Source organism: Nicotiana tomentosiformis, chromosome 7 (assembly GCF_000390325.3).
Source record: "Nicotiana tomentosiformis chromosome 7, ASM39032v3, whole genome shotgun sequence".
NCBI classification, from domain to species: domain Eukaryota; kingdom Viridiplantae; phylum Streptophyta; class Magnoliopsida; order Solanales; family Solanaceae; genus Nicotiana; species Nicotiana tomentosiformis.
In genome coordinates this window covers 66,486,880-66,558,968 of record NC_090818.1, presented here as the reverse complement: position 1 = coordinate 66,558,968, position 72,089 = coordinate 66,486,880, and the positions used below count along the sequence as shown (strand labels likewise).

The window sequence follows — 72,089 nt, the reverse complement described above, 5'->3', positions numbered from 1 at the left end:
AGTTTGAATATTGACATTCCTAGGTAAATCAGTAGTTGTTGTATAAGACACATGTGCAGCAGAAACATTACCTAAAGATGCCAAGTTTGTTGTTGTTATGATTGGCTGCACTTGAGTAGTAGGAGTTGTTGCGAGTTCCTTTTCCTTATCAATAGAGATTATCTCGACAGGTGAAACACAGGGAATTCCATGGGCAGTCAGTGAAACACTCAAATTTTCCGCCAGTGGTCGAGCATCAATGATATCAACTGGAGTTTGAAACTGGACTTGCGGGCGACCTTCAGCAACATATGGATAATTTGTTTTGTCCAATTGAGTTTCAACTGGGGTTAGGCCAGTAGAAATACCAGGAACTCCATAGGCATCATGTGGTGCTGTAGGTGATTGCCTTTTATCACCCTCATTTGTTATATTTTCTTGTAACTTATCTTGACGACTAATCTCAACATGACTTTGTGAAGCAAAATCATTCATATATTCATCAAAATTGACATCAAAACTGACCCTGGCATTTCTGTGTGTATTGTGTTCTCCCATGTCGGATCAAATTATTCATCATAGTTGTTGTTTGAGGGGTTGGGATCATTATCCAGATCAATTGGAGTATAGTGGCATTGGTTTTGAACAATTTGGATATCTATAACCCTATGCGCAACCAACAGCTGATTGTTGTCATTGTTCACCTATGTAGAGTCGTTGAACTATGTGTATCGATTGTAATTGAGGTGTTGAGTAATCTCCATGGCTTTGAATCAGCTGATTTTGTTCAGAAACAGTGCAGTGAATTGTAGCTGTCTCCAATTGATTTTTTGGAAAGTTTACAGTTCCGCCAGTGTTGACAGTTGCAGCAGATGGGGAAGAATCAATAAGGGCGCCTACATGGGGTTTGTGCGCAGGGTTGTTACGCAATTGTTGGATCTGGTCTGGTGGTTTTTCACAACCAGACGATGGAGCAACGACCATTTTGTGTGTGTTGTTACTTTTCCTGTTAGTCGTCTCTCTAGAGAGCCGAAGCCTTACTCCAACCATTTTAAAGTTTCAAAATCAAGTTTTCTTTGAAACATCACATTTAAACTTTTTAAAAATCAAAACAAACCATACACACAAGTCATAAATCATCAAATAAAGCTAAATAAGTCTCAAATTACAAAATTGGAAGCTAGAACTCAAAATGACCTATCGGTTCGTTACAAGCTCATATGCTTATGGCAATTATTCTGATTGAAATCGCTACTCATTACCAAACCCGGTACCGATAAAAATACCTTATCTAAAATAAATCCTCATTCCAAGCCTTCACAACACTGTTAATGATGAGAGAAACCTGTAGAAACTCATAATCACCTAGCATATCAACAAATCATGCATCTCTATCTTATGTGGTAAACACTGTTGCCCATCCTAGGCTTCCTGAAAGCATCCCCTTCCAAATATACCCTAATCCAAATCTGGTCGCGCTAATTCCATGTCCATAAACTTTGCCTTATGTAGTACAAGCTTCTCGACCAACAAGTCACACCAAATTCTATATGGAACCTCAAATATAACCAATATGTGAAACTCAATATAAGCAATAACTCAAATATAATCAATATGTGTAAAATATAAATATCATCCATTGACTTCCCGCACCCGTGGTGTTCTATATCAACAAATATATGAGTTTCTATACAACTTATTCCACATGCCCACTATGCAACCCTTAAGCAAACTCAACAAAACTCAACTCGTCTATGCAAACCACCTCTCATAACTACCACAACGACATGATGAGTTATCATTCCATCCAATTTGATGGCAAGAGTATCCCATATAACTATAACCCTTTTTGGATAACATACCCATAAAACATATGGCATTGTATAGGCAAATCTGACCTGCAGTAGTATACACACCCCCAACAATCCTATCAGTAGACACCCAAGCTGATTCCATATTCTTCTAAAGTAATAACAAGCCTTCCATAAGCTAATAAGGATCCACCCCAACCTCCACTTATGGACACACATGAAACCTCTTAGACACCAGCCTAAATTGAAAATATATATCAGCCACCCATTATCAACCCAATTACTAACTACACCACTCTTGATTAGATATAACCTCGTGGAATACAATGCATGGAATATATAAATCCTTGATCCTCTAAAGTCCTTACATAACTTGTTCATCACCCCCAACATATAGAAATAACACCAACAAACTCTTGAACAATATTCCTTCAACCAAGATCTCCAAGTAGGATATATCACCTCATTTAGGGAGATCAAAATTGTAGCGACCCGATAGGTCATTTTGAGTTCTAGCCTTTCGTTTCGTGACATGAGATATTAAATAGCTTCATTAGATGTTTTATGACTTGTGTGCATGGTTCATTTCAATTTCAAGAAAGATTAGATGTGTTTTGGAAGAAAAAATCTAATTCTAGAGTCTTTATGTTGTTGGAGTTGACCAAATTTAACATTCTTGGTCACGACCTATGGTCAATGTTTTGATGATTCTGGTGGTTTGTATAATGATTTTGGACTTGTACCTATGTTGTTTGGATCCCAAGTGATCCAAGGCCATATCGCTACTTGTAGTTGAATGTTGATAAAGTTGAACTTAAGAACTTTGAATTTTTCGTTTAATGGTTGATTCTTGATTTTGATATTGTTTATAATATTTTGTTCCGTCGAGCAAGTTTGTATAGACTAGTTAGGATGATTGGACAAGGTCCCGAGGAGCTCGGGTGAGTTTATGGTTGGTTTCCGACCATTTTTGCATTTATTACAGCAGCTTATCTATTGTTGTGCAGCAGACCTTCATGAATACGGAGCTAATCTCGTGTTCGCATACTGTATTTTGGGACAGAGGATGTTTGTACATTGCGAATGCAGTGGTGAGTCCGTGAACGCGAAGGCTTGGGGAGGCTGGCCTTTGCACACTTGATGTAGCCTTCGCGAATGTGATGGTCAGTTGACTGTTGGTTTTCGCGAATGCGGGCGACCTTCCGCGAAAGGGAATAAGGATTTCACCTAGTGATTTATGATAGGGCAAAATTCGGGATTAGCTCATTTTACTCTATTTTTAAGAACTAGACCACGGATTAAGGCAATATTTGAGAGGATTTTCATCCCAACTTTAAAGGTTAGTACTTTTAACTTAGTTTTGATTAATTTTCATAATTTCCCTTAGATGTTCACTCCTAAATCTAGGATTTCAAAGAGTAGAAAATGGGATTTTGGGTGGTTCCTAAAGCTCATTTTGACTTATTAAGTGTTATTTGACTAGTGCACGACCCAAAATCCCACCAATGGTCATGATGGCACCTAACATGCTTGATAGGCAAGCCAACACTTAACAAGAATAATAGAATCCAATTATTAAGTCATTAATTGAGTTATGATATAAATAACAAGCGAAATAAGTCTCAAAATAGCATCATGAGTTTATATATCAAAGACATGGTCTAAACACGACCACAACTATCTCACAAACCCTCCCAAGACCTAGTGTCACATCGTCAGCATCTATCAACAGTAAGTAATCCCAATTAAATAATAGCATCTATACGGAAAAGAAAATACATAGACAGAGATAGATAAATACAGAAGGGGGACTCCATGTACTACGGATCGGATCAACTACAACAACTCACCACGAAGTTTCCAAACAAGCCCCTAAACAGCTGAATGGGTACCACTAGTACCTGCTCAGAATCTGCACAAAAATATGTAAAAGTATAGTATGAGTATAAAACTACGTTACTCAGTAAGTATCAAGTCTAGCCTCGAAGAAGTAGTGACAAGGGATCAACATTGCTACTTAATATCAGTCCAATAAGCAAGTGAAAACATAATTATAATATGTGATAAGGCTTGATATCATTAATCAAGTCCAAAAGTAGAAGCATAGTAAATCTGGAATTTAGTCATGCTTTTCAGATAAATAGGTAGAACACAATATTTGTTATCTCAATTCTTTTCAATATGAGTCAATCAATGCTCATATAGAGGCTACTGCATGGGTCTAGAATGTAAATGCATGCTCACGATCTACTCTCAATAACTTATAGCACAAATCCATATGCCTGACACTATCCAAGTGTCCAAACTAAGCACCAATCATGGTGCATATGCTCACATGTCCCAAAGTAACATGGGTAATTACTGACTCCGGAGGGACGGATCTATATCTAAGTATTGTTTGCACTGTGCAACCCAATCCAATTATAATACTATTGTGGTTTGCAACCCGATCCAATCATAATACAATTGCAGTATGCAACCCAATCCAATCATAATATCGTAGTATCGTGCAATCCGATCCAATCATTATAACATCAATAATCAATAAATAATGTTTGCTCACAATGTCCTTAGTGCAAAATGGTTCAATATCTATTTTTAACATTCTTAAGTCTTATCATGATATTAACAAGAGCAAAATAAGCCAATAGCCATTAAATTATAATTCAAGACATTTGTATGACTATGGCTAAATTATAAAGTTCGACATGGTGAGAAGCTAGTCATGTCCAAATCAACAAGCCATAAACCTTAGTCTCCAATCTTGATTCAGATTCATCACGTGGTCATAGAATCAACAAAACATGAATAAGCAATTCACATAGTCCAAATAAGGTATATCATGCGCCTAATTGTATGCGGCTATGGTTATAACCTGGCTATGTATATATGCTCGTCATCTCGCATATACGTGGCATCTAAATCAAGTAACAAGTAGCAGAGAAATCACCAATGGGGATAATTTCATCTTACAAAGATAGACAAGAGACTCACCTCCATCTGGAAATACCTTCAAACTTTAAAAACTGCTTTTCCTTTCATATCAATCTCCATATGATTTGAATCTAGTAAAATATTACTCAAATGAGTCAAATAATGTAATAGAAATTAATCTCAAACGATAAAGCTTCGATCTTTAAGCAAATCCCAAAAAGTCAACAAAAATCAACCTGAGCCCACATGGTCAAAACCAAAGTCTTGGGGTAGATACGGACTACCCATAACCTCACAAATCCAAATATGTGATTAGATTTCAAATCTGAGTCCAAATCGACCCTCAAATGCTCAAAATACACCCTCTTAAGTTATAGAAACCCCCCCCCCCCCCCCAAATTTCTATTTAAAATTTCATGTTTTAGGTGTAGAAACCCAATGGAAATCAACATATATAATCGCATCTAAGTAGTAATTGCTTACCCTCAAAGTAGTAGTGAAAATCTCCTCAAAGATTGCCTCTTTCCGAGCTCCAAATCACAATAATGGTCAAAAATGAGCCAAACCCGAAGAAATGTAGTTTGCTAGGCCTTTCGCATTTGTAAGTTCGCTTCTGTGCCCAAAGTCTCTCTTCTGCGAGCTCTCAGCACGTGCGCCCCTCCGTATCCGCAATAAATCCCTGCACTTCTATGATAATGCAGGCACAACAACTAAACCGCAGGTGCGCTCAAGGCTTCGCATATGCGAGCCTCCAATCCCAGGCTTGCCCAACCATCACATGCGTGCACTCGACCTCGCAGGTGCGACCTTTGCACATGTGCACCTCCAACCGCAGGAGCGCCCAAGCACTAGAACCAGCCTCTTCATAGATGCTATCCATCCATCGCAGGTGCGACCTTCGCACGCACACCTACCTTCACAGGTGCGTTGCACCAGACACCAGAAATTCCCAAACATCTCTAAAATAGTCTGAAACCATACTGAAACACACATAAGCCCCTCGGGCCCCGGTCCAATCCTGCCAACAATTCTGTATACCTAATTCAAACTTATCCAAAGGACCCGAAACACCACAAGAAACATCAAACTAAGAATCAAATATCAAAATCCATTCGTTAACTTCCAAAATTTCTAACTTTTTCGAATGCGTCTGAATCATACTTAGACATTCCGAATCATAACCAAACTTTACATACAAGTTCATATCAACCATTAGGACCTATCCAAGGTTTCAAAACCACAATCACAGTTCGATAACACCAAAGCCAACTACCGATCAAACCTATGAACTCTCCAATTTTTTAAATTGCCTACTTCCCAGAAATAGAACCAAAACCTTCTAGGAACCTCCAAATCCAAATAACATAATACTCCTACGTCCAAAATTACCATATGAACCTATTGGAATCATAAAATCACCAATTCGAGGTCGTTTACTCAAAAGTCAACTCTTGGTCAACTCTTCAATCTTAAGCTTCCAAAAATAGAACTAATTATTTCAAATCACTACCGAACCTTTCCTGAATAAAAAACCAAACATAATTGCAAGTTGTAATACATCATATGAATCTATTCAAGGTCTCCAACCGCAGAACAGAATGCTAGAGCTCAAAACGGTCGGTGGGGTTGTTACGTTCTCCCCCACTTATACATATGTTCGGCCTCAAATGTGCCAAGATTCATTCCAAAACCATCAAATAACTACATAAACTCATCATACAAACACTATGACTGATCCCATGTCACCTAAATCCATCTAAATCCATTAACACAATGCTGACAAAAGATTCTTCCTTCCACCTTAGCCTATAAGCCTTTGAACCAAATTTCAATATCTAGAACTCCCTCTAAGATATGATTCTTGTATATATGTACACTATATAAATATGAACAAGTTTTACTAAGCCATAAATATACTTCCAAGATATAGCCACACGATGTCCACGTAGCTCATATAGCACCACGTGTGCTCATAATAAATACTTATTACCAAAGCGGGTAACGGCAATATACCTCATATCAATTAAATCCTAATTCCAAACCTTCGCAACACTGCTAATGATGAAATAAACATGTAGAAACTCATAATCACCCATCATATCAATAAGTCATGGATCTCTCTCTCTCTCTCGTCTACTAAGAACCATTGCTCGTTCTAAGCTACCTGAAAGCATTCCCTTCCAGATATACCTTTATCGGATGTGATCATACTATTTCCAACTCCATAAGCTTCTCCTTATGTAATTCAAGTTGCTCGATCAATAGTCACACCAAATTCCATATGGAACCCCAAATGACATGGTTTGCACCATACAAGCAATAACCTAAATAAGGCAATTCTATGGAAAAGTAACTCATCTCCCTAATGATTTCCGTGCATGTGGTGTTCTATATTAACAATCTATAAGTATCTACACAACTTATTCCATTTGTTCATCATGTAACAATCAAGCAAACTTAATGAAACTCAAACAGAAACACCTTCCTGAACCACCACAATCACATAGTGGGCTACTGCACTAACAAATCCAATGGTAGAAATTATCTCATATAACTATAACTCTTCCAAATAACACACCCATATAAAACCTCACACTGTATAAGAAAATTTGACATGCTCTAGAATATACATCCTCAACTGCTCTACCGATAGACACCCAACCGATTCCACATTCTTCTGAAGTAGTAATAAGCCTTCCATAAACCAATAAAGACCTATTCTAGCTCCCACTCATGGAACCAGAAACCTCTAACTCACCGGCCGCAACTGCGAATATACTCATGCAATGCGTTACTAATCCAATTACAAACCACACCATTCATGATCTGCTATAACCTTGTGGAACCTAGTGTATCGAATATACAAATCCTTGAGCCTATAAAGTCCTTACTTAAATTGTTCAATATGCCAACATACCAAAATTAATGCCAACAACCTTTGAACCATACTCCTCAAACCTAGACCTCCAAGAATGATATATCACCACAATTAGGTAGATCACGATACATTACATACCATAAACCACAAGCTCTATCAAGCACAAATCTTCTCAAGTCACCCACCACAGACATACATACGACCAACTATCTTGCTATTCACACTTCTATTATTCACAATTCCAAAAGATAGTCTCACCTCTAGGATTGCAAAACCTCCATACCTTAAAAGTATAAGATTCCTTATCCTAGTAACTGTCATATGCCTACTCAAACATAGTAATGAAGCAACACATGCAAGCATCTCAAAATGTGCACTTCCATCATCCCTTCCATATTAAGTAACTGAAATCTAAACCTCAATAACTGACTATCATACAAATGTCGTAGCTCATAGTAAAATTTCCCATAGACCTCCTCAACAAGCACCCTCTACAACATATTCTCTTTCTTGGTGATACTGAAATCAATACTACTATACTCCTTAAGCACTCAAATCATTTGTGCTACCTCTGATCCCAATCATTCTACCTAAAGATGAATTGTGACTTTGAAAAGCAATCCAAATCTCGCGCAGGTCACCACATCCATCATGATGCAATATCTAAGTCAAGAATCCCATTATCTACTCCAAGTCACAAGTAGGATAGACCTCAAGCTTTTAGAAACCCACTTACAAAATAATCTACCATTGAAACTGAACCTATCCAAGTTAACCAAATCACACAGACTGTCAAACCCAAAAGTACCATGTATTTCCCTATCATACCAAGGGAACCGATTATTTCCATTACCATACTAATCCAAGCTGCTACAATGATGATCCAACTTTTTTAGATTACTCTTGACCTACCTTCAAGGCATCACTTCTCTTTTCTAATACATTGTGGTATTTAACAAAAATTCATCCCAAGTCATGTCACACCCCAACCTCGACAGGTGTTGACCGGTACACGATGCCCAAAGGCCCCTGCGAACCAATGTCTATACTTAAATTTTTCATCATGAATCTGGGTCGACCAGGCCTCCTAGTATGATACCAATATTAATGAGTGTTCATAATTGACTCTGAAAGAAACCATATAAATATATATATATATATATATATAGTATTCAAATATATGTATATGTTGTTTTGACTAGGTTGGTAACGGACGTGTGTATATATATATATATATATATATATATATATATATATATACACACGTCCGTTACCAACCTAGTCAAAACAACATATACATATATTTGAATACTAGTCTACAAGGCTTTAAGAGTACCAGAACATATATACAACTTGGTTAGGACAGGGCCCCGCCATATCCAAAATGATAGAGACACGTACTCTAGTACCTATTGTCTTTCGTACAGCCACTCCGGAGAAGTGGAATGGGACAATCAACCACTATAATGCACGCCCTACAGGGGAGGGACATCATCTGATCTATCTATACCTGTGGGAATGAACACAACGTCCAAAAGAAAAGGGCGCCAATACGAATAATGTACTTAGTATGTAAGAAATATGATGTATATTTCAACCGAAAGTATAACATAAAGGTTATGGACACACAAGTTTAACATGAGTACTGAAGATAAGCCACCAGGGGTGCATTCTACAGTAATCATGAAACATGAATATATGCAAGTTTTTGTAAAACTCAAGCCACTCATTGGGGAAATTCAAGTTTTGTTGTACCCGGCCTCGGAGAGGGCTCGGTAAAGCCTCATGTTTTTATCACATCGCACCCTGACTCAAGAGGTCTCGGTAATGTTTGATATCACATCATCTCGTACCCAGCCTCGTAGAGGTCTCGATAGTATTACCTAACACATCATCTTGTACCCAACCTCGTGGAGGGATCGGTAGTAAAATAGAATTATATATATATAATGCAAGGTCAATTGTAAGAGATATCAACGTTAGACTCAGAGTGAACTACACCTCATGGCATTACGATACTATTCGGGAACATTTCAAACTTAAAGGAAAATGCCATCGGTAAAGAATGAATAAAAACATGAAAATCATTGTCAATAGAATCTTAGAATAATTAAATCTTACCGCATGGGGATTATTCAGAGAAAGCACTTACATAAAGACATGCCAAGAAAGAAAATGTCCTTACATACCTTTTTGAAGGATATGCTTCTTGAGTTCTTTGCTTCTATAGGGATTATCTTTACTTCCAAAGAAATCTTCAAAATGAGTAGTACAAGAATAAATATGGTACAGTGATAATCACGAGCCCCTTTACTTAAATTCTCACCAACTTTCCTTTGATTCTAGCCTAAATCGTGTTAGAAATTCTTATAATGCTGGAGAGCATTTGGGTACCAATCCTCGTAATGTTGTACATATCCCTAAAAAAGGAGAAATTTGTGCTGCTATAATAATTAGTCTAGAAACTTCACCGCCCCACATGCAAAACGGGTTTTCCCGCCCCGGTCACTGCTCCTGGTGAACAACTGGCACAATTCAAATGAAATGCAATCATCTTTTTATCCGTTAGCATGGCACCAATATGGGTGGATGAAGAGTGCGGGATGTAACATCATCCCACCTTTGGAACATTCATCCTCGAATGTTGAATTGCAGTCAATTTTTTAGAATTTCTCAATCACATTCCATAGTAAATTCGACATTATTTTCTACAGTTTGGAACAAATAGGGGTATCTTGACTTCATATCTTATTCGGTTTCCCATGCCATTTCCTCTATGTTGTTGTTTCTCCAAAGTACTTTAACTAAAGCCACCTCTTCAATTTGTAACTTGCGAACTTGATAATATAGGATAGCCATCGGAACTTCTTCATATATCAAGTTCTCCATGATTTGGATATCTTCAATGGACGAAACATGTGATGGATCACCCAAGAATTTACTAAGCATGGACAAATGGAATACTGGATGTACTACTTCTAATTACAAGCGTAACTCAAGCTAATAAGCCACTTGACCGATTCTCTGAAGAATCTGATATGGTCTAATATATCGGGGGCTGAGTTCGCCTCTCCCTCCAACCCTCATCATGCCTTTCATAGGCGATACCTTTAATAATACCCAATCTCCCACAGTGAATTCTAAATTTAAAAATTAATTATTCGAATAGGATTTCCATTTGCTTTGGGTGATCAATTATCGATCTTGAATCAGTTTCACCTTTACTATATCTTGTTGCACCAAGTCAAGACCCAATAGTCATGTCTCGCTAATTTTGAACCAGCTGATAGGGGATCTACACTTTCGTCCGTATATAGCTTCATATGGAGTTATTTGTATGCTAGCATGGTAGCTTTTGTTGTAAGCAAACTTGATGAGCGGTAGATTATCTTTCCAACTTCCTTTGAAATCTAAAATACAAGCTCGGAACATGTCCTCGAGCGTCTAAATGTTACGCTCAACTTGACCGTCCATTTGGGGATGAAACGTTCTGCTAAGGATGACTATTGTACCCAAGTTCTTTTGAAAAGATCTCCAGAAATTAGCCATAAACTTGGTACCTCGATCCCATATAATAGAAATTTGGAACCCCATGAAGCCGAACTATCTCCTTGATACAAAATTCAGCATAATCTTCAGCCGAAAAGGTGGTATTTATAGGTAGGAAATGAGCTAACTTGATGGGTCTATCCACAATAACCCATATGGAATCAAACATTCAGCGAGAACGTGGTAACCCGGTAACAAAGTTCATGTTGATTATGTCCCATTTCTAGGTTGGGATTTCCATATTCTAAAGCAATCCTCCTAGTTTTTAGTGTTCAACTTTAACTTGTTGGCAATTTGAACACCGATCGACATATTCAACAATGTTCCTCTTCATGTCATTCCACCAGTATAATTGTCGAATATCATGATACATCTTAGTTGACCCCGGATGAATAGAGTATCGGGTTTGGTGAGCATCTGCCATTATCTATCCACAGAGTCCTCTAATATCGAGCGCACATAACCGACCCTAAAATATAAGGACTCCGTCCTCAGATAGCTCAAACACTTCCTTCTTCTGAAAGTGAATACTTTCTCTTATTTTCACCAAGGTTGGATCATCAAATTTTCATGCCTTTACTTCAGCCACTAGCGAGGATTCGACAGCATTTTGAACCATGGCTTCTCTATCCCTAGTGTCAAGCAATCGTACACTTAAATTATCCAACCGGTACAAGTATTTATTTATCTCCCATTTATAATTGTCCACGTGTCATAGACTGCCCATAGACTTCCGATTTAATGCATCAACCACAATATTTGGCTTCCTAGGGTGGTACAGAATATTAACATCATAGTCTTTTAATTATTCGAGCAACCTACACTGTCTCAAATTCAATTCTTTTTGCTTGAACATGTATTGCAAACTTATATGATCCATAAATATGCCAACATGAACTCCATACAGATAGTGACGCCACATTTTCAAAGCAAATATAACAGCCGCTAACTCAAGGTCATAAGTTAGATAATTATGCTCATGCTTTCTTAGTTGCCTTGATGCATAGGCAACCACTCCATCGTGCTGCATCAAAACACTACCCTATCCCACTCTAGAAGTATCAAAATATATAATATAACCTTATGATCCTTTAGGAAGAGCTAAAACAGGTCCTTTAGAAGTATCACGATATCCTACCGAGGGAAATTGGGGTCGTGACAAGTTGGTATCAAAGCTCTAGGTTTATAGCTCTAGGTTCATAGATCTCTAGGCTCTAGGTACGAGTCATAAGCAGGTTTAGTAGATTTTTGCGGATTGATACGGAGACGTCTGTACTTATCTTCAGAGGCTACGAAACTGTTAGGAAAACTTCACTTCTTTGATTCCTTAACGTGCGAATTGTTCAACTTAGAAAACTGGATCTTTGACTTTCTATTCTCTCACAAATGGTGAGGACACGCACTGCTAGATCTGACGATCAGACACCTGTGCTGCCTGTTTAGAGCCGGGGCAGAGGCCGAGGAGGGGCAGGTGGTGCAGCCAAAGCACCTGCCCGAGCTACAACAGAGGAGTCACCAGTAGCGCCAGCTGGGGGCTATGCACCCGAGGCACCTGTTGCCAACCCAGCACTTCAGGAGACCCTCGCATAGTTCTTGAGCATGTTTGGTACCTTAGCTCAGGCAGGGCTGATCCCACTTGCACCAGCCATATCTCAGGCAGAGGGAGGAGCTCAGACTTCCGTGGCCAATACCCCAGAGCAGTGGATCCATGTTGATCAGGTCCTAGAGGTTATACCAGTACAGCCTTTCGTTCCAGTTTAGCCCGTGGTTAGGATAACAGCATCTGAGGAGGAGTAGCTTAAACTTGAGAGGTTCAAGAAGTATCACCCCCCTACTTTCAGTGGTTTGGCTTCAGAGGATGCACATGGTTTTCTAGGGGAGTGCTATTGTATTCTCTGTACCATGGGTATTGTGGAGACGAGTGGGGTTACTTTTACTATATTCCAGTTGTCAGGAGCAGCGTATCAGTCGTAACGGGTATACGAAGAGGGTAGCCTACCCAATGCAGCTTCACTTACATGGACTCGGTTTTCAGAGTTGTTCTTTAGAGAGTTTGTTTCTCAGACCCTTAGGGATGCATGACACATGGAGTTTGAGCAGTTGCGCCAGGGTACTATGGCAGTGTCATAGTATGCTGTCTGATTCAGTGACTTGTCCAAACATGCACCTGCCTTGGTTTCTACAGTCAGAGAGCGACTCCCTCGATTAATCAAGGGGCTCAACTATGGTATTAGATTCAGCATGTCCTGAAAGTTAGAGACAAATACCCCATATCAGTAGGTGGTAGAAAATTCACGGAGGTTGGAAGGTATACGTGGCTGTGAGAGAGAGGAAAGGGAGGCCAAGAGGCCTCAAGGTACTGGAGGATTTAGTGGTAGCCACGCCGCAACTAAAGCCCGTCATAGTAGAGGCTATTACGAGTCGTCCGGTTATTCCAAGGTAATAGGTTGCGCACTTTGCTCAACCACTTTCTTGTGCACCTCCTGCACGGGGTGCCTTCAGCTGGCAGTCCAGCCGACCAGACCTGTCATGCCCGGTCCCCGGGAAGTGTGACCTGCGCTCAACCGTGTGAACCCAGTCGAGCAAGTCTGTTATATACTTTCTACCCAATTAACCCATGATCAAGAAAGGCATGATTTCATTAATTATACAGTAGGAATCTCATTCATACAATCCTAAATCATTTCATTAGTCATTGCACCTTTAAGTCTCAAAATACACATTTCTTATAGTTCAAGTGGAACAAGTGATCAAACACAACATAACTTGTTTAACATTCCCAACACCCATATACAACCCACATAGTGTCTACGGAGCCTTTAAAGATACAAAAGAGAGTAAAGATGGTGCCAGCAACAAAGCCACGACTATACCTCAAAAAGTGACCATGATATAAACAAAAGGTACAATACATGACCCCGGAATGAAATGGGGCTCACCGAGTCCGCTGAGAAGAAGATGCAGCACTATCTGAGATCCGCACTGTCTACTATGTAAACACCTGCATCCAGTTAAAGATGCAGTGTCCTCGGCAAAAGGGACGTTAGTACAGTCGAATAGCACTAGTATGTATAGCTAAACACCAACTCAATAGAATGAATAATAATACAAGAGGGACAACCAAGAATTCAATAAGGGCTTCAAATAATAGTAAAATAATAAGTTAAGGATCATATACATTTTCAAGACAATTTCCATATTACTAGGTTGGGTGACCTTTAGTACCGATATTCCATAATTCCCAATACCTCTGTATTCTTACACGGAGTCCAATCTCAGCCCGATCGTCTAGGCCATCTCATTTGAGACATTACCATAATTTCATTATAATTTCCGGCACAGTACCACTATGTGTGCGGCATAGCGTCCGATCACGGCCCGATCAGCTAGGCCATCTCATTTGAGATATTACCACCATTACATTCACAATACCACTGTGTTCTTACACGGAGTCCAATCTCGGCCCGATCGGCTGGGCCATCTCATTTGAGACATTACCTTCTTCAGTCAATCATCTCGCATCGAACTTCTTTCATATACTTTCAATTCATTGGCACTAGTAATTACGATTACAAAGTCATTATTGGCACTTGGACGTATTTCATAGTTCCAGTTCCCTTTTCCACCTTCAAATATCATTATCATTATCGTCATCAATAGGGCTTCCCATTTAAGACATTAATTCACATATGATAAATTTGGGAAATCTCAGGCACATAGGGGCCTTTCATACAATTTGGCAAAACAACCTTTATTTCAATCTTGACATGAAGTCTTAACATTCCTAACACATATTCCACATTTTGAACATATTCTCAAATGGCAAGATGACATGATGAAGCATTTAGCATAAACATTGAACAAACATCCTTCAACACAACCACATTAGGAAAAGCCAATTCAATAATGATCAAGGACTTACTCCAATTACATGAACACCGTGGGATTCGATTCTAAGAAGAAGGGGAGTTTAGCTAACATACCTCAATTGAGCCACTTAAAATTCTAAGATGTTCCAGACTATTAGCAATTCAATCTATTTTAGCAATATAACAAAATTGAACAAAAATTAGGAACATGAACATAGTTTTGGCTCATTTGAGCATACTATCAAACAGTAGGTGTGCATCAATGTTTTAAGGCTCTTTTGTGGAAGTTTCCATCATTTCCCAACCCACTCTCTACCATTATTAACTCACAATCTTCCCACATACTACAAGGATACATGCATGCAAGGTAAGCACTCCCATCCTTATGAATTACCTTACTAATGGCCTATTCTAGTTACATTTTGAAATTAAGAGTTTGGGTGGTAGAATCTTACCTCTTAGAAAGAAGACCTAGGTGCCTCTCTTGATAATCTTCAAGATTTAAATGAGAATTGAAGAGCAATTTGATGAAGATCACTTCTCCCTCTAGGATCTTCTCTCTCACTCTAAAAATATCAGAAAATATGCTCAAAATGGTCCATGGGGTGTGTTTTAACGAAATAGGGTCGGGTTTAAAAATCCCAAAATGAAGCTCCAGAACGGGTTCTGCGGTCGCATATGCAACCGCATAATGGTTATGTGGTCTGCATAATGACCGCAAAAATGGGTGCCAGAGCCGGAAAGAAGCTGACCTAGTCTACGGTCATTATGCGGCCTACAGACCTGTTCTGCGGTCGCATAATAAATCGCAAAATTGGTCTGCGGTCGTATAATGCACCATAAACCTGGTCTCCAAACCCTCCCTTTCCTGTCTCACTCTGCGACCATTATACGGTCCATAGAGTGATTCAGTGACCGCATAGTGGTCTCAGAAATGTTTTCTTTTGCCGAAAATTTTTCTTTACTTTCCAGTGCATTGTTCAACCCAAAAAGTCCTAGCCGCGACAATCCTCAAACACGTAAGCCTAGTTTGGCACCATGAAATATTATTTTTCTTTTGCAAAATTTTACGGGGCCTTACAATCCTCAGGGTCTACTATTAGTACCTCATGCAACTCAGATTTCATAACCTACACCAACAACCCCAAATTTAACTAACTCTCTAAATTCTCAAAAATTTACGCAAGAGTTCCGTTTGTAACTAGGCCTATCCACCTGTCAGAGAGCCCCAGAAACACATCTTACAAATGTAAACAGAATCCAATAACACAACATAACTCATAACCACACCAACCATGGCCTCATGTAAACAACATATAATCAAAAGGAGCATATTTACATTAACTGAACAAGTGATACAAAATTCCTAGGCGACAGGCTCATAAAAGAAAGGATTACACAACTATTCAAACAAGTGAGGATACTTCTTCTGCATCTCTTCCTCGGCCTCCCACGTGGCCTCTTCAACCTGCTGGTTCTGCCATAACACTTTCACGGAGGCAATTTCTTTATTCCTCAACTTTCGGACTTGCTTATCAAGAATGGAAACTGGAATCTCTTCATATGACAATTCTTCATTATCCTCAATGGTCTCAACCGGCACAATAGCTGACGGATCTCCAACTACCTTCTTCTACATGGACACATGGAATACCGGGTGTACTAATGATATCTTGGGTGGTAGCTCAAGCTTGTATGCCACATCACCGATCCTCTGAATAATTTTGTACGGTCCAACATACCTCGGACTCAATTTCCCTTTCATACCAAATCTCATTACACCCTTCATGGGGGAAACTTTCAAGAATACCTAATCATCTTCTTTGAACTCCAAATCCCTATGACGAACATCCAAACAGGATTTTTGACAACTCTGAGTAGTTTTCAACCGCACCTTTATGATTTTAACTTTTTCATAGCCTGATGTACAAGGTCTGGCCCTATCAACTCTGCTTCCCCAATCTCGAACCACCCAATGGGAGATCTACATCTCCTACCATATAATGCCTCGAATGGTGCCATCTGAATACTAGCATGAAAGCTGTTGTTATAGGCAAACTCTATGAATGGAAAATGATCATCCCAGCTACCTTTGAAGTCAAGAACACAAGCACGCAACATGTCCTCAAGCATCTGAATAGTCTGCTCTGCTTGCCATCTGTTTATGCATGGAAAGTTGTACTGAGATTCACCTTAGTACCCAAACCTAGCTAAAATGTCTTCCAAAATTTGGCCGTGAACTGAGCCCCTCGATCGGAAATGATAGAAACTGGAGTACCATGTAGCCTGACTATTTCCTTGATATACAACTGAGCATATTGTTCTGATGTGTCGGTAGATTTAACTTTCAAGAAATGAGCTGATTTCATGAGTCGATCCACAATCACCCAAATTGGGTCAAACTTGCGCGGAGTGCGAGGTAATCCTACCACAAAGTCCATATTAATCATTTCCCACTTCCACATTGGGATTTCTATGTTCTGTGCCAACCCACCAGGTCGATTGATGTTCGGTCTTCACTTGTTGACAGTTCAGACACTTTGCCATAAAGTCTGAGACATTCCTTTTGATGTTATTTCACCAATAGACTTCCTTGAGGTCATGATACATCTTCGTAGAACCTGGATGTATGGAATACCTAGAAGCGTGAGCCTCGGCCATGATTCTTTCCCAAAGACCATCTACATTCAGAACACATAGTCGCCCTTGGTACCTTAGTGTACCATCATCCATGCTAAGAGTAAAATCCATAGTCTTATGTTTTTGAATCCCCTCCTTCAATTGCACCAAAAATGGATCATCGTATTTCTTCTCTTTGACCTCCACAACAAGCGATGATTCAGCCCTATTTTGCACAATTACCCCTCCTTCACCGGAGTCCGTAAGACGAACTCCTAAACTAGTCAATCGATGGAGTTCCTTGGACAATGGCCTTTGATATACCTCCAAGTGTGCTAAACTACCCATAGACTTCCGGCTAAGAGCATCTGCCACTACATTGGATTTCCCCGGGTGATATAGAATATCGATGTCGTAATCCTTGAGTAACTCAAGCCATCTTCTTTGCCTCAGATTCAGCTCTTTTTGTTTGAAAATATATTGAAGACTCTTTTGGTCCGTGAATACATCCACATGGACCCCATACAAATAGTGACGCCAAATTTTCAATGCAAAGACTATTGCCGCACGTTCTAAGTCATGTGTTGGAGAATTCTTTTCATGATTCTTGAGTTGCCTAGAAGCATATGCTATAACTTTGCAGTGTTGCATTAATACACACCCAAGTCCAATTCTTGAAGCATCACAATACACCACAAATGCATTTGTACCCTCTGGCAGGGTCAACACTGGTGCCGTGGTCAATCTTGGTTTCAACTCCTGGAAGCTCCTTTCACAAGCATCAGACCATTGGAACTTAACTGCCTTCTAAGTCAATTTAGTCAACGGAGAGGCAAGAGTAAATAACCCCTCCACAAACTTCCTGTAATACCCTGCTAAGCCCAAGAAACTGCGAATCTCGGTGGACGTTGAAGGTCTAGGCCAATTCTTTACTGTTGAAATCTTTTGAGGATCAACCTTGATTCCTTCTCTAGAGACAACATGACCCAAGAATGTGACAGATTCTAGCCAAAATTCACATTTTGAAAATTTTGCATACAATTGGTGCTGATGAAAAGTCTGCAAAACTGCCCTGAGATGATCGGCATGGTCCTCCCGACCTCGTGAATACAGGAGAATATTGTCAGTAAACACTATCACAAAGGAGTCGAAGAAAGGATTGTAAACTCGATTCATAAGATACATGAAAGCGGCAGGGGCATTTGTTAGCCCAAAAGACATTACCAGAAATTCAAAGTGCCCATACCGAGTTCTGAAAGCTATTTTCAGAATATCCTGCTCCCTGATCTTCAATTGGTAATACCTGGATCATAAATCAATTTTGGAGAAGTATCTAGCACCTTGTAACTGATCAAACAAATCATCTATTCTTGGTAGTGCGTATTTGTTTTTGATTGTGACTGTGTTGAGCTGCTGGTAGTCAATACACATCCTCGGTGATCCATCTTTATTCCTCACAAAAAGAACTGGTGCGCCCAATGGCGACACACTCGGTCGGATGAAAACCTTCTCTAAAAAAACTTTCAGTTATTCCTTTAGTTCTTTCAATTCTGCTGGTGCCATTCTGTAGGGCGGGATAGACATAGGCTGCGTGCCTGGCATCACATCAATCCCAAAATCAATCTCCCTGACTCCAGTGTAGGTGCCTCAGCATCGGTGTCCGTAACTCAAACCAAGTGATAGATACACCCCTTGTTAATCATCTTCGTGGCCTTAAGGTAAGAAATAAACCTACCCTTTGGCACCACATTATCCCCCTTCCACTCTACAACTGGCTCACTTGGAAATTCAAACCTCACAGTTCTAGTTCGGCAGTCGAGCTTAGCAATACATGAATAAAGCCAATCTATTCCCATAATTACATCCAAATCAACCATCTCCAATTCAATGAGATCGGCCAAGGTGTCCCGACCATGCACCGTGACAACACAACCCCTATACACTCATGCGGCCATAATAGACTCGCCAACTGGAGTAGATACAGAGAACGGCTCATGAAGTTGTTCCGGTTCTATCCCAAATTCCATAGCAACATGAGGGGTAACATAGGACAAGGTGGAACCGGGATCATTAAAAGCATATACATCATGAGTTTGGATAGTCAATATACCTGTGACAATATCTAGAGAAGCCTCTGCATTCTAGCGACCACCCCTGGCTGCACCATGCCCTGCTGTGCCGGAGGACCTCGAGCTGTAGGGGTGCTGAAGATGTAGCAGCTACAGAACTGGATGGATGTGTTGTGCCCCTGTCCGCACACTGGCGGGATGAATGACACTCCCTTTGAATATGACCCCTTTATCCGCACCTGTAACATATAGGTAAGTCCATGTAGCAGATCCCCGAGTGCATCTTCCCACACCTGGGGAATGGGGGTCTCCACTGCTGCGGGAATCCTCCTCCTGATCGGCCCTGATGGTGGAGTCCCCTGCTGCCCTGATTGGGCCTAAAGTGACTCCCCTGTTACTGACTGTGCCCTACTAGCGGTGCACCGGTTGAAGACTAGGCATGAGACTAGGTTGGCCCTGATGACCCTCCCCTGAAAGCTAATTTCCCCCCTCCCCCCCCCACCAAATGACTCACCAAAGTTGCCCGCAGACCGAGCCTTGCTAGTACCCTCTCGCTCCCTCATGTTCTTCAACTTACGGTCCTCTGTAGCTTGAGCAAATGCTACCATTTTGCCATAGTTCATCTCAGAATTCAAGGCAGTTATAGCGGCCTCATTGGTAACCAAGGGGCTAAGGCCCTGCACAAACCGGCTCACTCTAGCCTCCATAGTAGGCAACATGTGAATAGCATATTTTGACAGGCGCGCGAACTCCATGTGATACTCCCACACACTCCTACTCCCTTGCTTAAGATTTTCAAACTCTGTGGCACGGGCTGCCCTAGTCTTAGCAGGCAAGAAATGGTCCATAAAGGCATCCGCAAATTCACTCCATCTCGCTGGAGGGCTCCCCTCCTCCCGAGAGTCCTCCCACAACTCAAACCACGAATATTCCACCCTTTTCACGCAGTAGGTGGCCAACTCCACTCCCTCCGTCTCAGTAGCGCGCATAACCCGGAGAGTCTTATACATCTCATCAATGAAGTCCTATGGGTCCTCCTCAGGATTAGCACCAGTGAACACTAGAGGATCCAACTGAAGAAATATGTTCACCCTGGAACCGCTAAAATTCCCTTGTTGGCAAGACGAAGTGGGTGTAGTATTTGACCTTTGAGCCTGAGAAGCCACTATCTGACTCAGCATCTGAATAGCTCCCTCAGGTGTTCACCGCATCATTAAGTAAAGGGTCAACTGCCACTCCTAGGGCGGCATTGGCTCCTTGGCCAATTCTTGCTCTCTTCTTAGGTGCTATATACTGAAAGTTAAAGGAATCCACGAGTTAGAGGGGGAATAGTTGCACAATTAGTATCATCGCATAATCCAGAATATCAAAGAAGGGTATTGTTCCTAAATGTCCAACTAGCCTCCAACTTATAGATGTGGTCTACAACACACCGATAAGAAGGACTCTACTAGATACGGCTCCGAGACATCCTAAGACACTTTAAAACCTTAGGCTCTGATACCAAGTTTTGTGAGCCAGTCCCAGCAGCCACGCCCACCGAGAGCTTGTTTTGAGTGTGGCGATAACCGTCATATGGTTAGAGACTGCCCCAGAGTCAGGAGGTATGCACCTCCCCAGACTACTCAGGCTCTACGGACTTAGTCAGGTCCACAAACTTCTCAGGCCATGGTTGCTGCCCCAGATGCTGCTCCACCCGCACAGCCAGCTAGGGGTGGGGGACAGGCGGGTATAGGTCACCCTAGAGGGGGAGGCCAGGCCATATTCTATGCTTTTCTAGGTAGGACGGAGGCAGTCACTTCAGACGCAGTCATTACAGGTATGGTTCCAGTTTACCACAGAGATGCATCAGTCTTATTTTATCTGAGATCCACTTATTCATATGTGTCATCTTACTTTGATCTGTATTTGGATATATCTCGTGATTCTTTGATTTCTCCTATTTATGTATCCACGCCTGTGGGAGATTCTATTGTTGTGGACCGTGTGTATTGGTCGTGTTTAGTTGTTATTGGTAGTTTTGAGACAAGAGTTGATCTATTGTTTCTTAGTATGGTAGACTTTGACTTTATCTTAGGCATAGACTAGTTGTTTCCCTATCATGCTATTCTGGATTGTCACGCCAAAATTGTGGCATTGGCCATGCCAAGTTTGTCGTGGTTAGCGTGGAGGGGTGCATTGGATAATGTTCCTAGGAGGGTTGTGTCATTTCTAAAGGCTCAGCGGATGGTTGAAAAGGGGTGTGATGCTTATCTAGCCTTTGTGAGAGATGTCAATACTGATACTCCTACCATTGAGTCAGTTTCGGTAGTGAGAGACTTCTAGATGTATTTTCACCGGATCTTCCGGGCATGACGCCCGATAAGGATATCGATTTTGGTATTGACTTGTTGTCGGTCACTCAGCCCATTTCTTATCCAACATATCTTATGGCCCCAGCGGAGTTGAAGGAATTAAAGGAGCAGTTGCAAGAGTTGCTTAAAGGGTCTTGTTTGTGAAGAAGAAGAAGGATGGCTCTATGCGCATGTGTATTGATTATCGACAGTTGGACAAGGTTACAATGAAGAATAGGTATCCATTGCCGCACATTGATGACTTATTTGACCAGCTACAGGGTGCCAGAATGTTCTCGAAGATTGATTTGCGGTCAGGTTATCATCAGCTAAAGATTCGGGATACGAATATTCCGAAGACTACTTTAATGACTCGGTATGGTCACTACGAGTTCCTTGTGATGTCTTTTGGGCTAACCAACACCCCAGTAAAATTTATACAGCTGATGAACAGCGTATTCCAATCATATCTTGATTCATTCGTCATTGTGTTTATTGACAACATCTTGGTGTACTCTCGCAGCCGGGAAGATCATGAGCGGCACTTGAGGATCTTGATCCAGACCTTGAGAGAGAAGAACTTGTATGCAAAATTCTCAAAGGGTGAATTTTGGCTTGATTCGGTGGTGTTTTTGGGTCATGTGATATCGAGTGTGGGGATCAAGGTAGACCTGAAGAAGATTGAAGCAGTTTAGAGTTGGCCCAAACCATCTTTAGCTACTGAGATTCGGAGTTTCCTTGGTTTGGCCGGGTATTATCGTCGTTTCATATAGGGTTTCTCATCTATTGGTTCACCTATGACCAAATTAAAGGGTGCTCTTTTTAGATGGTCCGAGGAGTGTGAGGCGGGCTTTTAAAAACTCAAGACTACTTTGACTACAACCCTAGTGTTGGTGTTTCCTACGGGCTCGGGGTCTTATACTATATACTGTGATGCGTCACGTATTGGCCTTGGTGCGGATTTGATGCAAAACGGTTGGGTGATTGCCTACGCATCTCGACAACTGAAGACCTATGAGAAGAATTATCTGGTCCATGACTTGGAACTGGCAGCTATTGTTCATGCATTGAAGATCTAGCGGCATTATTTGTACGATGTCCCTTGTGAGGTCTACACCGACCACCGGAGTCTACAGCATCTGTTCAAACAGAAAGATCTTAACTTATGGCAGCGGAGATGGTTAAAGTTGCTTAAGAACTATGATATCACCATTCTATATCATCCCGGAAAGGGTAATGTGGTGGCCGATGCCTTGAGTCAAAAGGCGGGGAGTTTGGGTAGTTTAGCATATCTACTGGCAGCAGAGAGGCCACTAGTCCTAGATGTTCAGGCCTTAGACAACTAGTTTGTTAGATTGGATAATTCGGAGCCTAGTCGAGTTTTTGCTTGTGTGGTTTCTCGGTCTTCTCTATATGACCACATTAGAGAGAGTTAGTATGACGATCCCCATTTTCTTGTCCTTCAGGACACGGTTCAACACGGCGATGCCAAGGAGGTTTCTATTGTGGATGACGGTGTGTTGCGGATGCAAGGCCAGTTATGTGCGCCCAATATGGATGGGTTACGTGAGTTGATTCTTCAGGAGGCCCACAGTTTACGGTACTCCATTCATCTGGGTGCCGCTAAGATGTTTAAGATTTGAGGCAGCACTATTGGTAGAGAAGAATGAATAAAGACATAGTGGAGTATGTAGCTGGATGCCTAAATTGTCAGCAGGTGAAGTATGAGCATCAGAGGCCGGGTCGTTTACTTCAGTGACATGTGATTCCTGAGTAGAAATGGGAGCGTGTCACCATAGACTTCGTTGTTGGGCTCCGACGGACTCAAAAGAAATTTGATGCGGCATGGGTGATTGTGGGAAGGTTGACTAAGCCGACTCATTTTATTTTGGTAGTTACTACATATTCTTCAGAGTAGCTGGCTCAGGTTTATATCGGCGAGATTGTCCGACTTCATGGCATCCCGGTAACCATCATCTCTGATAGGGGTATGCAGTTCACATCGCGTTTCTGAGGAGCTGTACAGTGTGAGTTAGGCACACGGGTTGAGTTAAGTACATTTTTTCACCCCCAGATGAACAGACAGTCCGAGCACACCATTTAGATTTTGGAGTATATGCTTCGTGCCCATGTTATGGATTTCGGGGGTTCTTGGGATTAGTTCTTGCCACTTGAGGAGTTTTCCTACAATAACAGCTACCAATCGAGAATCCAAATGGCTCCTTATGAGGCCCTATATGGGAGACGATGTCGTTCTCTAGTTGGTTGGTAGGAGAGGCTAAGTTACTAGGCACAGATTTGGTTCGAGATGCCTTGGAGAAGGTCAAGTTGATCATGGACCAGCTTTGTAAATCCTAATCTAGAAAGAAGAGTTATGCGGATCGGAAGGTTTGTGATGTTGTTTTTATGATTGGAGAGCGAGTCTTGCTCCGGGTTTCACCCATGAACGGTGTGATGAGGTTCGGGAAGAAGGGCAAGTTGAGCCCTAGGTATATCGGACCTTTTGAGACCCTTGAGAGGATTGGTGAGGTGGCCTACAAGCTTGTGTTCCCACCTAGTTTATCTGCGGTTCATTCGGTATTCTATGTTTCATCGCTCTAGAAGTATTATGGTGATACGTCTCATGTTTTAGACTTCAGCACAGTCCAATTGGACGAGGATTTGACTTATATTGAGGAGCCGGTGGCTATATTGGATAGATAGGTCCAGAAGTTGAGATCAAAGAATATCGCTTCAGTGAAGGTTCAATGGAGGGCTCATTTGGTCGATGAGGCGACCTAGGAGACCGATCATGACATGTGGAGTCATTATCCTCGTCTATTCACCACTTCAGATATGCCCTTATGCACGTTCAAGGACGAACGTTTATTTTAAGAGGAGGAGAATGTAACGACCCGATCGGTCATTTTGTGTAATTGCGCCCCGTTACCCCTTTTTATGCTTACACATATGTGTTTATAATTTTATGGCTTGCGGGGTTGGCTAGTTTCATTTCGGGAAGCTTTCGGGTTGTTTTGGACCCTTTAATTCTTGGATTAGAAGTCTAAGTTAGAAATATCGACCAAATTTTGACTTTTGTGAAAACAACCCTAAAACAGTTTTTTGATGGCTCTGGTAGCTTCGTATCGTGATTTCGGACTTGGACTTATGCCCGAAATTGATTTCGAAAGTCCGTAGATCGATTTATGTTGTTTTGCCAAAATTTGGCAATTTGAAGTTAAAATGTTTGACCCTAGGTTGACTTTTAGCTATTGAGCTTGGAATTTGATTTTGGGACTTGGAATAGGTCCATTATATTATTTAAAACTTGTCTACAAATTTTGATATCATTTGGAGTTGGTTTGGTAGGATTCGGACGTTTAGTTGTAATTCTAGAGATTCTTGAACTTTTCTTTGAAACTTATGCATTTTAGTATTTGATTCGTAGTTTTAGATGTTATCTTTGTATTTTGATTGTGCGAGCGAGTTCGTATGATGTTTTTAGACTTGTGTGTATGTTTAGTTTGGAGCCCTGAGGGCTCGAAAGAGTTTCAGACATGTATTAGAGTATTTTGGACTGAAATTGCAGAATCTGGTGTGTTGGTACCTCAGGTATCGCATTTGTGAACACCAAGTTCGCAATTGCGAGCATAGAAGAGGGGCCTCAATTGCGATACATGGCTCGCAATTCCGAAGGGAATTAGGAAATATTGTGATTGAAATTTCGGAAAAAAATATTTTCAAAACTATTTAAATGTAAGGCTCATGCGACAGTATAAGGAAATATTGTGATTGAAATTGAGAAATATGAATACAAGGTGGTACCTCGGTTGTGATTCTTATTGTACACGAGGCGGCACCTCATTGTGATTCTTGTTGTTTATCTCATGTTGCAAAGAGTGTTGGTAGGAATATTTCTTGTTGTTTTGTTCTTCCTTGTTCCATCAGTTGTTTCCCGTATATGATCGTTGTGGTTCTCTTTAGTTTCTTCCTTTATGTTATTTCCATACTTAAAATGTCGGTATTAGTTCATGCTATTAACTTGTTTCGTATCAGTTATTTCTCCGCCTTCTATTATTATTCGTCCTTATGTTTTCATACTGTTTAGTATTTTTCTGATTATTTTTGTCAAGTATTATAAAATGTTAGGCTTACCTTGTCGTAGAGACTAGGTGCCATCACGACATCCTACGGAGGAAAATTGGGGTCGTATCATCAATCTTTGAGAAATACTTGGCGCCTTACAATTGATCAAATAAGTCATCAATCCTTGGAAGAGGACACTTGTTCTTAATAGTTACCTTATTCATCGGTCGATAATCAATACACATCCTCAACGAACCATCCTTCTTACAAACAAACAACACTAGGGCACCCCACGGAGAAGAACTGGGTCACATGAAACCTTTATTTAGAAGATCTTTCAACTAAAATTTCAATTCCTTCAGCTCAGCAGGAGCCATCCTATACGGAGGAATAGATATAGATTGCGTGTCGGGAAGCACATCAACAGCAAACTCAATCTCCCTTTAGAGAGGGATACCCAGGAGCTATTCAAGAAATACATCGGGGAATCCATTAATAACCAGGACTGACCGGCGGGCTAGAGGCTTTATCTCCGCATCTTGTACTCACACTAACTGATAGATACATCCTCTCAAGATCATCTTTCGGTCTTTAAAGTAGGAAATAAACTTCCCCTTATGTGTTGCAACATTACCCTTCCATTCAATAACGGGCTCACTTGGAAAGTTAAAGCGAATGATTTTTGCCCAACAATCTACAGTAGCGTAGCAAGAATCCAACCAGTCTATTCCTATAATACCATCAAATTCTACCATCTCTAATTCATTCAATTCAGCTAAGGTATGATGATCACCAATTATCACATCGCAACCTCGGTATACCCGCCTAACTATCACGGATTCACCCACGGGCATAGACACTTCAAATGGCTGACATAACAATTTAGGTTCTTTGCCACATTTACCAGCAACATATGGAGTAATATACGACAAGGTAGAACCTGGATCAAATCATACACATTAATGGAGAATACAGACAGAAAGCCTGTAACCACATCCGGTGATGACTCTATGTTCTGTCCGCCCGAGCTAGACGCTCTACCTCTACCTCTACCCCTTTCAACTGATAGTTGCATACCTTACTCATGAGGGCGTACTGATGATGAAGAAGCTGCTACAGATCCTGTTGGTTGCATCATACTATTCTCACCTCTCACCGAAAAAAAAAAGCATAATGTGGTCGGGATTCCCACATGGATAACATAATCCGAACCTTGGAAACATGGCCAAAAATAGTTATTACCAAACCGGCCACAATATGGCATTAGGGGTCTTATCTTATTGGAATATCCACTGTACCGTGATCTCTTCCTTCGGGAATTCTGACCCTAACCGGAATAGGTTATCCGATTACAACTCTGACCCAGGGACAGTGATTGTGCATTAGCTACTAGATAAGAAGGATGCCTAGGAAACGAAATTCTAAATCCATATTGAGGCTCTCCCGTATCACATATAGACCGGGCTCTCTTGTGTTGGCTCTGGTCATGCTCTCGAATGGCTCGTTGCTTTCTCCTTTGATCCTCTATGTTCTGTGCATAGGCTTGAGTACAAGCAACATCCATGTTCAGATTCAGAGAAGCAGTGGTACACTCGTTAATCAAATATGGTCCCAGACCACCCACAAATCGATGTACCCTATCACTCATCTCGGACACAACTAAAGGGGCGTATCTAGCCAAGGAGTTAAACTACATACTATACTCTCGAACACTCATATTACCCTACTCAAACCATAAGAACTTATCTTTCCTAGCCCGGCGGAGCTCAACAGGCAAATATTTATGTAGAAAGGTCTAGAAAAACACCTTTCATCATGTTGGTGGGGCAACAGGTCCGCTAGATTGCTCCTAAGTTTCATACAAAGTCACAGCAACGTCCTACAATCTATAAGTAACAAGCTCTGTAGACTCAGTATTAGTAGTATGCATAACTCATAAGGTATGCTACATTTGATCTAGAAAATTTTGAAGATCTTCATTCGAATATGTTCCTGTGAGTGTCGGGGGATCTAGGTTAATAAAATTCCAAACTCTAGAACTAACTACTCTACTTGAGGTGGCAGGGGCCTGACGTTAGTCCTGAGAGGCTGCTAACTTAGTCAACAACTGCACAACACTTCTCATATCTAGATCCTGATCACTAACATTCGGGGGAAGAATCGAAGGTTCATTGGTTTCTCTATGTCGATCCGAGGATAGTGGTGATGTTCCCGAAACCTGAGTATCAACCACATCATGAGGTTAACATTGATTCATATGGGCAAGTGGCACCTGACTAGTACCCTCCCCTTCCTCATCGTCTATTCTCTGAATAACAGTCTGACGTCTCGTGGTAGGCATCTCTATGAACATAAGCAAGATGAAAATTAGAAAAGAACACTTACAACTCAGCTCTATCGCACGATCTAGATCAGAAGAAAAGATATACATCCTAAATATCATGTAGCCTCCTGTTTATAAGTATGGTGCATGGCATACCCATAAACAAGACTCTATTAGATACAGCTTTCGTACTCTCTAAGATAAACCTTCCCTGATACCAAGTTTTTCACACCCTAACCTCAGGAGGTGCAGCCGACACACAACGCCCGAAGGCCCGTGTGAACTAACGTCCATACTTAAATCTTTCATCATGAATCTAGTCTGACTAGTCCTCCTAGTATGATACTAATATTAATGAGTATTCATAATTGACTGTTAAAGAAACTGTGACATATATATCCATTGCCAACCCAGTCACAACAATATCTACATGCATTTGAATACTAGTCTGCAAGCCTCTTAGAGTACCAGAACATATATACAACTTGGTCCGGACAGGGCCCCACCATATCCAAAATGATAGACATGTACTCCAATACCTATTGACTTTTGTATAGCTACTTCGGAGAAGTGGAGTGCGACAACCAATCGTTGGGATGTACATCCTAGGGGGGGACGTAACCTGATCTATCTGTACCTGTGGGTATGAACACAACGCCCAAAAGAAAAGGGCGTCAGTATGAAAAATATACTGAATATGTAAGAAAGATGATTTATATATAAACCCAAAGCATAACATAAAGGGTACGGACACACAAGTTTAACCTGAGTACCGAATACAAGCCATTGGGGCGTATTCTATAGTAATCATAAAACATGAATATATGCAAGTTTTTGTAAAAATCAAGCCACTCATTCAGGTATTTCATGTTATGTCATACCCGGCCTTGGAGAGAGCTCTGTAAAGCCTCATGTTTTTATCACATCATACTCGGCCTCATAAAGTACTCGGTAGTATCACCTAACACATCATCACGTACCTGGCCTCGTGGAGAGCTCGGTAGTAAAATAGATTTTAAAATATATATATACATATATACAATGCAAGGTCACTTGTAAGAGATATCAATGTTAGACCTAGAGTGAACTACACCTCATGACTTCACGATACCATCCGGGAACATTTCAAACTTAAAGAAAAATGCCATCGGTAAAGAATGAATAAGAACATGAACATCATTGTAAAGAGAGGCTTAGAAAAATTCAATCTTACCACATGGGGATTATTTAGAGGAAGCACTTGCATAAAGATATGCCAAGAAATAAAATGGCCTTACATACCGTTTTTGAAGGATTACCTATGCTTCCTAAGTTCTTTGCTTTTATAGGAATTATCTTTACTTCCAAAGAAATCTTCAAAATCAGTACTACAAGAACATAGATGGTACAGTGAATAATCACGAGCTCCTTTACTTAAATTCTAATCAACTTCACTTTTGATTCTAGCCTAAATCATGTTAGAAATTCTTAGAAAGCTTGAGAGCATTTTGGTACCAAACCTAGTAATGTTGTATATATTCCCAAAAGGAAGAAAGATGTTCTGCTATTGAAATGCCTGCTCTAAAAAGCCTTTCAATGAATCTGAAGTTGTTCCTATTATCTTTCCAATACTACATTGTAGAATCAATAATGACACAAAAGTACCCCTAGCCTCTCCCCTAATACAATACACATCTAAATCCTTAGTCGTACAATAAATTTTGTAAATCCCTAAGTATCACATCTTGGAACTTTAACCCTCCAGAACCATCCTCGAGAGTCATCCACTCTGCTCTAGTCCCTGGTGCATAGCCATCACATGCCGAACGACTTGTACTCCATTAGCATACAAATACTCTAAGAAAAAACCTCATCCTAAAGCAACCAAGTAAATCTTTTTTCCCTGCACACTACATCTACAAGGAATATCAAACTCGAGTCGCTCGACCATCCTCATATATGAATAGAATGTAGTATATCACACATCCAGCAGATTCCTTACCCAAATCATCCTTGATGTCGTCCTCGTCAAGTCATAACTTATCTACAAGCATACCTTAGTCCAGGAACTATAAAATCATATGCCCATGTGATCCAATTGTCGATGGTAGACTCACCCACTTGGATTTGAGCCATAATCACATTATCTGATAGCCCACAACAATTTTCACATTATTTTTCCATGATCTCACATTTCGCGCCGCTGAATTTCTTATAAGCTCGTGTAGCACTATTCATGACACATTCCAGATTATCTCCCAAATGCATACTCATCCTCGTGCCAATCATGTCATTTTCCTCAAGCAACCCAGACTCTCTCATAGTACATACATTACACTAGGTAGAAGGAAAACTCTTCATAGGAACCTCATAAGAATTTATACAACCTCAAAACTTCTCACAGAAGATAGCCCACCTATTAGCCTCATATCAACATCTTTCTATGACCTTACTATGGTTACAACCACTATGTAATCAATTGATCCTCCGAGTCTACACTCGTCCACATGCAATAAGAATCTGTTTCATTCCACCATTGAACAACTAAAAGGTCCATCGACACATCCAAAACTCAAGACTGTATGGAACACCTAGATGATAGTCAAGCATCTATAGTGATACACTCCCACTTTCACTCCGATATAACCATCTTCTGAAGAAAACCACCCAGGCTCTGATGCTCATACTTGACCTGCTGACAATTCAAACGTCGCGACATATGTCCAACGATGTCTTTCTTTATCCTTTACCGCCAATAATGCTTCTTCACATCATGATGCATATTCGTAGCACCCAGATGAATAGAATACCTCGAACTTTGAGCCTTTTCAAGGACCAACTCCCTCAGACCATTAATATTAGGAATACAAGTCTGACCCTAAAGTCTCAATACACTGCTATCTCCAATAACCACCTCCTTAAGACCACCTTGCAACATCATGTCTTTAAGGGAAACCAAATGGGGATCATCATACTAATGAGCCTTGTTGAGCTCAAACAAGAACGATCGTGCAACCACACAAGAAAAAACTCTACTATGCTTGGGGATATCCACAACAGCTCACCACGAAGTCTCCAAGCAAGATCCAAAATAGCTGAATGGGTACCACTAGTACCTGCCTCAGAATCTGCACAAAAATATAAAAAAAGTGTAGTATGAGTACAAAAGCACGATACTCAGTAAGTATCAAGTCTAGCCTCGAAAAAGTAATGACAAGGAGTCGACAATAACACTTACTATCAGTCCAATAAGCAAGTGAAAACACAATTAGAACATATGGTAAGGCATGACATCATCAATCAAGTCCAAAAGTAGAAGCATAATATATCTGGAATTTAGTCATGATTTTCAGACAAAGAGATAGAATACAATATCAGTTATCTCAATTCTTTTCATTATCATGATATAAGTCAATCAACGATCATATAGAGGTTATTGCATTAGTCTAGGATTCAAATGCATGCTCATTATCTACTCTCAATACGTCGTAGCATAAATCATATGTCGAACACTAGCCAAATGTCCAAACCGAACACCTATCAGGGTGCCTGAGCTCAGAGGGCCCAAAGTAACATAGAGCAATCCCTTGACTCCGGAGGGAAGGAATTTCCAAATATTGTTGCGATGTGCAACCCGATCTAATTATAATACAGTTGCAACATGCAACCCGATCCAATTATAATACCGTTGTAGCGTGCAACCTGATCCAATCATAATATCATTACGGCGTGCAACCCGATTCAATAATAATATTATCAATAATCAATAATCAGTATCCGCTCACAATGTCCTTGGAGCCGAAATTCTCAACTTTACTCAATATTCAACTCCCTTTGCTCATACATATGCATATGAAATAATATGATAAAGACGAACAAGGACATAATAGTAGATCGTAGATCAATATTTACATAAATATGAGATGGCTATGGCTAATCATATATTTTAACTTTTTCGTAATAGTTCAATATGCGTTTTTTAACATTCTTAAGTCTGATCATGATATCAACAAGTGCAAAATAAGCCAATAGCTATTAAATCATTAATCAAGTAAGACATTTGTATGACTACGGTTAAATTATAAAGTTCGACACGGTGAACGAAGCCCATCATGTCTGAATCAACAAGTCATAAACTGAGCATAGTCTCCAATCATGATGAAGATTCATCACGTAGTCATAGAATTAATGAAACATGAAAAAATTTCACATAGTCCAAATAAGGCATAACATGAGCCTAACTATATCCAGCTATGGTCATAACCTTGCCATGCATATTCGCTCATTACCTCGCATATACGTAGCACCTAAATCAAGTAACTAGTAGCAAATAAACCACCTATGGGAGAATTCCCTCTAACAAGGATAGACAAGAGACTTAGCTCCACCCAGGAACACCTTCAACCTTCCAAAATTGTGTTTCCTTACAAATCTACTTCCAAAGGACTCGGATATAGTCCAATATTACTCAAATGAATCAAATAATGCTATAGAATTTGATCTCAAACAATAAAGAATCGATCTTTAATCAAATCTCAAAAAGTCAACAAAAATCAACCCGGGCAAACATGGTCAAAACCCAAGTCTTGGGGTAGATCCCAACTACACATAATATCATGAGTTCAAATATGTAATTAGATTCTAAATCTATGTCCAAATCAGCACTCAAATCCCCAAAGTACACCCTCTTAATTTGTAGACAAAAACCTCAATTTTTTCTTTAAAATTCCATGTTTTAGGTGTAGAAATCCATGGAGAATCAAGATATATAATTAAGTGCAAGTAAGAATTACTTACCCTCAAAGTAGTAGTGAAAATTTCCTTAACATTGCCTCTTCCCGAGCTCCAAATCTCAAAAATAGTAAAAATGAGCCAAACTCGAAGTAATATGGTTTGTCTTTCGCATTTGCACCCTAAAAGCTCGCGTCTACGAGAATCACTTCTGTGACAAAACTCTCGCTTCTGCGAGCTCTCAAACCAGGCGCTCCTCTGCATCCGCGAAAAATCCCAGCACTTCTGTGAGAATGTAGGCGCCACAACTAATTCGCAGGCGCGCTCCTCGCAGACGCGCTCAAGGCTTTGTAGCTGTGAGCGTCCAATCCCAACTTGCCCAACCATCACAGGCACGTACTCGACCTTATAGGTGTGACCTGCGCATCTCCAATTGCAGGTGCACCTAAGCACCAGAACTAGCCTCTCCATAAATGCGATCCATCCATCGCAAGTGTTACCTTCACACCTATGCACCTACCTTCGTAGGTGTGATGCACCACACACCAAAAATTCCCAAACATCTCCAAAATTGTCTGAAATCATCCCAAAACACACTCGAGCCTCTCGGGCTCCCGTCCAATCCTACCAACAAGTCTGTATACCTAATTCATACTTATCCAAAGACCCAAAACACCACAAGTAACATCAAAACTAAGAATCAAAGATCAAAATTTAGTCCTTAACTTCCAAACTCTCCAACTTGGCCGAACGTGTCCGAATCATACTTAGACATTCCGGATCACAACCAAACTTTGCACAAAAGTTCATATTAACCATTAGGACCTATCAAGGTCTCAAAACAATAATCTAAGTCTGATAACACCAAAGTTAACTATCGATCAAACCTATGAACTCTCAAATTTTTCAAATTGCCAACATTCAACAAATAGAACCAAAATCTTTTAGGAACCTCAAAATCTAAATTTGAATATATTCCCAAGTACAAAATCACCATACGAATATATTAAATAATAAAATCACCAATCTAAGGTCTTTACTTAAAATTTAGTTCTTTGGTCAACTCTTATATCTTAAGCTTCAAAAAATAGAACTAAGTATTTCAAATCACTCTCGAACCTCACAGAAATAAACAAAAACAACCATATTCGCAAGTCGTAATACATCATATGAAGCTATTCAAGGTCTTAAATCGTAGAACATAATGTTAGATCTCAAATGATCGTTCGGATCATTACAACTAGATTTGAGTTATTTGAAGGCTTGTCTTAAAGGAAAAATGGTATTGGATTGTTGAACTTGTTCCGGAAAAAGGTAAGTATCTTTATTAACCTTGATTTGGGTGAATTAGCTTGTACCTAGGTCTATTTTCTACGTGCTAAGTATTGGGGTGGCGTATATGTATGGTGACGAGTGCATATGTGGATGCCATGGTTAAAGCATGCAGGTAGAATTAGCTTTATTCATCTCTTATTTGCTTCTTGTATTGTTCTTTTATGCTTTAATAGTTCGTGAAACTACTTGATTATTCATATACATATTAGTAACTATGTTTAAGCTTTATTGGAATATTTAGACATTATGGTTCTTGAAATGTTAGTTCGCCTATTGGTACAAAAGTTATGATTATCTCTCACGTGTGTATTATGCCTTACCACTATTCTCAATATTATTTGTGTTTCCTACCTTGCTTGGTGCTATTTTATATATTCTTGGTAAGAAAAAGTGGACTTCAAGAAGGGTGTTTTCGTGCTTGTGAAGAAGAATAATTTATGCACTCTCAACCCTCTCGGAACCCGAACCTCCCATCCCCACAAGTCATAAAATATCAAAGCAACCTACAAAAAGCATTAAATAGATAGATGGGGTTCTATAACTCAGAATGATGGATTTTCGATTGTCACAAAATTGGTGTTCAAAACCTCAAAACCCATTTTCTTAAGTCTTAGACAAAAACTCCAAAGTTTTCTCTTTGATTTCATGTTTTAGGTGCAAGAATCCATGGGGAATAAAATTTTATTAATAAATCCAAGTGAGAATTACCTATTCTCAATATTGGGGTGAAATATCTCTTCAAAATCTCTTCCTCATGTTCTCCAAAACTCAAAAATGAAGAAAATGAGCTAAATCCCAATATCTGGACAAAATATGCCCTTGAGCCAAAAATGTACATCACAATCGCGACGTATACCACACGCGATCGCGAAGACCAGCAACTAACGCCACCGCGACCACAATGCTCCCACATGTTTGCGAAGAACGCTCGCACGCACAACTATTTTATTGTGACCTACAGAATTCTTCTATGCGATCGCGAGACTTAGCTCCACAATCACGATTCACTGCAATGCACCAACAAATCACAATTTCAACTTGATCAAAAATACTTCGAAACCACCCCAAAACTCACATAGCCCCAGTACCCCATCCCATCATCCTAACAAGTTTGTAACGATACAAACTTTTACAAAGGCTCAAAATACTAAAAATAACATCAAAACCAAGAATCAAGCATCAAATAAAAATCTCAACTTTCTTAAGTTAAAATTTCCAATAATAGAAGTGTTGAATCAACCCCGACCTACCCGAGACACAAACCGAACATACGTGCAAGTCTAAAATTACCATACGAACCTATCAGAACCTTCAACTCACCAGTTTGAGCTTGTTATCCCAAAATATTGGCTTTGGTGAACTCTTCCAACTTAAGGATTTTTGTAATCAACTAAGTGTTCCAAATCTCTCTCGAACCCCTTGGGAACCAGACCATCCATACCCACAAGTTACAAAATAAATAAACCTACAGAATCATCAAATGGGCGAATGGAATTCGTGAACTTAAAAAGACTGGTCGGATTGTTACATTCTCCACCTCTTAAACAAATGATCGTCCTCGAACGGGTTTAGAAAAATACCTGGACTGCTAAAAAGGTGTGGATATTTGTTTTGCATATCTGACTCGGCCTCCCAAGTAGCCTCTTCATTATGTTGCCCTTCCCAAAGCACTTTAACTAAAGTGGCCTCATTTAACCTCAACATCTGAACCTACTTGTCCAAATAGCTACCGGCTCTTCTTCTTAGGACAAATTCTCATCTATATGCATTGTGCTAAAGTCTAAAACATGTTACTTATCTTCATTATACTTCTGAAGCATAGAAACATGAAAATACCAATATATCCCAATGGTGTAGGAGGCAAAGCAAACCTATAAGTCATCTCACTAACTCTTTTCAACACCTAAAATAGGCCAATAAACCTCGGACTCAACTTTTCCTTCTTCCCAAACCTCATCACACTTTTCATGGGTAAAACCTTTAGATGTAAATTCTCACCCTCCATGAATGCCACATCACAAACCTTCCTGCCCTCATAACTCTTCTTCCTACTCTGTAATGTCCGAAGTCATCTCGAATCACCTTATTGTCTCCAAAGCACACATACCAAATTTGTACCTAACAACCTAGCCTCACCAGACTCAAACCAACCAACAAGAGAGTGAAACCTTCTACCATACAAAGCCTTATATGGAGCTATTTGAATGTTGGACAAATAACTGTAGTTGTTAGCAGAACTCCGTCAAAGTTAAGATCTAATCCCATGATCTCCAAAGTCAATCACACAAGCTCGCAACATGTCCTCAAGAATCTTGATAGTCTGCTCGGATTGACTATCCATCTGTGGGTGAAAAGTCATACTAAGCTCAATATGCGTACCCAACTCTTGCTAAACAGATATCCAAATATGAGATGTGAACGGAGTACCCCCGGTGTGAAACGACAGAAATAGGCATGCCATGCAAACGAACTATCTCTCGTATGTAAATCTTGGCCAACTTCTCCTAATTATAAGTAGTTAACATCGATATGAAGTATGCGGACTTGGTAAACCTATCCATAATGACTCAAATAGCATCAAACATCCTCAAGGTGCATGGTAAGCCTACGACAAAGTTCATAGTGATACGCCTCCACTTCCACTTTGGCTTAACCATCTTCTGAACCAAACTACCTGGTTTCTTATGTTCAAAATTAACTTGTTGGCAATTCAAACCTCGCGAAATATGTTCAACAATGTCCTTCTTCATCCTCCGCCATCAAAGTATTGCTTCAAAACATGATACATCATCGTAGCACCTGGATGAATAGAATACTGCGAACTATGAGCTTCCTCTAGTATCAACTCCCAAAACCATCAACATTAGAAACACATAGTCGACCATAGAGTCACATAACACCATCATCTCCAATAAAACCTTCTTAGCACCAGCGCTGCACCGTGTCCTTGAGTATTAGCAAATAGGGATCATCATACTAGCGAACCTTAATACGCTCAAATTAGGATGACTGCACAACAATACAAGCAAGAACTCTACTAGGCTCAGAAATATCAAATCTCACGAATCTATTGGCCAAGGCCTGCACATCCATATCCAAAGGACTCTCCTCAACTGGAATAATTCAAACTACCTATACTCTGTGCCTTTTTACTCAAATCATCTGCTACCACATTTGCCTTGCCTGGATGATACAAGATAATGATATCATAATCCTTAAGCAACTCAAGCTACCTACGCTGCCGCAAATTCAAATCATTATGCTTGAACAAGTGTTGAAGACTACAATGATCATTATAGACCTCACATGACACATCGCCCAAGTACTGCCTCCAAATCATTAGCGCATGCATAATAGTTGTCAAGTCTAATTCATGAACTGGATAATTCTTCTCATGAGGCTTCAACTATCGTGATGCATAAGCATTCATTCTATCTTCCTACATCAATACAATACCAAGACCAATGTGTAAAGCATCACAATATACTGTGTATGACCCTAAACCCGTGGGCAACACTAACATTAGGGTTGTAGTTAAAGAAATCTTGAGTTTTTGATAGCTTTCCTCACACTCATCAGACCACCTAATAGGAACAAACTTTTGTGTCAACTTAGTAAATAGAGCTGCAATGGATGAAAACCTGTCTACAAAATGATGATAGTAGCCTGCAAAGCCCAAGAGCTCCTAATCTCCGTAACTGAAGTAGATCTACGCCAATTTTGAACTGCTTCAATATTCTTGGGATCAACCTCATTACTATCACCAGACACTACCTGCCGCTAAAATGCAAATGAGTCCAACCAAAATTCACATTTAGAGAACTTAGCATATAACTTCTTTTGCTTCAAGATCTGAAACACAATCCTTAAATTATGCTCATTCGCCTCCATACTACAAGAGTAAATCAAGATGTCAATAATGAGCACTATTACAAATGAGTTCAAACAGGGACTGAACTCTCGGTTCATCAAATCCATGAATGTCGTTGGAGCATTAGTCAAACCAAATGACATCTCCAAGAAATTGTAATGGCCATATCGAATCCTAAAAGCTATCTTAGGGATATCCGAAGCCCATCAAGCAAGTCTTCCGGGTTTTTCTTCAACTTCTTCAATTCAACTGGGGCCATGTGATATAGTGGAATAGATATGGGTTGAGTGCCCAACATGAGTCAATATCAAAATCAATATTCCTATCCGGTGGCATATTCGACAAATCCATAGGGAACACCTCTGGAACTCTCTTATAACAAGTACCAAATCAATGAAATGAACCTCCGCACTAGAATCCCAAATGAAGGCCAAATATGCTAAACATCCTTTTTCAACCATATGCTGAGCCATCAAGAATGAAATCACCCTACCGATAGAATGACCAAGTCACCCTCTCCACTCTAATCTTGGAAACCTCGGCATAGCTAGAGTTGCAGTCTTGGTGTGACATTCCAAGATAGTATGATACGAGGATAAACAATTCATGCCAAGAATCACCTCAAATTCAATCATGTCTAAAAAAAAACAATATCAACTATCATATCATACCCATTAGTAATAACTAAACAAGACAGATTAAACTCAATCCACCACAGTAAAATCTTTAATAGGTATAGACATATAAACAAAAATATCCAAAGAATTGCGAGTCATACCTAAATGTGATGCAAGGTAAGATGACATGTACGAATATGTAGAACTCGAATCAAACAATACTAAATCATCTCTATGATAGACTAAAAGAATACTTGTTGTTGACGGATAATTTTAACCTTCCCTTTAAAAATTAATTTATTCACGCTTAACAATTTTCAATAAATACTTTAAAAGTATTTTCTATTAATGAATATCTATTTTATAAATTAATTAAGTATTAGTTTCAAAATTAATCATGTAGTACTAATATTGTGTAATTACAAATGTATTTACTATAATAAAAAATAACTTTTTTATAAACATTACATAGGTATTATAATTTGACAAAATTACTCCTTAATTTCTAGTGAATTAGGTTACTATGTTAATATTTTGAAATGAGTGCTATAATTTGAAATATGTGTCATTTATAGATAATTAATTAAAATAATTAGCAACATATAGTAATTATAATTTTACCATATTTTTTTATTGAAATTATTAAGTTTATTTAAATTAATTTTAAGAGGTTTAAAAAAATTAAAAGGCTACAATTGCAATTACTTAACTAAATACAAAATGGCTATTAGTTAAATTATTTGTAGCCCAAATACTAAGCCCAATTCGGATTTGACCCGGTCCAAATACCCATCTCATTCCAAATTGTGCCACGTCACCCTCATTTATCACTCACAAAACAAATAAACACGCATGCATCTTAACCGTTGATCCATTTGGTCAACGACTCCTATTTAATCCTTGATTTTTCTTTGATTTTTAAAACAGCCGCCCAAAGACCCCATCTCCACCGTTCGAACTTCATAATCCAATGGCCATTAAAATTCTTTCTAAAAAATCCTAAATGCCCAAAATTCCAGGGTCGTTGATCACCAGATCCAACGGCCCATATCCTATCTCCTAAGCTTAACCTTAGAAACGCACCAATACCCCCAAAACCTAAATCGTTTGTCACCTACCCAGCCTCCCTTATTTCCCTTTCTTATCTGTTTTCTCTCGCCTACCCTAGCTCCATCAATCAACAGACCTTGCATAAATTAGTGCAAGGTCGTGAAATTAACCTCAAATCATCTCATTTGTCCCCCATATCCACGATTCTCACTGAATCTTTGCTTGTTTCATCATCGAACTTCAAATCTCCCAAATCTAAACCCTAACCCCAGATATAAAACTTCAACTCGCTAGATTTTCTTCCGTCCTTTCTAATCAAAGCAAGTATTGGATGTTAGCTGGATACATTATTGATATTCGACACCCAGAGGTCGAATGCAATGACCGCTAGGTATTAGGGTTCTGACCGGTGGTTTCTTGTGCTTCAACGTTCAGCCTCTCATATCTCTCCACTCAAGTAAACTCAAACGCTGATTTCCCCTCTGTTCTCTCTGATTTTAACCGACTATGCTCACATCATCAACTCATCGTCACTCTCTACTATCTTAGTTTGAAATCTGAAACTCTAAGGCCTTAAATAGCACTATAAATAGGGCCTTTAATATTTTCATCAACAACAACCTAACACTGAATACACATACAGTCACGAACACTAAGCACACAAAGACACTAAGAACATTAGGGTTTCTGGTCTTAGCTTTCTTACTGTGTCCTCTCTTTTTTGTCGAGTTCTTTTGCTGGTTCAAGATCGAATGTTCTGGGATCTTGAGCAACAAAAAGAACTCGTTTGGTCTGCTACCCTTAAGAAGGTCAGCATCTTTCTCTCCCTTTTTCTTTTGTTCATCTCTCTGAATGATTTAGATATGTCTAGTTAAGTTTTGTAGATTATAATTATGTTGTATGTGTTTGACATGTTTAATATTTATGCTTTGTTAGTTTGACAACCTTTTATGGTCAGCTTGTTCTGTTATGATTCTCTAAAATGATAATCGATTAAGTCATTGATAATTGTTGATCTTTGTTCTGAGTTTTCCTACAGTCTCCATGCCTGAATTCTTACATGTTTATGTTCAATACAAACTTCATAGTTCTCAGTGACTTGCATTAAACTCATCTCTATCTTATTGCACTTCTGTAATTTTGTGAATTTTGGAAGCTGAGTTTACTACCTGATAGTTATGACTGAAATGAAACCTGAACTAAGATGACTTATATCCCCTTGCCTTTTAACATTGAACCAAAACTTGAAGTGTCTCTGCTTGTGTTTGTCCAACTATTTTACTGAGTTACTACTATAGTCTTTTACTTTGTTTTAGCTATCATTATTATTGAACCAATCATGCTCATCTAAACTTCATGCCTTTCCCTTCACTGATGATTTTGTTGAGACTTCATCTTGTTTCCCTGCACCTTACTTGCCTTATGGTTGATTTCATTTTTTGGTAACCTTAACTGATATACTCCTGAAAATTCAATATGTCCATGTCACTTAAGTTGAAAGAATTTAAGTGATTAGATACTTTCCTTCTCTACATCTATATTTACTAACTCTGAGGGTGATATATGGGCTATCACTATGACCTTTTCATGATCATACTCAGCTGTTATAGGAAACTATCTTATTTGCATCAACATGTCTCCTTCTCCTGAACCCTTTTGTTATATATATTCTGTTAAGGTTAAGTTATCTTCCCCTTAATGTAAGTCATGATTTTGTTTGGATAAAGTCAACTGATAATTATTGCATAACTATGTTCGTTTCTCCCATAATCATGTTGAGATATTCATATACATGTGCAATTCAAAACTTGTGCAGTACATCCCTGTCATTAATCTTTTGAGCCCTTGTTGATTTTGTAAAGTTTGTATGCATCTATATTTAACTTATCTTCCATGAAAAAAGGACTTAGACACTATGTTATAATCAAGTGACCCTTTTAGGAGTTGAAGCATGATCACTTCATACCTATATGTTGAACTAGATTTATGTTTGAGTTTGAAATTGTTTTGATGCAATGTTTTCCATCTCCTTTTTTTACCAATATGTTGATTTAGTTATGTAATTGGTTCTATAATGTGTAAAGTTCCTCTACCTACATGCGATCACTATTTTATTTATTTTGCCTATGAACAATTAACTGAATGTTGCTAGCCTCCTTGCTTAACTCTGTAACATCATGTTCTACCTTAAGTTATGCTCAGCCCTCCTCCTTATTGTTAACCTGAAGTTGAACTTGACTCTCAAGCCATCCTCCTTATTGTTAACCTGAAGTTGAACTTGACTCTCAAGCCATCCTCCTTATTGTTAACCTGAAGTTGAACTTGACTCTCAAACCTTATGAAGCCTATTTGTTGATATTATCTGAATACATTGACTTGCTAATACTGTTAGAAGCATGACCCTTTTGAGACCTTAGGGGTGCCATGTTTGAACCTGTGAATTCGTCGTCACGATGAGAGCTTAATCCCATGATCTTGATAACCTCTCTGTAAAAATAACTGACCATGACTATTGGTTTGAATTTGCATTGATGATCTTTAAGGTTCCAAGAAATGCTATTGACACTAATTTGAATATGTTATGCCTTAATGATTCATTCCTGCAACAATATGATTATGAAATATTTTTTATCTATATGTATTCTGAAGTCAGCCGCTTTAGGTTTACTTTATATGTTTTCCTTATTAAGTATCAAAGTAATCTGTATTCTCTTGTATTATTTTCATTAAGAGGAAAGTATATATCTTGTGGTAGGTAATACCTTAGTACTTAGTTTTTATTGAAAGGACCTCATTGGAACTTAAACCCGTAAGGAAAATATGTCGTCAGTGATTAAGGGTATTTAGGAGCGGAATTCGACTTTAGGTTGGGCTACCCTCTCCGGCACAAGTATTGCCCTGGGCCTTGAGTCCCTTGGGAACTTTGAAGTGTCGGGGGATCCAAAAGGAGCATCGACCTTAAGTGGGGCTCCCTCTTTAGCTCCTAATTCATTGACGCATCAAGTTCTTTAAAGGTTTAGTTATTAATGACAACGAAAGGTTTCCAATGTGAATTATTTACTAAGTAAAGCCACCACATTATTATATAATTTTCTCTACCATATTAATCTTATTCTTGCTTTAATTATCTGTTTGTGTATTTGTCATATGCATCAAAGTATGATCTGTAGTTAGAACACGCTGAATATATTGGATATATGTCTAATGACCTTCTTATTTTTGACATGTACATCTGTTTGGGCCCCTGCGTTCATCATGAACTCAGGCCCTATTCCAGCCTTATTGCATCTCGTCGAGGAGCCAAAGTCAGTTGTATTCGCATCTCTTCACTGTTGGGCCTACCTTCTTGAGGCCCAATCACAAAGTCCAGTCCTCTTTCCCTCAACTCTTTATCACTTACTATCTCGTTAGTATAGTTTACTATTTCTGTTAGTTTAAATTAATGTTAGCTACTAGAAATAAGGCCTATGGCAACCCTTCTAAAATCGTTACAGTAGATACATTAACCGACCCTATAGGGCTACTGAGACGGTTTAGGACTCGTTCCGGGATTCAGCGTTACCATAGGTCATTGGAACGGTTATTTGTAACGGTTGCAAAATCGCTCCCATATAGGAATATTATAACGGTTATGAAACTGTTGCATCAATCTGTGGAACAGTTATAAACCGTTCTAATATATTTGTGCCAATGCTATTTTAAGGCTATAGCGACGGTTTTTGTGATCTATTGCAACAGTTATTAGGGGATGTTATTATTGTTGCTAGGTCTATTACAACAGTTATATTGTCAAGTAATTTCATATATTTATAGTTTCAGAATGAGGAATATTTCCCATGCAACAAAAGTTTATACACCATAACTTATATAAACTACAAAATAACATTAAAATATCCAACTAGTTTTATCCATAGACAAAAACAAAATATGAATACATTGTTTGATCAATAATTCAAAGTTAAAATAGATGAGTTTGCATACAAAAAGTTCTAAACTAAAATGTTACATCTCGCATTTCTCGTACGTTAAAGTTTCGTCTTCAGTTAATTGACATAGACTCGGGAGATGAGATTATCTTGAGGTTAGCATATTTATGCTATTTATAACAAGCAATAAGTAAGTGCCACGAAAGATAAAGGGTACACGAATTAAAGAAAATGAATTTCATTGAAAGTTGTCGATTTTGGATAATATACGGGCCGAGCAATAATACCCGATATTTATGAACTAGTACCATACAAAGTACCATATGACCATGATAGTATGATGTATAAAGTGTATTAAAAATAAGTAAAATTTTAAGTAATTTGAGACAATTCTTAATTATGCAGGTAATTGGTTAATTATCGGGTAACAGGACATTACCTAATTACCTAATAAGTGGATAAAGATTAAACTTTCCCACCCCTTCCCCACGTGCCAACAAGCCACATCTCAAAGGAATGATTCTTAGTCATTCTTATTAGGTGGCAACCTAATATGCCAAATACAAGGCATTTCAATTCAAAGAATTTACATACAAAGATACTACAATGACAAGTGGGGACGTTAGTCATTCTGATGAATTTCAACAAATTCATTCTCAAGATACTACAATTAGATTTTAACATTTCCATACCAAAGATTCTACCGTCAGAAGTGAATTCATTTAAACTTTCAACAAATCTCATTCTCAAACACTACAATTAGAAGTGGAGGAAACGTTGGCCATTCTTAGGAGTTTTCAACTTTTCATTTTCAAACACTTGAATCAGATTCCAAATATTATATTAAGCAACGTGATTCTTCAACCAACCCAACGAGAATTATTGAAACTTTAGCAACGTAAAATTTTACGATTCTAACGGAGCACGGTGCAACCTTTTTCCACGAACGTCATACGGATTTTTTCCCACTCCAGGTATGTTAAGGCTAAGCCCTTCTTTCATTTTGGCATGATCTCGTAATTACACGAGTTTGATAACGGAGCATAAAGAAAAATTCATATCCCGAAATTTACGTATATTTTTCTAGTTTTGTAAGTTACAATATTCTCTTTATCAGGACTTCATATTCATTTGAGTATTTCCTTTATCCAGTCATGAGAGCAAAGAGTATACAGATACAGTATTATAGTAATTTCATTACCATCGAGCTATAATCGATGGGCAGGCTCCTATTGGGCAACCTCTGATCAGATGGTAAGTTATATACCGATCCTACTGTGGCCGAGCGCCTATGAGCGAGCCCAGTTGGTCGAGATACAAAGCCTAGTATGGCCGAGCGCCTATGAGCAAGCCTACTACGGCAGAGCAGTTTTATATATATATATATATATATATATCGAGCCTTATAAGACCGGACAACTATTTTACTTACTAAATTGAGAGAAAGAGTCAGTATCAGCAGGTGAACATACCTTCAGATTATCTTTGACCCCCAGTTGCTTTCAGTTATTATATTATCAGTTCAGTTTCAGCTTTCAGTATATTGCCTTACATACTCGGTACATTATTTCATACTAACGTCCCTTTCTGGGGGCGTTGCATTTCATGTGTGCAGATTCAGACAGACACACGAGTAAACCTCCTCAGTATGTGTTGCCCGAGTTCAGCTTTATCGGTAAGCTCACCGTCCTTCCGAGTTGCCGGGTCTAGAAGTTTTGTGTACATCTTGTGTATATATGTAAATAGGTTATGGGTAGGTCGGGGCCCTGTTCCGATCACAGTACATCCATCAGTAGAGGCTTGTAGACATATCTTGTCAGTTAGTGCAATATGTTGGGCTTGTAGGCCCTCTACGTATATGTTGTTGGCTTGTCAATTGTAGTAATTATGGCAGCCTTGCCGGCCCAACTTTATGTTGACATTTAGTCAGCGTTAGTCTCTATTCAATTTTATATTTTGCATCGCACATTATCTTGTAATGTGGCCCATGGCCAAAGTATGACATTACATGTTCAGAGTCTCTTAGTCGCAAGTGGTACGCAAGGATAGGTGAGGCACCGGGTGCCGGTCTCGCCCCCAGACTCGGGGCGTGACATAAAATACCCTAGAACATAATGAGAAAGTCTAGCAACGATCAACAACACTCATGTAAGGTCTTCATCACTGCTTTCACCTGCAATCCCTACCTACAAATGACGATCAATAAATGATTAAACAAAGAAAATTTTGAGACATTTGAATCACAAGGTAATTGATTCGTTATCGATGATTTACCTACCAAAGTTGAATTATATTTACTGTCACAATTCCTTATGTAAGAGGAACAACAAGCTAAAATACAAGCAACCCATTTGAAGAGTAAAGAGGCTAACAAGAGATGAAGACTTGCTCCAGTCTCTTACTATAACCAATTTGACAACTCAAAAAATTTTGAACTCTCCAAATTCTTAAAATTTTCGGCAGAGTCTCCTTTGTAATTACGACTATCCCAAAAAGTTTAACCTGCTCAAAATATCATTATGCCATACATAAATAATCCTAATCATTTGTTATCCCAAAGAAGAAGCTAACTATTTTCTAACTTTCAATATCTCCATAAGACAACTGACAGGTTCTATATTTTCAAATGACATTAGTACTCAAAACCTCCGACTCCATTTTAAAGCAACTCAATTCCAACATAATACCAAAATAATGAAGGAACACAGAGAGATACACAGAGATATGGTCTCAACTATAGAGCGATATAGATTAAAAAAAGGGAGATGCCATAAAGATTATCCAAAAAAATTAAAAATGGAGGAGATTACACAGAGAGATATGGACTCAACTACAGAGATCTACATGTACATGAAATATGAAACTTCCTCAGCTGCAAAACAATTTACATTTACTTCTAAACTGAAATTAGGTCAGTCGACCATGCAAATCTTATATAAATTACGTGTAATAGATGACCGAAAGATAATCATATTGAAAGAGAAGGCATATTAAACTCAATCAGGAAGATGAAGAAGGATACTATTACCAAACCAGTAGCATTGTAAGATAAATTATACAGCAAAAAGGAAATCCATAAGCATTTGTTTATTTATTGACAAATATATCAATATGTTTTGTTTAGAGCACAACATGAGCTCATGCATAGCACACCATCAAAAACAAAAATTGCTTATCAACAGGAGGTCAAAATATTAAGCTACAGTTGTCAGGCCTACAACCTGAAAAAGAATATGAACATACATGTATACACAAGAAGACCAAAAAAAAGAGAGCCAGATAGCATTCGTAAGTTAAGAACAGAATATTAAGGTAAGAAAACAAATGAATATCTCTTGGTATTTTGTATATGCTTGGGGGGCAAAACAATACTAAATGGAAATGTAAAATATAGCAAGCAAAGATAAATGAGTGAAGGATAACTTCTATCAATAAGTTCATTGCTTCCTAGCAACAGTCGGAGACAACATTGTTCCTCAATTGTAGAAGCTGTTTTGGACTCAAAATAAGAAACATTAGCTTATCTATTCATGATCCCAACACTGTTTCAGCTTTACCAAAAGCCTATTACTTTTGTTTTTAATATCCTCATCATCCACTACTAAAGGCAAATGCAGTGCTTTAGTTACATATTCATATAAACCCAATAACTTAGGCTCAAACTTGTTTATATGTTAAAATATGTACAAAAAAGAGAGAATGAGTTTCACATATTTAATTTGAAGGGTTAAGTAGGCATTTTATTTGGCCAGGTATTACACATATGGGATCAAGTTCATTTTGACAGTAAGCTATTTCCCAAGAAGGTATGAGGATCGCAAAAAACAGATCACACAACAACACACATTATCAACAACTAAACATCCTTCTAAATATTTTAGGTCATATAGGCATGAGCTCTTATGTCTATCAGTTACTTAGATGACATATGATTAATAAACATATAGATTCAAAGTTCAAGTATGACAGTTTGACATGTATTGACCTAAAGATAATGTTTCCAGCATTTGAACTAACTATTACAATTTAATGCTTGAATCTAAAAGTAAGATGAACTTTCCTAACATACTTATCAAGTAAACCTCAAGTTGGTCACTTCAGTAGGAAGGTGGCTGTCTAAGAAACATAGAAGTTCCCTATGGTCGTAGCTTAGTTATTTCAATCAGATTTTAGTTAACCTGCAAGCGACATAGAGCTTCACATAAAAAATAATTGAGGTCGTAGCTTCTAGTTATTTCAACGAAATTCACAATTTCAAGCACAATCAGAAGACATGCACCAGTGTGTTGAATCTCCATTCAATCACACTACATCGCTCAAATAATCTCAAAAATAAAAATAAAATCAATTGAATCAGGTAACAAGGAATAGTAAAACTGAAATTTTTATAATTTGATTATCCTAAATTTATATTAGAAAGAGTTTAAGAAAACTTACGATGAGGTAACATAGAAACTATATCTCAACAAAGTTCACTCCCTCTGGCCTCTCAATGACAGACTATGACAAATAAGGGAAAAAGATAAGATTTACGACTGTCTCAATGCTAAATTAATTGGTCAGACCATCTTCGATAGTCATTAGAAGTGTCAGCAGGTCAGCAAATCGTAAACATATGCTTATACATTAATTAGATAGACTATTGGCTCCTTCATACAAAGTCTTCAATTGAGTCACATTGAACGTTTTAGCTGAGCCTCCAGAGCCATTAGCTCGCTATAACTTTTATAACTGAAAACTACTAAAATAGAAAGATCCAAGAAATGTGAGCTTAGCTAAAACCTCTTTTCTACTTTTGACCACCGACAACCTAATCGATGAACCATCGTTTTAGTTTCTAAAACGGAAGAAGGGATTTTCACTCCACCGAACAAAATGACAGATAGACACCCCATAAATCAAGAAAACTCCAAAATGTAATCTTTAACAAAAATGCAATTAACTCAAGAAACCTAAACCAAGGAAAAGAAAAATGGGGCTATGAAGAAATGGAAACTAATTCAAAGGGAACTCACAATCTTTCATAAACGAGTGACAGACATCAACATTGTTTGTCATATTTAGCAGACATCAACATCTTAATGACAGCAAGAGCAAAGAGAAAGACTAAGTAAAAACTTGAACAAGAAAGACGCTAATAGATCTCTAACGTAGATTCGAAGCTTCAGTAGAAAATACTCACCACTTTAAGGAAGGAAGAAATTCATAAGTTTAACAAGAAAGAATGAGAGCTCTTCGATTTCCAACTTGTCTTTCGATTCTCTGACCATAAACTCTAACAAGATTTGGAGAAACCCTAAAGGATTAGCACGCCGACGCCGCTGCCGCCAGTGATGGATGGTTGTTTAATCTCCTAGTAATTTCTGGAAGAACCAACAGAGGTGTAGGTTTGGAAGAGAATATCGAAGAATCGGTCTTAATTTTGTGAGTGGGGCTTGTACTAAAATTTGGGGTTTAGAGTATTTTATTAGATATAAAAACTAAAAACTAAAATATAAAATCAGATTTTGGGCCCCTGTAGTTTTAGCGGATGTAGAAAAATTGGGTGAAAAATTCCTTTGGGAATTAATGACCGTTGAGATGGCAAAAATTTTTTATCCAACCGTTACCGTAGATAGAATTATTGTCTCGGTTATGAAAATTGTTGCCATATAAACATCTATTGTGACGGTTTTTATATTATTGCAACGGTTAGGGTGCTAAAGTATCCCTGTAGTTCCAATAATCTTTGGTAACGGTTAAAGTCGTTGCAATACACCGTCTATAGCAACAGTTACTGATCCGTTGCAATAAAAAGCATTACCATAACCCAATTTCTAGTAGTATATGTCTTTGTTGTTGTTTATATATCATGTATATAACACTCATATATTAGATCTCATGCTTTTCTTTTATACTTTAATATCATATAAACTTAGGCAAGCCTTAAATAATATAGGATTTAAAAGAAAAATTAGTTAGAAGTAGATCCGTAATCACTAATTATAATCTGCTCACAAATTATTATATTTTTCACTCACCCATCTTTCCACTTAGCAAAACAACAGCTCTATTTCAAAAATGGAAATCAGATCTCTACTTCATTTTCAAAAGGAAAATCAGAACTTCAAGAACTGTCGCCTTTAAGAAATTTTCGGCAAATAACCTCTTCTTTGAAAACTCTCAAAATCTAAGGTAATTATAGGCTCACTTTCTTACAAACCGTCCCTTTAGAGTTATGTAAATAACTATCCCCCAAATCAAAGTATTTTCATAACTCAATCTCTTTTATAAACTTATAAAATCTAGACCACTTATATGTCAATTTTAAGACTCTTTTAATATCTCTTATGAACCTCTTCATAAAATTATATCCCTTTAGGACCCCGCATTCTTTCTATTAATATCATACTTAGGTATACAGTAAGCAGCATTCCCTATCGCTAGTCAAAGCATTTTACAAATAATTGATCCCAAACTTAGTCTAAATCCTATGGAGCTACCTTAGGTAGATTTTAAGGGGTCCCTAACACCTTTCCCTTAGAAGAATAAGAACCCTTACCCATAATCTCACCGGATAGCAGACTAATAATAAGAGCATGACTTAGTAATCAAATAGGTACCCTAGTATACCTTTAAATATTAGGTGGCGACTCTCTTTCATCAATAACAGAGAAATCACAGGTTGAATCTTGTCTTGACTAGTGCAAATTAGGGTGCAACAACATGGCGACTCTACTGGGGATACACACTTAGGTTCTTACCTTAGCAGATTTAGACTAATTTGGCTTCTAGATTTCTTTTTACATTGCTTTGATTATGATCGAAATTGGAATTAAATGCTTACATGCCTTATCTGATCTTTACAATTGTCTGCTCACTTTGCTATATTGCTGCTACATCCTTGTTTGTTACTGCTTTATATACAATGTCATCACATCTCTTCCAATCGAATCTTGGACGTACACTATCACACACAATGGCACGCGAGGGTTGTCTTTTACACCCCTCCGAACCTTCTTTTCAAAACTCTCTAGTTTCTGAGAATGGCTTTGCTAGGTTAACTGACATAACTTTTCGCAGTTCTCAGTCCAATTCAAAAGTTGGAAGCACTCTACTCTAGTAAAATACGTCATACTACATAAACCCTAGGTGAGTTGGTCTCAGGCACCAACACACAATTAGGAAAGCCACCCTGATGTCAACGGGGTCATGTACCCAACAACATAATTTTTGTGGAAAGACAAACAAACCTGACAAGACATTTACAGATCCGAAGCAAACATTTAGCCAAATATTTTTCTTCTACCCACCTCAGAAAAATGGAAATCAACCAGAACATCCTTGAAATTAGCATAGTAATGGGAGCACCACATAAGCTAAAACAGTGGTGGAAGAATATTCCTCGGGAACACGGAGATGAAGTTCGGATGCCTTTAGGGATATTAACTGCATTGATGAACATCAGAGCAGACAGAGTACTCACTCTCTTGTTGATAGAATTTTGGGATCTAGTTAAAGTGCTATTCAAATTTACCGACTGTGAGTTGGTACCGACATTGGAGGAAATCACAAGTTTTATGGAGCTTCCATTCAATGGAAGAAAGCCAATGCTGCCAGTTATAATGCCCGATTATCGGTTCTTGGATGCTTTAGGTCTTACTATTAGCAGAAGCCTCAGAAGTATTGAGGACGGAGGTGTGAGCCTCGACCAGATGTTAGACGGATTTGGGCACCGTGAAAGCTACGAGTGGTATTCAGGGGAGTTCCAATGTGACCTGGAAACGTGGGAGAGTCTCAGGCCTATCACTTTCACAATGGCACTGTTGGGATTATTGGTCTTCCCACAGCGAAGGGGATGTATCAACATCAACCTATAACTAGTGGCCCTGGAAATCTTCCGCAGCAATCTTCAAGCTACTTTGGTGCTGATAGTATTGGCCGAGATGTTGAAAGACTTATCTTCATGTGAACGGGGATACAATTTTTTCAAAGGATGCAGCTTGCTGCTTCAGATTTGGGATACTGAACACTTCTTCCAGTGGGACGCCACTGTCGACTACTCCGTGGGTGTCAATAATATGATCTGCATCCATAATGAAAGAATAAGACACTCGATCTCCCCACATGGGCAAGAAGAATGGAGGGAAACACTGACCAATCTGACAGGAGAATGGATCAACTAGAAACTCTCTTGGTTAGGTGGAAGATCAATCTTGAGAACTCCCCAAAAGTACTTCATCGGGTTGATCGGATTAGAAGGCATTCAACCATACTCACCTCTGCGGGTCCTCGGACAATTTGGCATGATCCAAGATATGCCTCTGTGGACAAGGACGATGCTGTAAGAGGATGACTACAATTGCCAGATTCCAATTCCCAGGACAAGGAAACTGCAAGAAGAGTGGAATGACCTGGTAACAACTAGATTAACGAAGAAGAAGAACTGGCCCGCCCGAGTAGAGAGGGTATAGCTTGGTTAGAGAATATGGTGGTTGCTTTGCAGATTTACCATAAAATCCTACCACATTATCTTGTGACCACATCAATGCATCGTCAGGTGGTCTCGGGATGCATTGACCATATGTTGCCACCGGCTGAAGAGGATGATCGGGTAGTAGAATGCATCCAAATAGAGTCAAGCACAGAACTAGAAGAAGATCTAGAAGAGGAGTCTTAATTCAATGATGATGAGGAAGAGTTTGAGGAAGACCCGGAGGAGGAACCAGAAGAAGAGAAGGGTACAGGAAGAAACTCAGGGGATGGTTATTAGAATTGGTTGATTTCCCCTCCTTTCCTTACTTTGTACCTTTATCCCCAGTTCTCTCTTTTACTTTCCAAAAGGGAAAATTGTCTAAGCCCATGCAACTCTATGATGTAATCTTTGTTCCCGTTGTATCAGTCCAAATTATCAATGAAAACAAATTTCTTTGGATCTAAATGTGTCAAGTCAAAATGTCTGTCAAACATCCGCGAATTAGGCCTACCTCCAGCAATGAGAGGTCCCTGCGAATTTTAGGAACATGCTAGTTTGTAATGCACAAATTGCCTGCTCTATGTGATTTTCTGCCCATATAAAATGAAGAGACTGACTCTTGCTCTTTTTCCTTTCTTTTTTCTTATTTTCTTTTGCTTTATTATTACCCCCCAAAAAAGAAAGTTGGTTTGCGTCGACTAAATTGGCCGAGCCACCATACAATCTAAGGTCTAAAGGAATGATGCCAGCTGCAGAAGACCCAACTAAACATGCTCTGGTCGTAGCTGACTACCCGGGGCAATCGGAGGAAAAGGGCAACACTAGGAATGATGAACAGGTGGCCAGGATGGCCCAAGAAATGGAATCTTTAAGCAAGGAGGTACAACATATCAGAGATTTGGTGCACCTGGGCATGACAACACTTCCTCAACCACCCAAATTCCCTTCTTTGGATTCACTTTCGGATCATTTTCCTCCAACATCATGCCAAAAGAACGACACTCCAACCTCAACCCCCACCACTCAAGTCATACCTCCAGGAACTCTCGCTAACCCACCAAATCCCCTATTCACACTCCCTAATACCAAAATATCCTCATACATCACAAAACCCGCCTATTACCACTAATGCAAATACCTATCCTCGTGACAGAGTCACTTTCACTACCAACCAGCACATGCCACTACTCACGAGCGGTACGTGCCCCATGTATATGCCGTTATCGAACCTACCTTTACAGCACCCATCATAATCATGGTGCCTTATGAGATCGATCAGTACGCCGAGATGGAGAGAGAGGCCAGGCGTAGGAAGAAGAGTCGGTATCTGAGCAGTTGCAAATATTGAGAAGGCAAATGAAGAGTCTCCAAGTTGCCTGAGGAAGTGAAAACCTAGACTATAAGGACCTGTGTATTCACCCAGATGTGGATATGCCAGTAGGATACAAACCCCCAAAGTTTAAATACCTTTGATGGGACAGGGGGACCCTCACGAACATTTAAGGGCTTATTGCGACAAGTTGGTCAGAGTGGGGAGGAATGAGAAACTAAGGATTAAATTGTTTATAAGGAGTCTGACGGGAGAAGCACTCACCTGGAATACCCGACAGGACCCGCAAAATTGGAGAACTTGGCAAGATATGGCAAAGGACTTCATGTACCATTTTCGATTCAATACATAGATCACTCCTTATCGGTTCGTGCTGGTGAACCTGCAGAAAAAAACCATTTGAGTCATTTCAAGAATATGCACGACGGTGGAGGACGGAGGCTTCTAGGGCACAACCGCCACTGGACGACAGTGAACTAACCAAGTACTTCATCCGAGCCCAAGAGGGAATATACTTTGAAACGATGATGGGAATGATAGGTCAAAAGTTCCTAGAGCTGGTTAAGATGAGAGATTTCTTAGAAGAGGACATAAAATCTGGTAAGGTACACTCTATGGCAGTACTGCAAGTGGCCAGCAAGGCCATCTAGTCAGGATGAACCAATAGTGGGAAGAAAAAGAAAGAGGAAGTCTCAGCAGTCGTGCCCTACTATCAAACTAAACTATCTTATGGAAGCACCTCGTACTCCACAAACAACCACTCACCACCACCCACTTATGCTCCAGTCTATAATACCCAACCATACTACCACCCTCAACCACAATACAACACTCCTCGAGCCAACAACAACCAAAACCCACAATGGCTATTTGCTCCTATCTAAACCACTACTCACCAAAACCGACTTGTGTATGCACCACGTCCTCATCCCAATTTTGAAGAAAGGGGTCCCAGAATCTACACCCCGATTGTGGAGCCTCTGTCCCAATTGTTTGAAAGGTTGAGAAGAGCATGATTGATACACCCCAATCGAGGGAAGGGTTCCTCAACATTTTTTCAAATATTTTAATGCCACTAAGAGATGCGTGTATCATTCCAATGTACCAGGGCACGATACTGAAGATTGTTTCGAGTTGAAAAATGAAATTGAAACCCTAATTCAGAGCGAAGCCATCCAGTGCACTCCAGTACCGCCTAATATTAACTGTAACCCATTACCAAATCATCGAAACCAAGGAGCCAACATGATCACATTAGACGAAGAATATGACCTGAAGGGAACTATTATCACTATAGGGAATGCAGAAGCCGCAAGGATCCCTCCTCAAAAGGCTCCCATCATTACAGTACAACGAAAGCCTACAATGATAGTTCAAACTTATCCGTAGCAACCTGCCGATGCTACTCAGGGTAAAGAAGATCGGGAATATAAAACCATCCCATGGACCTATCAGCAAAAGGGAAAATCCAAAATGGCAGACTCTGGCGCAGCCCATGGTATGACTAGGTCTGGGAGATGCTACGCCCTTGAAGAGGTCAATCGAGGAAATCCGGGGAGAGAACAAATTCCATGGAGGAACATAATAGACCTAGAAACCGCGGAGTTTTGGAAAAGGATGTCGAGTAAAGAGTATTCTGTGGAAGAACAGTTAAAGAAAAATCCAGCGCAGATATCCATCATGGATCTACTGATGAGATCTGACAGCCATAAGGATGCTTTGTTGAAAGTACTAAGCGGGGTAAGTGTACTAAGTAACACCACCAGCGAGGCATTGGCCGTGACAATTGAGAAAATGGTAGAAGCAAATATGATCACTTTTACAAGAGACGGACTTTCTGTCGAAGGCACAAGTCACAACAAGGCTCTTCACATCACTGTCAAATACGGGGACAAAGTGGTATCTTGAGTGATGGCCGATAGAGGGTCGGGAGTCAATATTTGACCGCTCTCCACCCTGCGGGAGTTGGGAATTCATTTGAGGGAGGTCAAGGAAAGCCACGTAAGGGTGAGGTCCTTTGATGGTTCGCAAAAGGATGTTATTGGGGAAATTTATCTAGCCTTGCAAATCGGGCCGGTCGACTTTCTAGTGCTATTTTAAGTGATGGACATCTCCTCTTCTTACAATTTGCTTCTAGGCAGGCCCTGGATACATATGACAGGGGTCGTGCCGTCTACCTTGTACCAATGTATAAAATTCGATTGAGGATGCTAGGATATCATGGTCCACGGCGAGTGGGGTCACTCCGCCTATTTGGAGTATGCTCTCCCATTAATTGAGGGACTAGACGGAGTCGCCTTCCACGCTATAGAAATCATGCAGACTACTGAGGAAGATAAGACTGAATAGAATCTGGGAATGCAATCGCCATACAGATCCCAAAAAGCCATGAAAGCCAAGTCAGATGGCATCATAGAGCCAATTAAACACAATGGACAGAAAGGAAGGGTTGGCATAGGATATCAGCCTCCGGAAGGTAAAACTCACATTGTTATCTTTGGGAAAAAGGTTTTTGTGCCAGAGCATTTTGCAAGTTCGGGACAGAGTTCAACACCTGAAGATGATATCATCGACGGGATGAGGAAGCTGTTCATGAATATGATTGAAGAATGATGTGAAGGAACTGACATCAAGACACAGACTATCAGTCTATCTTTGGTTCGTCGGGAGTCTTGGTAGTATGAAACTGTAAAAGTTTTCTTTTGAAAGAGCACGGTCAATTGAGGCTTGTACCATGTCGGTACCTTTTTGTCATTTGCCTCTTGTGAACACTTAAAACGTTCCCCTTTTAATGAAATAAAAAGAATATTTTCCTAAATATTGCAATTTTATTTTTACTGCTCTATTTATACCTAGTTTTATTTTCAGTAAACAAACCAATAAAAAACTACATTCCGCGATTATGACATGTAACGAAACCGCTGAGCGCAACGATCCGGATTATGAGGAATATGTTAAGAGTATGATGCGAGACAATCTCCCGTAGGAGATTAAACAGCTGGAGAGTCCAAAGAATCCCTACCTTAAAGAAATGAAAGTAGTCAATCTTGGAAGCGAAGAAGACGTGAAAGAATCCAGAATCAACATTCACCTAGAAACCGAGCACAAGGAAACAATGATTGAGCTCCTCCGGCAGTACAACGACGTGTATGGTCCTATGATGGCATCCCAAGATTAAGCACCGACATTGTCTCGCATCGACTACCTACTGACCCTACCATACCGTCGATCAAGCAGAAGCCCCGGAAGTTCAAACCTGATTTATGTCTAAGGATAAAGGAAGAGGTGACAAAACAAATAGAAGCAAATGTATTAAGGGTCACCAAATATCCAAGCTGGTTGGCAAACATCGTCCCGGTGCCCAAAAAGGGCGGAAAGATCAGAATATGTGTAGATTACCAGGATATTAACAAAACTAGTTCAAAGGACGATTTCCCCTTGCCAAGTATCCACATTCTCGTCGACAATTGTGCCAAGCATGAACTACAGTCGTTTGTGGATTGTTTCGCCGGATACCACCAAATCTTAATGCACAAGGAAGAAGAAGAGAAGACAGCTTTCACCAAGTTAGGGAGTTTACTATTATAGGGTTATGTCGTTCGGTCTCAAGAACGCCAGTGCAACCTACGTGAGGGCCATGACGACCCTCTTTCATGACATGATTCATAAAGAGATCGAAGTATATGTGGATGATGTCATCATAAAATCTCGAAAGAATTTAGATCACTTGGACGACTTGAGGAAATTTTTCGAACGCTTGTGAAGGTACAGTTTGAAGTTGAATCCAGAAAAGTGCGTGTTCGGAGTCCCCACTGAAAAATTATTGGGTCTTATTGTAACCAGAAAAAGGAATAGAACTAGACCCATCGAAAATCAAGGCCATCCAGGAATTACCACCACCAAAGAGCAAGAAAGATGTCATGAGATTATTGGGAAGATTGAATACATCAGTCGTTTCATAGTCCAGTCCACGGTAATCTACGAACCCATTTTTAAGCAGCTAAAGAAGAATGCTGCCACTAAATAGACGGAGGAGTGCCAGAAATCCTTCGACATAATCACAGAGTATCTTTCAAACCCGCCAATGCTGGTTTCCCCTGAACCAGGGAAACCATTATTGCTCTATTTGTCAGTCTTGGACAATGCCTTCAGCTGTGTGTAGGGGCAACACGAGGAAACTGTGAGAAAGGAGCAGGCCATCTACTACTTAAGCAAGAAGTTCACACCATGCGAGGCTAAGTATACTTTGATAAAACACACTTGTTGTGCTCTGACTTGGATTTCTCAGAATCTAAGGCATTACATTTCGGAATACACCACGCATTTGATATCTCGGCTCGACCCGCTCAAGTACATTTTTCAGAAGCCAATGCCTATCGGAAAGCTAGCTAAATGGCGAATTCTCCTCAACGAATTTGACATTATGTACATAACTTAGAAGGCTATCAAAGGACTAACCTTAGCCGACCACCTCGCCGATAATCTAGTAGATGGGGATTACGAACCACTTACCACGTATTTCCCCAATAAAGAAGTACTATTTGACGGGGAAGATATTGCAGAATTATACCCTGTGCGGAGGATGTTTTTCGATGGAGCAGCAAACTTCAAAGGAGTCGGGATTGGGCCAGTCATGATTTCAGAATCTGGACAACACTATCTAGCATCAGCAAAGATAAAATTCCCTTATACCAATAATATGGCTAAATACGAGGCATGCATCCTTTTAATCAGAATGGCAGTCGACATGAACATCAAAGAACTTTTGGTCATAGGAGATTCCGATTTGCTGATCCACAAAGTCCAAGGAGAATGGTCAACTAAGAATGTCAAGATATTGTCGTATCTGCACTACGTGAAGAAGGTGTGCAAGAAGTTCACAAAGATTAAGTTCAAGCACGTCCCCAGAATTCAGAATGAGTTCGTTGATGCCCTTGCGAACTTATCATCTATGATTCAGCATCCAGACAAGAACTACATTGACCCCGTCGAGACAAAAATCAAGGATCAACATGCTTATTTCTTCCATGTGAATAAAGAACCAGATGGTCAACCTTGGTATCATGACATCAAGAAGTTCCTTGCAACCCATGAGTGCCCAGAAAATGCTATTAATGGTCAAAAGCGAACCCTCAGGAGGTTGGCAAACCACTTTTTCCTCGACGGGGAAGTCTTGTACAAGAGGACCCCAGACTTAGGTTTGCTGAGATGTGTAGATGCCGCCGAAGCAACCAGACTGTTGGAAGATATACATGCAGGGACGTGCGTACCCCACATGAGCGGGTTCATGTTAGCCAAGAAGATTTTGAGAGCTGGATACTTTGGATGACTATGAAAAGCGACAACATCTGTTATGTGCAGAAGTGTCACCAGTGCCAGATTCATAGAGATTTTATCCAGGTTCCACCAAATGAGTTAAATTAATTGGTTCACCCTAGCCTTTCACCACCTGGGGCATGGACGTGATAGGACCCATAGAGCCCGCAGCGTCAAACGGACATCATTTCATTTTTGTAGCCATCGACTATTTCACAAAATGGGTCGAGGCATCTACTTACAAGGTCGTCACAAAGAAGGTAGTGGCAGATTTTTTCAGGAACAACATCATTTGTAGATTTGGGATACCAAAGTCTATCATCACTGACAATGCTGCCAACCTCAATAGTGACCTCATGAGGGAAATCTACGAGAAGTTCAAAATCATCCACCGCAATTCCACATCTTACAGACCACAAATGAATGGGGCAGTCGAGGCACATAACAAGAATATCAAGAGGATTCTGCGAAAGATAGTGGACAATCACAGACAATGGCACTAGAAGTTACATTTTGCTTTATTAGGTTACCGGACTACCATGAGAACATCTAATGGGGCAGCGCCATACATGTTGGTATACGGCACCGAAGCAGTGATACCCGCAGAAGTCAAAATATCATCCTTAAGAGTCATTCAAGAAGCAAAATTAGACGATTCAGAGTGGATACCTATCAGGCAAGAACAACTCATGCTCATTGATGAGAAGAGAATGGATGAAGTATGTCATGGATAGTTATACCAGAACATGATGGCTAGTGCATTTAACAAAGGAGTGAAGCCGCGCCAATTCACGCTGGGGTAGTTGGTTCTGAAGAAAATCTTTCCCCATCAATAAGAAGCTAAAGGGAAGTTTGCACCGAATTGGCAAGGTCCTTAAGTGGTCCACAAAGCACTGTCTGGTGGAGCTCTAATCTTAGTAGAAATTGATGGGAGAGTCAACATGAAGCCTATCAACTCAGACGCAATCAAGAGATATTACGCCTGAAGACAGATAGAGTTAGGATTTTTGATGTGACAGAACTACGTTCAACCTGACTTCCCACGGAGGGATACGTAGGAAACCCACGTAGGGTTTGGTTTCTCTCCCCCTTTCTATTCTAATAGAAAAACCAAATGTCATTTTTATATGTTATTCAAGAACTACGTTGACTTAATTTCCTCAAAAAGGAATAGGCAGGCAATCCTCATCGGATTCAGACATCTTTTGTAATTGAACTACGTTCTGGCCTGATTCCACTAGGATACGTAGGTTGTCTAAGTCAGACTCAACCATTTTCATTACTTAATTTCACCATTTTGCATATATTGTAATTGAACTACATTTTGACCTAATTCCATTTTGGATATATTGGTTGCCTGAGTCAGGCTCGGTCATTTCATCATATTTCATCATTATCCCACGAACTACGTTCAGACCTGATTCCATTTTGGATACGTAGGCAACCTGAAAGGGTTCGGTCATAACCTTAGGAAACCTCTGTAATGCTTTAGCCTTGATTAGGACGCAGTCATAACAACAAGTAGCCGCATTGTTAGAGATACCATAGAAGATCGACATCAACGGGATGAATTTCTCTAAGAGATACATTCGCGTGTAGAGAACTTTTCGTAACATGTCATAATCCGGGACGACGGAGTTTGCCTTAAAAGAAACAAGTATTTTCAAAATATTTTCAAAAATTATATAAAGTAATATGTTCCATCTACCAAACTTCGTGGCACAATCATGTCAAAGGCGGGGGCAAATCAATATCACAGTCAACGCAAACCAACTCCCCCCTACTAAGAAGTTTTCTTTGAGTGTAGGGACACTATGGAGTAAAGAATTGTTGGGACCACACTGGGGCAAATGACAGACCCGCCACTTGCCTAAGATTATCTCTCCTCCTTTTACTTTAAATTTTTTAGTGCAGCTAAGGCTAACTCTTGAATCCTTTGCAGGTGCTTCGAAATCAGACATCTGACATAGAAATCTGTAAATAGCAAACTGTTTGCTCAATCAATCGTAGAACCCTGTACAAATTGCACTACAGATTCGCTCATTGAAGTGCTGTAAATAGCAAACCATCGGCTCAACCAACCGGAGCACCCTGTACAAATCGCACGTCGGCTTCACCAATCAAAGTCCTGTATATAGCAAACTGTCAGCTCATTCAATCGGAGTGCCTTGTACAAATCGAATATCGACTTCGCCAACTGGAGCCTTGTATATAGCAAACTGCAAACTTCACCAACGAAAAGCAATCCACAGTACCACTCCATCAATCACGGATGCCGGAATAGACAATGGCAAACCTTGTCACCAATGTTCTGCCAATTAATGGCCGCTACCTAGCTTTGCAGTCAAGAGTATCTCTTGAGCATGCTTATATTTCATTTCGCTATTACTTTGAATGTTTTAACGTTTTGTTCATGTAGCTTTAGGCATGATTTCGATCACTCCCGAGCGGAGAATACTTTACATTTTAGTGCAAAGCTCTCCCAACAAGCGGAGACACACTCTACAAATCAAGCTCTCCCAACAAGCGAACACATTTCTCAGTGCAAAGCTCTCCCAGCAAGCGGGGACGCGCTTTACCAATCAAGCTCTCCCAACAAGCGGAGACAATTTTCAAATGCTCCGACACCTGCGGAACGGTACCCACCCCGGCTAACAAATCAATTCAGGATCAAGTATCCCATCATCTCAATCCCAAATAACGGCTCGCCTGCAGCCATGCATTATCATTCCCACATCATTTACATCGCATCTTAATATATTCTGCATTACAATATATTAGTATGCGTGTATTTCATTTTATTTTGTAGGGACAAACACCGCAGCGTGGAACTATTTCTTAGCAGCATACCGAACTATAACTCTATGGGGACAGCCAACCCAGTAGCGGGCCCAAGGTCCCAGCTCAAGATGACCAGTTGTTGATACCTAATTTTGCCCTCATATTTTTTTCAAATAGTATATATACCTTCAAAATATCATTTTACATCATTACTTAATTTACAAGAGTTATACAAGTATTCTCTATAAGTTTCCATAATTTTTAGAGCTTTAAATTAATTTCTTTGCATTTTTAATTACTTAATTATTTATTAATTATCCTTTTAAATTATTTTATGATGACTTAATCATCCAAATTTATTATTTGTATTCATATATATGCTTCATAATATTTTACTTTGTCTTATATAATTATATTTGTATTGCTTAAGATATTTTACATAATTTTACAATAATAGCCTATATTCTATACATAATTGTATTTATTATATTATGTATACTAAGATAGTATTTTTTATATTTAATAATGTTAAGCTAGTATTCTAAATCATTTTAATGCATAAGTTATATTTTTATTATTTATTAATTTTTTTTATAAATTATTTTTAAAACAATTTTTCATATTTAATTTATAGCCCCCAACATAGGGCTAATTTCGGACCAAATTTGGCCCAAATCATTAGCCCAATCCAAACGACCCCTGTGACTAACCCGGTCACGACCCGTCAAAAAGACCCGCCCCGCTCCCTTTCTATCTTGGCCGTTGATCTGAAATGATCAATGGCCCCTAATAAACTAACCCCTTTCCATGTATCCCTGCCCTCTAACTCTAAAGACCCATCTTTACTTATGCCGCCTCTACTCCCTCTATTCCTCTTTTCCTCTTCTCAAACCTAATAGCCGCCACCTCAATCCTCTCCAATTCCGGCTTAGATATGGAATCTCTCTATGATTTTCATTCCATATATGCTCGGTTCCTCCGTTATTTACATGGTTTTGGTATCACATGATACTTGCCTATCTTTGGCAAATATACGGTCCTAAATCAAGCAACCATCTCCAGACCTTCGAGATTTAGATGATATTTCGTCTATATACACCCACTATCAGGCCCTACGGGTCCGATTCAGTGAGACTTTACTATTTTTTTGTTCTTCGTTTTAAACTGGGGTTTGCCGGATTTCCCCTAAATTGATTCAAATTGATTTTCCATGCTATGTTTTCCTTATTTTGTGTTTAGTTGACTGTCTGTCCTTATTTGGGTACTTAATTTTGATGCTATATAAACCCCTCCCCAATTTACTCTTGGGAAAGGCTCCAATCGCTAAAAAAAACTACTCTTGTCTTCCTGATTCTTTATTGTCTTACACTATTCTGAGGCTCAATATTTGGCCGGCAGAATGCCAAGGCCACGGAACTCGATTCTTGAACCTTTCTTAGTGGGAGCACTGCCCGGGGTTTATTTGAGACCCTTGGGAACTCTAACACACTGAGATTCTCGGGTTCTACTATTCGTTTGCAATTAACACTGAAGTGTTGCTGAAATCACTCTTCTTGTTTATTTGTTCTTCTGTAACTGGTAATGTATCTATGACTCTTGCAATTTCATTTTCTTTCTGTTTGAGTTCCCGTTCTGCATATCTATATCTCTGAGATTTTTATGAACCAACATGCTATTGTATGCTCTGAAGCTCTTCTTGAGGCTCTATACCTTCTAGCCATTGAATTTGCCTATTTGTTGCCTCGATTCTGTTTTCTTAAGCCTGTTTGCTCTAATGTGTGTATTCGAATGCTTATTACTGTTGCTTATTCTGAGTTTAGCTTCTTGCCTTATTCTGTACTCTTGTGAAGAGTCGAATCATGCCCCGAACCTGTTCTAATTCTTGTTGAGTCATTCATGTGCAACTTAATGCTTCCCCAAAGTTAATTCTTGATCATGTCATTAGCTAAACATACTTCCTCCTATTTGATGTGTGCTCACTGATTTGTTAACTCTTGTGCTCATTAATATTGCCTAACACTTCTAGGATGATATTCAATATCTACCTCTTCCCCTATATGTGGTTAAGACATAGTGCTTGCATGTCCTGTTAATCTGGAGTTGAAACATCTTCACTTATCATGAGTTCTTGTATTGTTTTTGAACCTTTATACTACGATTGATATTCAATATGTTAAATCTCATGTTCAACTAAGTGATATGCTTCCAACTGTTGTAAACTATTCCCACTAGCCTATTGCTATGCTATTTGTGACCACATTCTCCTTAGGCTCTCGCGTTAAAAAAGCCTTCATGTGAAAACTGTCATCCACTTGTCCTTGTCTATAACTTTGCTAGATTCTCATGTTAATTGTCTGAAGTCCTAGAGGCTCATTCTGGACTATGTTTTGCTTTTAAATTCTATCTGACATAGTTTGCTAGCTTATGATGTTCAAACTTGTCATTGGGAACTTGTTTTTGTTTATACCATATGTGCCTATAAGGGATTCTGTGTAACCTTTATTTGTGTATCTTTGTCTGAAAATCCCTGATCTCTCTGTTAGCTATAGCATTAAGGGATGAAACTCCTAAGTCTTAAAGTGTTTGGTTGGCCTTGTACCAAGCTTGTCACTTATGTTGTTATGGCTATTTAGTATTCCATGGGTAAGTAAGGCAGCCGTCTTAAGGTTTGGGCCTAGTTGTTGGGCTAGTTTGGTACTCAAAACTAAAGCGTATTAATAGCCGCCTGGAGTCTAGGCATGTTCATCCCCTAAGGTTCCAGGCTCAGTTGAAGACCCAGAAGCAGCCTTGGGTATGCTGTATTTGGGCCTGTAGCTGCCCTATTAAGTCTGTAACTATTTTATTATCCTATTTGGCCCTGTAATAATTTGTAATAACAAATAATTGGGAGATTAATGAAAAGAGGTTGGGGTATTCTAATAGTATTTGCATGAAAGGGTAGAAAACATGCCTATAGGGTATATGTGTTATATATGCTATTTCGTTCAGCATGCCTTATTTGTTATTTCGTTTGGTATATTGCACTAATAGAAATTACGCCTATAGGAATTATGCACACTTCCCTTGTACACTGTTCAAGCATATTAGTCTAAGTATTTATCATATCATTTCAATGTAACTACTGTACATTTAGACACCATGCCTATAGCATGTATAACGTATGCTTTGTTGACCTAGATATCATGCATATAGGACTTCAAATAATCAATTGGTCAATTGATTCTATTACTCTTATTGTACTGCCCATCTAGATATCATGACTATAGGATTCTAATCTTTTAATCGACTATTTTCGTTGTTTTCATTACACTACCCCGCCTAGATGACATGTCTATAGGAATAAAGTGTTATAAAATCAAGCCAATTGTCAATCACTAGAAAACCTGCCCATAAGATGTTATTGACGATTTCACTGTCTATTTACGTAAACAATTAGAAATCATGCCTATAGGACTTATAACGCTCTAATCTACCCATACGATAGTCCAAAAATTGCAGCACTACCTGTATAATATTGGGATCCAGAATCATATAGAAATCATGCCTTTAGGACTTAACAATTCCTACACGTCTTAATATCGTCTACTGCCTAACCAGAAATCAGTCTGCGTGCTTTCCTGTTTATGTGTGTGGAGGTTACTTGAGCCTTTTATTGCAATTATATGCAGTCCTATCTGTCTTTGATTGTCGCCTAGTTTTATCATTTTGAGCACCTGAGTTGAGTCTAAAACTACCAAGTAGTAGGTCCAAAGCCTCCTGGACCATAGGCATGGGATGGGTAGTGCACATATAGGGCACGACTTAGAATTGAATTAGAACAATTTTAAGTAAACTACTTCAACATAGTAATTGGGTTGCAGGAGATGATAATCTGTGCCCGCTGAATAATATGAGCAACTCCTACCTAAAAGGAGTTGCGAAGTATTATTTATGTTGCACCTTTAGGCTAAAAAACTTTGGACCCCCCATTTCCCTTATATGCTTGCTAAAAGGATTTAGTCATTAAATATAGACCCACACAGTTGCAATCCTTGTGATCTTTAAAACTTGTGTCGATTATTCATATAGTTTAATAATTTTTACACTGGTTTACGTTATAATAGGACTTTCAACTTTCATTTTTTTATTTACTTATATGCTCGCCTAGTTTAATCATATAATTCACATAGTGTAAAATTCGGCCGGGAACCACAGTTGTGGACCTCGAAGAGTGCCTAACACCTTCTCTTTGAGGTAATTTGAGCCCTTACCCGATCTTTGGTGGCGTTGACTATTCAAACAGAGTTATTTGCAAATAGGCACCCTAACACACCTTAAAAATCATTAGGTGGTGACTCTTCTCTTTTAACACCCATTTAAAAGGGTTGTCACACGTCGAAACTCACTTTCGCGAGAAAACGGGTAGCGACAGCTTGGCGACTCTGCTGGGGATTTACACTTAGGCTTTTACGATAACGAACTTGACCTATGTGGATTACTTCCTTTTTTACATGCATATCCCTTCCCTTATTCACCTTTATTTGTTTAAATTTCCTATGACATGCACATCCCTTTCCTTATTCTCCTTTGTTTGTTTAAATTTGCTATGACATGCACATCCATTTCCTTATTCTCCTTTGTTTGCTATAAAATGTATGACCGCTCTCCATTTCTTTTCATCTTGACTGCTACATTATCCCTATTTTCTTACCTGCTTCATTATGTTCTCGCACATTTTTCATGAGCGAAACTGACTTCTTTCTTTTGTCTTTCATTTCTTTTCTCTTCTTTTTATGTTCACTTTTGCTATTTTATTTACTGCTTTTTTTACACGCAAATGCTTGGAATATTATTTCTGCATGAATCATGCTCTACATCATACTTCACTCATACTAATTATCAACATAGTGGCGCTTGATAAGTGTCTGCGCTTTCCTGAAAATCGCCCTTTTTAAATCAGAAAGGCTTATTTGCGATAGACTAGTCGATCAGCGGTGCAATCAACGGTCATGTGCCTTTCCATCTCAAGTTGTCCACTTGGGAGTACCGGTCTAGACCATTCTAGAAACCCTACTCCAACTTGAAATGTACATGCATCATGCTAAACCTAGTACGGGTTGGAGCGTTATTAATGTAACAACCCGCTAAGATGAACCTTGTCCAAAGTCTGACGGGATTTCCACAATCCCAATGGACACTATCATATTATGTGCATTACTTCAAAAACATATGTCAACATATTGATCATTATTGCGTAAGTAGTCAAATCTGGAGGGGGAAAAGGGCTAACCTTTGTTTGCTTGCAGAAAATGAAGCATGAAATCCACAGGTTCGGTATGGTCCAAAACATCCCACCTATGCTACTTGACTAGTGGAAACACCTTGCACCTTGCGACAAAAATCATGTGAGGAGAGTACTTGATGACCTGCCATCCTTGATGAACGTTCGACCAAATAGGGAGTTGATCGAGGCCGCCACCACGTTTTGGGATGAGAAAAGAGCTATTTTTCGATTTGGAAATATAGAAATGACTCCTCTCCTAGAAGAAATAGGAGGCTTTGCCAAGTTGCCATGGAATAGTTCGGGATTACTGGTACCAAAGAATCGCACTCCCTGCGGTATTCTGAAAATGTTGGGTTTTAAGAAGAATGATGAGCTGCTCTATCTAAAGAAATCATACATCCCTTTTGAATTTCTTTACAAGCGTTATGGTCACGGCAAGTCGTATCGTCGTCACCATGACGAACTAGCCATTACTTCATTGGGATGGGTGCACCGCCGAGTTTATGTGTTCGTTATCTACTTCTTGGGGCTGTTGATATTTCCAATGAAAGGGGGAAGGATTCATACTCGCTTAGCCATGGTCGCCAGGACCTTGATGGATGGTATCGAGGGACAAACTTATACCATCATCCCTATGATCTTAGCTAAGATGTACCATGCTCTAGATCGGTGCAAGCAGGGATTTGGACACTTTGAGGGTTGTAATCTATTGCTACAAGTCTGGTTGCTGGAACACTTTCATAGGGGAGAGTATCGTCAAGAGCTTTTGCGAAGGCCATTGAATGACTACATAGCCAACCATCACCCAAAGAAAATGATTTTTATTCCGGACAGGTTTGCACAGCCTGGAAATGCTGTAAGTTGGGTGCGTTTCTTCAGCCATCTGACAGACGAGCATAGTTTCCTAGTAGTGAGTTCATTATCAGGTCAAGGGGGAATACTCATTTGGTACTGATCGGGTTGCGAGGCATCTATCCTTATGCTCTCATAAGGGTAATAAGGCAAGCGGGATGAAAACAGGTCATACCTCGGATTTCTAACATGGTCCAGTACAAGGTAGATTTCAAAGGAGATGTCATTCCATTTAAGTTTGAGGTGCAACATATGTGAAACCAAAATATCATTGTGGAAAGAGAAACCATTGAGCCAGATAGGTATCACGCTGGTCATATGTACTACTATCTATCATGGTTGGAGGACGACGTAGCAGAGGGACGTCAAGCCAGGAATCAATCTAAAGGATAGGATCATAGATAAGGTGGCTGAGGCACTGGTTACGTATAAGAGGCTACGCAAAAGGGTGTTCGAGACTGAAGCTAAATATCTGGAACAACACAAAATGAACATGGAGGCGATAAGGGAATGGAAGGAGATTGCCACTAAGTCAACAGAAAGATTGGAATACTTGGAACAAGGATTGATGGAGATTGAGGGGAAGATGAGAAAGAGACTCTCAGATTGCCAAGAAATGTATGGAAGTGAAGGAGGACATCTATCAAAAGCTTACTTATTGTTGGATAAGCGCGATCTGTGGAACCTGATTGATGGGGTCAAAAGAGCCAAGAATGGAGAATGTCCTTCAGGGACCAAGTAGACTAGGAAATGATATTTTTTACTGCTTTCTAGCTTAGTTTTAGATTTCGATTCTAATAAGGCTAAATGCCATTATTAACTTTATTATTATTGTCGATTTAATAAAGGTTTGACTCATTTTTCGCATTAATGAAATGACGCAAATGTTGGCATCAATTTTCTCTAAGTCTGTGTGTCGCTTAGGCCTACCTCAAGCACAATGAGGTCCCCAAATTAGGACGCAAATTATTGCGTGACTTTGTGAAACATGTTTAAATATTGCAAACACTCTTTTATTTCACCTTACTAACTTGGTTACCTTTTCCTTTTCTTTTCTTTTTGATTATTCCCATTCCCAAATGTTGGTTCGTGCATACTGACATCATCAGCATACCACACCAGATCCACATGTCCTCCACCTCCTCCTCCACCCAACAACTTGAAAAGGAAAAATAAGGGAAAATAGAGAATACCCAAAGAGTGCTACCCATACTCAGAAGCGCACGCTTCGCAGATTAGCCAACCACTTCTTTCAAAGTGGAGGAATTTTGTATAGAAGGACTCCTGCCTTGGGATTATTGTGATGTGTCGATGCCAAGGAGGCATCCATATTGCTCGAGGAAATACATGTTGGAACCTACAGACCCCACATGAATGGTTTCGTTTTGGCAAAGAAGATACTGAGAGCAGGGTATTTCTAAATGACTATGGAAATAGACTGCATCAAATATGTTCGAAAGTGTCACCAATGCCAGATACATGCTGACATTATACGGGTACCACCTAACGAACTTAATGCAACAAGTTTTCCCTGGCCCTTCTCCGCTTGGGGTATGGACGTCATTGGACCAATCGAACCCGCTGCTTCAAACGGATATAGGTTCATTATGGTGGCTATAGACTACTTCACAAAATGGGTTGAAGCCACATCTTATAAAGCTGTAAATAAGAAGGTTGTAGCGGATTTTGTTCGGGATCGCATCGTTTGTCGATTTGGAGTGCTAGAGTCGATCATTACTGACAATGCCGCCAATCTCAAAAGCAACTTGATGAAAGCCATGTGTGAAACATTCAAGATCAAGCATCAAAACTTTACAGCATACAGGCCGCAAATGAACGGAGTCGTAGAAGCCGCCAACAAGAACATCAAGAAGATATTGAGGAAAATGGTAGACAATTACAAACAATGGCACGGGAAGCTATCGTTTTCTTTGCTAGGGTATCTCACTACAGTCCGTACATCAACTGGTGCAACTCCCTATCTATTGGTTTATGGTACTGAAGCAGTTATTCCCACCGAAGTGGAAATCCCTTCTTTAAGAATCATACAAGAAGCTGAGCTTAGCGATGCAGAATGGGTACGAAGCCGATATGAACAAATAGCTCTCATTGATGGAAAAATAATGAACGCGGTATGTCACGTTCAACTCTACCAGAATAGAATGGCAAGAGCTTTTAACAAAAAGATCAGGTCAAGGCAATTCACACCGGGGTAATTGGTACTAATACGAATCTTCCCACATCAGGATGAAGCAAAGGGAAAATTCTCACCCAACTGGCAAGGCCCTTACATGGTTCACCGGGTATTGACAGGAGGAGCACTTATACTTGCAGAGATGGATGGAGAGATCTGGCCAAAACCCATCAATTCGGACGCAGTCAAGAGATACTATGTTTGAGATTATGTTTGCACTTTCTATTTGATGTAACTGAACTACGCTTGACCTGATTTCCATTTAAGAGGGGATACATAGGCAGCCCTGTGAGTTTGGTCACATCAGAATAAAATCTTCATTTGGTCGGAAACTGGGGCAAGGTCACAAGTTTTCCCGATCTTGTCATGTTCGGAATCGCCAAAGAATGTATTGTGAGAAGTATGCATTTAAACTAGGGCAGAATTTTGAGGAGGATCCTCAAAATTCCGAATCAAGAAGGTTGCAACGTCTCAAAATCCGTCACAGTCATCAGTTCATCAAAATTATTTGATCTCGTGCATTATCACATATTTCAAACAACTACATTTCTACAAATAATTTGTCAAATGCATGCATGTTTTTTTGGAAAAAATTTGTTTCCATGCAGCCAGAGGTTACCCAGGGTGACTCAAGCAGGACCTCAAGACAAGAGTAAAGGAGAAGCAAGAAATTGAGAGCACGAGCCAACCCTTCCCCCCGCAAAACTCAGGATTTTTCTTTGGATGCAGGCATAATGAACATAACAGGAATGTCCGCAAATATATACACACAACAAGATCACTATCTTCATAACGACAAAAGTCGCCAAACGCAAACACATCAAGATAAAAAATGCTTTATCCACTCACATTTAGTCATTGCTTTATCTTGCATAGGGCTAAGCACTGCCCTCATCATTACATAAGACTAAGAATTGCCTTCCTCTGTGTAGGGCTAATCATTGTCCTCAACATTTGCATCGGGCTAAGAACTGCCCTCATTACTTGCATAAGGCTAAGCTCTGCCTCCATTCTTGCATAAGGCTAAGCAGTGCCTTCCCCTATTTGCATGAGGATAAACTCTGCCTCCATAATTACATAAGGCTAAACACTGCCTTTCTCTGCATAGGGCTAAGCACTGCCCTCATTCATTGCATAAGGCTAAGTACTGCCTTTCTTTGCATGAGACTAATCATTGTCTCCATATTGCATAAGGCTAAGCATCGCCTTTCTTTGCATGAGACTAAACACTGTCTCCATTCCTTGCATGAGACTAAGCATTGTCTCCATTCTTTGCATGAGACTAAGCACTGTCTCCACATTGCATAAGGCTAAGCATTGCCTTTCTTTGCATGAGACTAAACATTGTCTCCATTCTTTGCATGAGACTAAGCACTGTCTCCACATTGCATAAGGCTAAGCATTTCCTTTCTTTGCATAAGACTAAACACTGTCTCCATTCTTTGCATGAGACTAAGCACTGTTTCCATTCTTTGCATGAGACTAAGCACTGTCTCCGCATTACATAAGGCTAAGAATTGCCTTTCTTTGCATGAGACTAAGCACTGTCTCCATTCTTTGTATGAGACTAAGCATTGTCTCTACATTGCATAAGACTAAGCATTGCCTTTCTTTGCATGAGACTAAAACACTGTCTCCATTCCTTGCATGAGGCTAAACATTGCCTCCATTATTGCGTGAGGCTAAACACTGCCTCCATTATTGCATGAGGCTAAGCAGTGTCTTCCCTTGCATGAGCCTAAACACTCTCTCCGCTACACTGCATAAGACTAAGCATTGTCTCCTTTTTTTGCATAGGGCTAAACATTGCCTTCATCTCATACAAGACTAAGCCTTATCTTGTCTCGTCTTCGCACATGACTAAGCATCACATGTTTCCTCTATAAAACGATTGATATTAACACAAACTTGTATTTCATGGGCTGACACATCGCCACATTCTGAAGGGGCCATAGTCCGA

The 72,089-nt window shown here is 39.5% G+C and overlaps 1 protein-coding gene and 1 long non-coding RNA gene across 2 annotated transcripts; one reads left to right on the top strand and one right to left on the bottom strand.

The window, feature by feature from the left end:
* Window positions 1-45,814: 45,814 nt before the first annotated feature.
* On the bottom strand, window positions 45,815-49,387 carry LOC138896511 (uncharacterized). The gene is made up of 2 exons (XR_011409807.1): window positions 49,121-49,387; window positions 45,815-46,124 (listed from the first exon to the last, which is right to left on the bottom strand). It is a non-coding gene; the product is annotated as an uncharacterized lncRNA (long non-coding RNA).
* A 7,367-nt stretch (window positions 49,388-56,754) lies between these two features.
* Window positions 56,755-59,052, top strand: LOC138895723 (uncharacterized). Its single transcript, XM_070180445.1, has 4 exons — window positions 56,755-56,870; window positions 56,996-57,289; window positions 57,567-57,696; window positions 58,162-59,052. The coding sequence occupies exons 1-4, from the start codon at window positions 56,755-56,757 to the stop codon at window positions 59,050-59,052; spliced, it is 1,431 nt and encodes a 476-aa protein (XP_070036546.1).
* The last annotated feature ends 13,037 nt before the right edge of the window (window positions 59,053-72,089 follow it).

What these genes read in the sequence shown, in the direction of transcription:
- LOC138895723 (XM_070180445.1), top strand. Translation starts at nt 56,755, where the DNA reads ATGAAAGTAGTCAATCTTGGAAGCGAAGAAGACGTGAAAGAATCCAGA. An exon ending in CTCCGGCAGTACAACGACGT is followed by an intron (nt 56,871 to 56,995) that starts GTATGGTCCTAT and finishes TTTATGTCTAAG; the next exon opens with GATAAAGGAAGAGGTGACAA. An exon ending in GTTTCATAGTCCAGTCCACG is followed by an intron (nt 57,697 to 58,161) that starts GTAATCTACGAA and finishes TACATAACTTAG; the next exon opens with AAGGCTATCAAAGGACTAAC.